Raw genomic sequence first — 71,265 nt, 5'->3', positions numbered from 1 at the left:
CAGATTTTTTGTTGACAAGTTTTTCCACTTGTTTTGCGTTAAATTTCATTTTATTACACGTTACACTTCTGATATGTCAGAATCACGTACTTGTGGTCACGTGACATGTCGAACTAACACCACTGGCCCTCTATTGTAAGGCCAAAGACAATACACAAGACATTATGGTGTCATAGCACTGCCATAGTTGTTATATTATATTATATATATATGTATATGTGTGTGTGTGTATATATATATATATAGAGAGAGAGAGAGAGAGAGAGAGCTTCATTGTAAATAGTAGGGGTGTAAACTTTCCACACAGTATGATTTGATATTTGACGATCCGACTGAATCTGGTACGAAACGATACGGTTTTGAATCCTTAAGGCCATGAGACGATATTCGACCATACCACTGAATCTGCCATGATGCGATACGATTTCGAATTCGGTTCACGGTTTACCGCAACGATTAAAATTTCTATAACCGATGAATCAGACGAGTCAAAACCGGTTCACTCAGACAGGTTTGTTTGGAAGAAATGAATCAGTACACGTTTTTCAATCTCTACTCCTTAGACTCCCGAGCTCAGGTATCACTGCTAATCCGGTCACCTCTCATCGTGGTTGCTCAGATAACACACACCCGAGTGTTAACTTTACGTAACGTCGCTTGTTTCTAAGCAGTGATTAGGTGTGTGCAATACAGCAACACAGTTCAACGTGAAGTCTGAGCTCCACTGAGATACGCCGGATTGCAGGCTGTGTAGTGTACAAACACGGGCTGTGGTGGCGTGACGTGTTAAATGCAATGTAACCACCCGGTCTGAGCAAATATACTATTTACCCGAGCAATAGTTTCCATGTACATGTTTTTCCTTATTATTATGAAAATGATCTGCATTGACAATGTTATTTTACTATAAATGGGGGGGGGGGGGGGGGGGGAGAGAGAGAGACGGGACACCAACACAAACAATTATTTGCATCCATGTTTACAGGAAATGAAGACTTTTATTACAATTTACAAACCGCTAATTGATTATCACAGAATCTAATATAAATTGATGGATTTAATAGATTTAAAACAAAAAAAACAAAAAAAACGTGTTGCTATTCAACAAAGGAAAAAAAAAAGACGTTAAGACGTTAACATTTATGAGTCTCCCCCACCATTCTGTGTAAACTCTAGAGACTCTCGTGTGAAAATCCCAGGCGTTTCTGAAATACTCAAACCACCCACCAACAACCTGGCTCCAGCAACCATGCCATAGTTCTAATGATTAACTGATATCACGTTTATTTTCCATACTCTGAAGCTCCTGATGCGTGGCCTGCATGATTTTATGGCCTGCACCGCTGCCATATGATTGGCTGATCGGATAATTGCACGAATAAGCAGGTGTATCGCTGTTCCTAATAAAGTGGCCGCAGAGCGTATACGGTATACGTACATGCATAGTATATTCGGTAGGAATACCAAAACTACTTTTAAAGAGGTACAGTAGTTGGTTTTGACAGATACAAGTGCAAACTCATCCAACATTTCTGCTTTTCTTGTCCATCCAGTTTCTTCAGAGCAGATCAGAAACCTGCACAAGAGATTTAAGAACCTGACCCACAACAGTGACACCTTAAGGTACCTCTCACCAAAAATAAATGATAAACTATTAAATATCTGATGTTGGTGTAAGATAGGTAAGGTCTAATCGTCAGGAAATACACGCCCGTGTCCCAGCATGTAAATGAAACCTCGTAGGAAAACATTAGAACGTATTCTTTCTCTTTCCCTGCGACATTCAGCTGTGACCTTCATCACATACCATCCTGTTTTTAAACAAGGCCTGCAAGTCACTAATCCTGGCCACAGGTCCTGCTGGAGGCTCAGAATGAATTCAGTCTGCCCAACGAAACTGTCCTGTTTTTCTGAATTTCAGCCGAGGTGACCTGGAGAAAATCGGCGATTTGACTTTCAACCCCATTAGAAGCCAAATCATTGATGCCTTCTTCGACAAAAGGTACCGTTGAGTGATTTTTTTCCTCGATTATATTTCAGTTATTCAACAATCCATTATTGAACACTCAGGCAAATCCAGCGTTTAGGGAACATAGGAAGTAGAGGACAGGTGCGCTGAAAGGTAGGAAGAAGGAAAGACGGGAAACCTTGGAAACGAGGACGCTAGGGACACTGGAAACCAAAGGACAGCTGGAGATTATGGACAGTGACGATTAAGAATAAGTAGGAAATAACATGGGATGAAGGAGACAAGGGAAACATGCAAAAGTTTAGGGACTAAGAAGAAGAAAGCTAGGGAGCCGAGTGAAACTAAGGAACACTTGCAGACTAGAACAGCGTATGCACATGGAACACTTGTCCGGTGGACAGGGAACAGCTGGAAACTAAAGACACTGTAAACTAGCGAAAACACTGAAAACGAGGGAACAGCTGGAAACTAGAGACACTGAAAACGAGGGAACAGCTGGAAACTAAAGACACTGAAAACGAAGGAACAGCTGGAAACTAAAGACACTGAAAACGAGGGAACAGCTGGAAACTAGAGACACTGAAAACGAGGGAACAGCTGGAAACTAGAGACACTGAAAACGAGGGAACAGCTGGAAACTAAAGACACTGAAAACGAGGGAACAGCTGGAAACTAGAGACACTGAAAACGAAGGAACAGCTGGAAACTACAGACACTGAAAAATAGGGAACAGCTGGAAACTAAAGACACTGTAAACTAGTGAACAGTTGGACGCTGAAAAATAGGGAACAGCTGGAAGCTTAAGACATTGAAAACGAGGGAACAGCTGGAAACTAAAGACACTGAAAACGAAGGAACAGCTGGAAACTAGAGACACTGAAAACGAGGGAACAGCTGGAAACTAAAGACACTGAAAGCGAGGGAACAGCTGGAAACTAAAGACACTGTAAACTAGTGAACAGTTGGACGCTGAAAAATAGGGAACAGCTGGAAGCTTAAGACATTGAAAACGAGGGAACAGCGGGAAACTAAAGACACTGAAAGCGAGGGAACAGCAGAAACGAGGGAACAGCTGGAAACTAAAGACACTGAAAATGAGGGAACAGCTGGAAACTAAAGACATTGAAAACGAGGGAACAGCTGGAAACTACAGACACTGACAACTAGCGAACAGCTGGAAACGAAACACTGAAAACAAGGGAACAACTGGAAACTAAAGATTGAAAACAAGGGAACATCTGGAAACGAAAGATGCTGAAACCTAGGGAACAGCTGGAAACGAGGGAACACTTGGGAATTAAGGACACTGAGAACTAGGGAACAGCTGGAAACTAGTTACACTAGTCTGGCTCATTTATCATTTATTCATTTATGGGATGTGTCAGATGCCCTTATCCAGAGCGACTTATATTTAATTTCATTCATACATCTGAGCAGTTCAGGGTTAAGGGCCTTGCTCAAGTTCTACCACTGCCCGTTCTCCTGCTTCTTTCAGCAGAAATGTTGCTGCTGTTTGACTAAAACTGACTCGAACCGTACCCAATTTTTTTCTAGAAGGTTCCACATAAAATGGATGATTTGGAATAAACTGCTTGGTGCGCACACACTTCTGAAATATCACTAGCAGTGCTAATGCTGTAAACTCACCTGCGTTTTGCTGATGCTGCTTCAGGAACTTCAGACAGGATGAGGTGGGCACTGTGGAGGAGATCAGCTTCGAGGAGTTCCTCACCGTCATGTCCCACTTCAGGCCACTGAACCAGGAGTTGACGCAGGAGGACAAAGATAAGATTAGAAAAGAGAAACTCCACTGTGAGCACACACACACACACACACACACACACACACACATTATCCAGCTTCATCGTCTGTAAATCCCTGATGATCCCTGGAGACTGAATATCATTATTTTTCCTCAGAGAAGCAGTTTCCAGGTTTAGGTTTAGGGATCGTGTAAAATTCGGAACGTAACTGAATTACCGCCTTCTCCTTCCCCTCCCTTCAGTCCTGTTCAACATGCACGACAAAGACAACGACGGCATCATCACTTTGGAGGAATACAGACAGGTAAGAAGGATTTGCTCCATTGTTTTCCATCAGAAATCTCCGAAGGTCCATTTACATAAAATCCCTCGCTTACAAAAGGTCCGGATAAACACCTAACGTCACCGAATGCAACGACACCGGCCTTGTAATGATTTCGAGGTAACACTTTTTGACGAGCTCTGCAGACTCGGAACAGATGAGACGCGACTGTTTTGAACGCGACGTGCGGGGAATGAACACACACGTCTCTATCCGGTCGTCTTTAAATCTTTTGTTTTCATTGTCAAGTTGTGTTTGTTTTTTTTTCCCTTTAAGCAAGGCATGATGATATTTTGCATAATAAAACTGAAAGATCTCTGAAAGTCAGTAAAATCTCTCCACTGTGAGCTTCAACCCTGTAGTCTCTGGTCTAATGAGCCGCCGTTGAGCTGAATCGTTTACATAAGTGCACGTGATCGGATAAACCGCCGCAGAGGATCCGACAGAGAAGCCGCCAGGTCGTTCTGATGAAATACTTTGTGTACGCATTTCGGTCATTTCTGCACCTCTGTGTTGATGTTCTGCAGCTGGTAGAAGAACTGCTGTCCAACTCTGCTATCGAAGGAGAAACATCCAAGTCCATCGCAGACGCTGCTATGCTCGAGGTCGCGAGCGTCACGATGGGTCAGATGGTACGGTGTCTATCTCGCTACACAATCGGGGGGGGGGGGGGGGGGGGGGATGGGGGAATGTCTGCTCTTTTATGTCGTTTAAACAGTTCATGCTGGGGACATGACCAAAGTAGTTCGTTCATTAACGATGTACTGTTAGGAGACGCAGTACAAGGAGGCAAGTTAGTTCCTGTTATCACTTACGTTACAGCGGCCATAAAGAAGGATTTTCTAGTTACTATTAACTACTACTAGAACCCAAAAAGGTCTTCTTTCACAAGTATAGGAACAGCTATTTATTGCCGGTAAAACCACTGACAGGTGACGTGAATAATATTGATTATCTGGTTACAGCGGGAGCTGTCGAGGGGGTAGGGGGCAGGGCGGGGGGGGGCTATATTTATTAGTCAGAAGTATGTAAACAGTCAGTTCTCGAAGTTGACGTGTCGGAAGCAGGACAAACGGGCAAGCGTGAGGATCTGAGTGACTTTAACAAGGGCCAGATTGTGACGGCTAGACGACTGGGTCTCCAAAATGGCAGGTCTTGTGGGGTGACCCCCCCCCCCACACACAGTGCAGTGGTTAGTACCTATTAAAAGCGGTCCATGGAAGGACAACCGGTGAACCAGCGACAAGGTCATGTGCGCCCGAGGTTCACTGGTTTTTAATATTATAGCTGATAACAGGAGATAACTTGGAGATAAAATGTAGCTAGAAATGGACAATAAGTACACATAATTCTTTGTTGTAGTTTTAAAAAAAAAAAAAAAATACAGACAATGTAATGTTTGCCAGATTGCTGTGGTGTAAAATGAATAAAACATTTCAGGACATGTTGTTAGTGGGAAATAATGAACCTCGTTGTGGAAACAGTAACACTGTAGCATGTTGAGCTGTAACAGCATGACCCCAAGTGTTTTACTGCTTGCTTAGAAACCACAGTTTGAGACATCAGTGGAAAACTCTCAGTAGCATTACAGATATCAGAATCATGACATAAATTAGCATCGTAGTGCCAAAGAGAACTTTTTTTCCCAAAGAGAACGCTTGGTTAGAATTTCACTCAAGTCTCCACCGATATCCGTGACCCATCTAGGCTCCAGATGAGGTGTATGAGGGAATCACGTTCGAGCATTTCCTTCAGGTTAGTGAAGAACTCTTTCCTCCTCGTGTGTTAAGTTTTTGTCGAGGTTTTTTATCCTTGTCGTATAACTGCGCATGTTCTCGTCATCCAGATTCTGAAAGGCGTGGAGATCGAGTCGAGGATGTACATCCGCTTTCTGTACGTGGACACGACGACGATGAGATGCGGAAAGTAGACCGTTCCCAGCTCTGTACTAGTTTGACCTTTCGACGACTTCTTAAAGCATCTCCAAACCTTCCAGTAGTGCTGCTGCGTGCGTGCGTGCGTGCGTGCGTGCGTGAGTGAGTGAGTGAGTGAGTGAGTGAGTGAGTGAGTGAGTGACACCTGAACGGGTTGAACAGCATGTGTGGCATTTCTGCGAGCGTATTTTTAAACTGACGTGCTGTATGTGTGGCATGCGTGTAGGTGTTGAGTGAAGGACTAGCGCTCGGCTGAAAGGGGAGATTGTTTTGGGATAATTTCTTAATCCCTTTGGCCTTATCTATTTTGGGTGCCTTTGAGTAGAGGTTAAATACTGCACCCACATAACGCTTATTAACCGTATTAGCAACACACTCACGCATATTCTGCACTTATACGGTATCATGGTCCAGTTTTAAGAGTCCACTACCACTGTCAAAACCTGTTCGGTGTTTAACGTTTGCATTTTTAATTTTTTTTTAATGTACAGTAGATCAAAACGACACGTAAGCCTGTCTCACTTAATATCTGTTCTATAGCTAAATATCCGAGTCGAACCACCATCTACCATCCTCGCGTGAAACCGTGACGTTCCTAAGGAAACGTTTCGCCTTTCGTCCAGCGCCCTCTTCAGACGTACGCACGTAATATCGGTTGACTTTGTACTTATAAATACGAACACAAAAATACACGTTCATGAGCACCGACGAAGACATTACCGACATTAGTATTTTTCCGCCAAGGCGTCGTTGGTAGTTCCAGCGTCGCAGCCTCGTGCTTCGAGCGTGATCCGTTCCTCTTAGCAAATCGTCTTCAATTCTTTAAGCGTACCACGTGAGGGTTCCTCCACCGGACTCGGACTATCAAAATGGCTCAGAGATGAACAGTGAGTGGCATTTCAGGAGATGCCAAGGCCTTCTCGAGTTATTTTGGCTGCACGTGGCGCCGGTACGGTTCTCAGAGAAGCAGCCCCACATCACGATGCTCCCTCCACCGTGCTTCACCGTATGTATAGCGTTCTTACGATCGTACGTCTTTCTCCAAGCATGACGAGCTGAATTATCGAGCTCTATTTTTGTTTCGGAAATAAATAAATAAATAAATAAAAAGACTCCTGATTTGTCTAAAGGCTCGTGTGCACATTTGTAGACGCACCCTCTCTGTGGTTCTTTCACAGCACGGGAGTTTTGCATGGGGTGTTTTGCAGTGCAGTTCATTGCTCTGTGTAACTGTCGCTCCTGCTGCGTATAGGTCGTCCTGCAGCTCTTTTCGAGCGACTGCCGGCTTCTCTCCTATCTTCCTCATCATTAGTCCGAGAGCGCATTTCTACGACTAAAAACCCAAAGAAATATTCCTTGCACTGACTTAGCAGGGAATAGTGGGAAGTGCCGTGTTGTTAAAGGAGAATAATCCAAATCCACGCCAAGGGGGTGTGACTTGGGCCGACGTGAAGCAGCCTGGTTTAAACTTGACGCGCGATTCGGCTCACGTGCGGAAGCAGAGGTATTCCGCACCCGCAAACGTCTGGCGAGTTTACGCACGGCGACGTTGAACACGCCGACTTTTTGCGATCGATGTCGCGATTGTCTTTACCTTCGAAACTATTTACAATCTACACAAGCTAGGCAAAACTGATCCTCCGGTAGGTTTGAAGGTGACACGAGAGGTTTTAGAAATCGTACGCTAAATGTCATCGGAAAAGCGGTCAGCGTTAGCGCCCGACAACAGTCTAGAATCGTATCCGCGTATCGATTCGAGAACGAGACACAGCGCTCAGTCGTTTAGCGGAGGAACACCGGCGGGATCATTCGTCCTAGAACTTTAAACTATGCTAGTGCAGGATAGGGAAAATATTCAATCAGGGGCGTGTCCGAACGTGACTCCCCGTGACTTCTCAAGAAGTATTAGCGCATATGTCTGTCTTTATTTTCAATATCGATTCGTAAAAGAAAAGAGCGAAAAGAGGAGATCTGGAGCGAGTTTCTCTCATGATCTCATTTGTAAATCAAGTAGTTTGGGAACCCCTGGTCTATGCTACGTCTCTGTAGCATTCTCCGTTTGAGTGTCGATTGATAATGTTTTCCCTGAGAACTTCAGGAAGCTCCTTCTCCTTCACCTTCACCATGATTGTTACCACCGGCAACGTCTTTTAAAACAACACCAGGTGCGATTTGCATTAGAACATTTTTCCCAGCGTTTCATTCTTTCAGTGATGATGCAAGGCCTACAAAGGTTTTTAACATAGTGTCCGAATACCTTTTCCCCATCAGTTCTGTTTTTGAAACATCTTACTGTTTTCATCATGCTTATGAATTTCTCTCTATATATATAAGTACAATGTCAAACGACATTATGAGTGTGAATCTCAAGTGGCTCTACGCACTGGAAGTAAATTAAATAACAAAAAAACCAAACAAAAAAAAGTGTCCGAATACTTATTTCCCCTCACTGTATACGGCTTAAGGAATATTTCATGTGACCTTTTCACGAACCTTTTCATAATACACCCGGTGGTGTGCTATTCTAGAAAGAAAATAAACAACCGCGTGACGTGGTGCCTCCCGACGCGAAACCGTTAGCCCCCCGAACTGTTTCCTTCCTTTCATACCTGTTGATTTCTGAGTTCTGAATTCTGATTGGTCAGCAGCTGTTGATTAATGTTAAATATTCCATTTTCTATCATCAGCAGCTCCAGTAATTCCTTCTTGCAAAAATCACACGCTTATATTAATAACGTTCCGTGATCGTCACGTCTACAGCTCCTATAACGTAAACGGGGAATCGTTTCCCGGACGTTCCACAACACTAAACCGGTTCAGATAGAAAAAAGCACGACGTGTTGTTCTTTAATGAATAAAACGACATAATCGTCGGCAGACCGCTGTCGTATAAAAGGGAGTAAAACACACCGGGACGCTGTTGTTGTTCGAGGAAAATCATCTCAAACGAACGTTGAGGTGGTTGCGGCAACGCCGCTTCATCTCACCGCCCTGTGGTCGATTATTTTCCTCGAACAGCACGCCCTCGAGTGGATTACTCCTTGTTAAAGCGGGAGGCATTTTTGATAAACTGGTTTTTCTTTCCTCCAGGTGTTCGGCTCACGGCTGAGTCTAAAGGCTGAATCGTAGCGTAAATCTTACATAATACAGTTCCACTTAGACAAAATAACTGTATATGAACATTACACGACATTACATAGCTTAACAATGTTCATCTGAAGCAAGAATATGTAATAAAGATGATGTTTTGGGTTTGTTTTTTTTAAAAAAAAATATATTTTACGAAAAAGATTTAGCCGGAAACAGACTTCCATTAGTGTTACTGTAAATATATTAACTTCACAGCTCCAGGGCAAGATGAAATAAACACGTGTTAGACACGATTTGGGATTTTCGCCGAGTCATCGCTGTAACTGTTCATCTGGACCTGATGTAAAAGTTCACCAACGTACACAATGCAGCGCCAGTGTTCCCAGTGTGTGGGACGAAGCCGAGCTGCTAAAATTCCTCTCTCTCTCTCTCTCTCTGAGAGAGTTAACGCCCATGTTAATGAGTCAGTGAGCAGAAAAAAAAGAAGAAGAAAAGGATCCGGGTGTTACAGTTTAGCACAATAGGCAGTCCTGTTCTCCGGCTACTGTTATCAGAATCGCTCATGCTTACACATCTACCATTAAATATAAATAAAGAGGGTTTGAGGGTAAATGTTTAATCCCAAATGAGATTTAAAAAAAAAAAAAAAGTGTTCTTTTTTTCTTTTTTTTAAATGAGACATTTTGATCATAGAGATTCAAGTGTTCTGCAATGTGACTGATATTGTTATTAAATAGATATTAAATTGAAAAAAAAAGATGTACATAAAGTTTTACATGTGAAATTGATGTTATCGCAGTAATCCTGTGGAAAAATAACGATTTAACACTGAAAGAACCGAAAGAAGTATGCCAAAATGTAATATGAACGGGGAAATCGACAGATCGTGGGAATTTTCGGTCTTTGATTTAAAGCTATAAACACAAAAAGACAAGAATACAGTTAAAAAGTCTATACAGGGTTTTTGGGTTTTTTTCCTCCCATAGTATAAAGTCAGATTTAGAATCTTCCAGTCTCTTATTGATCTTGCCCGGGCGCGTCGTGCGTCGTCAGAGACCTGATCTCCGAGGACCGGCGAGCACGTCGTAAGGCACGGCCAGGCCGATGTTGTAGTTGTAGCCGCTCGTCTCGGTGTAGTCGGACCTGCAGATGGGCGGCACGTGGTCCTGCGAGGAGAGATCCACGGAGAAATCGTAGTAGCAGATCACCCCCCGGTGTCTGCACAGAGAATCACAAGAGCACGAGCAGGGTTTCATGTGACACTGAGTCATATTACAGGGTTAAAGGATGTCTAAGTGATGAGGGGGAGGTTTTGGGTGGGGTGGGGTGGGGGATGAGGGGGAGGTTTTGGGATGGGGTGTGAGGGGTTTTGGGGTGGGGTGATGAGGGGGAGGTTTTGGGGTGGGGGGATGAGAGGTAAGTTTTGTGGTGGGGGGGATCAGGGGGAGGTTTTGGGGTGGGGGGATGAGGGGTAGGTTTTGTGGTGGGAGATGAGGGGGAGGTTTTAGGGTGGGGTGTGAGGGGTTTTGGGGTGGGGTGATGAGGGGGAGGTTTTGGGGTGGGGGGATGAGAGGTAAGTTTTGTGGTGGGGGGGATCAGGGGGAGGTTTTGGGGTGGGGGGATGAGGGATAGATTTTGTGGTGGGGGGATGAGGGGGAGGTTTTGGGGTGGGGGGATGAGGAGGAGGTTTTGGGGTGGGGGGATGAGGAGGAGGTTTTGGGGTGGGGGGATGAGGAGGAGGATTTAGGGTGGGGGGTGAAGTGAGGTTTTGGGGTGGGGGGATGAGGAGGAGGTTTTGTGGTGGGGGGATGAGGAGGAGGATTTAGGGTGGGGGGGTGAAGTGAGGTTTTGGGGCGGGGGGGTGAGGAGGAGGTTTTGGGGTGGGGGGATGAGGAGGAGGTTTTGTGGTGGGGGGATGAGGAAGAGGATTTAGGGTGGGGGGGGTGAAGGGAGGTTTTGGGGTGGGGGGATGAGGAGGAGGTTTTGGGATGGGGGGATGAGGAGGAGGTTTTGTGGTGGGGGAAAAGGGGGAGGTTTTGGGGCGGGGGGGTGAGGAGGAGGTTTTAGGGTGGGGGGAGATTTTTGGGTGTGGTAGGGGGTGGAGTTAAGGGGGATCCTCTGCTTGCTAGTGCTATTAATGACTTTAAGGTGGTGGAATGACGTCAAAAAGACAACACGTGATATTCCAGTTGACCAAAACAAGTGATAATGCCTAAGGACTGTCCGCGGTCTGAGACGTGTCCTGTAATATTCACAATACAAATTATTATGATTTGCTTGAGATAGACCTCAGTTAGCCTCGTAACTTTAAATAAATAAATAAAAATCTGTGCACCAAAGCAGTAACCCATGAGGAGAGTGTGTGCTGCTTATTGTTTGTTGTGTGTTATTGGAACTCTCGCTGTGTTACCTGCGGTGAGCAGTGAGGTCATCGTCAGTGATGCACGCTCCACGTGGGTTCTTTTCATCGGGGATGTTGGCCGTCACCAGGGTGCTGCTGTTAAACCGTATGTGACGGACCGGGTGCCTACGCGTGCGCACGCACACACACACACACACATTCAACACATTACAGTTCTGCTTACAGGCTTCTGATTAGTAAGTAAGTAACTAAGTAAATTTTATTTATATAGCACATTTAACACAGCGACTCTGAATAGTGCTGAACTGAGTAAGAAAAAGTCAAATAGAAAGCAGAATAAAACCAAATGAAGACAGACAATACACAACAGTGAAAATTAGATATTATACAAGCGATATTAAATTGGCTACTTGGAGTAAATCAAATTCTCCGTTTCTGTCACCTGTTGTGCATCTCCCAGAGTTTCGCCCCCATCCTCATTTCCCACACGCAGACCAATCCCTCGCCGCCGCCGCTCACGATCTTCCAGTCGTCCGCCCGCACCGCGGTCACGCCCATGTGATGGGCGTACAACGATACCACCGAGGAGCCGGAACGCAGGTCAAACACTCGCACCCTGAGCAAGAGGGGGGGAAAAAAAAAACGTGAACAAAACACAAAGACGGATGCGTCTCGATTACCGTGGAGACTTTCAATTAATTTCGAAAACAGTTCAGCAGGTCACCCCACTCTTCATTTCCAAACCTTCAAAGTGTCTTTGTGAAGATTGAATTATTGGCTGCCAGCCAAAGCAAACATAATAAGTGACCAAGAAAGAGGCACAAAGGATTTGGAAACCATCTGTGCCCACTGTTGCTTAATGGTACCGAAAGCAGCCAAGAGATAACCGCACGTGGAGACGCTCCTAATCACCGAAATCTAATTACGCTCAGACGAGTAAACGCTTCGTCCCCGTTTTACAGACGCCGAGCTTTTGATATACGTCGAAGTATGATCTCACGTAGAAGACATTGTGTGGACACGTCTTTGTGGAGTTTAATTGCATTGAGACGCTCTTCGTCTCGCTCTCGCGAGTGAGGGAAATACAGTTCCTGGCAGTTCCGAACTTTCATTAATCTCATGCTGGAACGCGAGATGATTTCAGTGAGCTGTCGAGGAACACGTTTCCTTCAATAAATCAGAAACATGGGTTTCCAACAGGTCCTGTGCCAGCGACTCTGGAGAGAAACGCCACAGATTTAAACACCGTGGACAGTTTGTTCCTGGTATTCACTCACATCATATTATACCGGTCCTGTGAAGAAAGCACAAAGCTTCAGCTATTTATCTTCTCTCTCTCTCTCTCTCTCTCTCTCTGCCTCAAAATTCAGAGTCATATTTTACTCATACGCATATTCAAATGTATATTTTATTAGTAATCGTTATTTATTTTGAATTTGTATTCATTTTCTCTATTTACTGCTTTTTTCCATGTGCTGGGGAGCAGCATTTAAATATAAGAAAGGTGCGAAATATAAATAAAGTGTATGATGATGATTAATAATAATAATAATAATAATAATAGTAATATTGTATCGCTTGGGAATGGCTTTGAGGCTTTGAGGGAACAAATATTGTCACTCTGAAGATTAACAGAAGTCAAACTGACAGAATTTCTGAATTTTTAAGTCACAAAAATATTCCTGACAATGGAGTTGGGCAGTTAGTATATTTTACAGAAATATTCCAGTGGAAATTGATCGTAACGTCAAAATATCACATTGTCATATCACCCGTCCCTAGTTCCAGCTCATTCTGTCTCTCTCTCTCTTTGTGTTTCTCTCTCTCTCTCTCTCTCGATCGAATTAATTGGTAAGAGGGTTGAATGCATGCATCAGGGCCTGGCCTTTGGCCACTCTAATGGCCACCCAGACCTCAATTTCCTCCTTTTCCGCTCTGGGGGTTTGGACGGAGACAGTCTATCTCTGGCACTCACACAGATCATTTTGTTGAGCTGCTCCATCACAGAGACAGACAAAAGGTAAGAGCCTCTTCCACTCTCTCTCTCTCTTCTTATTGCAGATGTGCGGATCGAGAGAGCGCTCTAAGGATGCGGCGATGATTAAAAGGGGCCACAGCTGGACCCCGCAACATGAGGCCCTCAACCCTTGGCTGTGTACTTAGCGCCAGAGTGAAAACGCAGCAGGAGTCGATCTACAAAGGCCCGCCAAGCTTTTCTTTACTTGCCAAATAGTGCTCCTGCTGTCCAGGCACGAGTGCGACTGAAAGCCTCTTTACTTGGCACAGCATCTCGTACTCTGAGAAACAGGTTCCAGATGTGTTTAGGGGCACGTTTTTTTGTTGCTGTGAAGAATTCACGACGGATACACTGTCTCTCTGCTCCAGAAGCAGTTCTTTGTCTACTTAATCAATCTCCTTGAGGTGATGAGACTCGGGATAATAACTCCATGCTTTTATCTGCAGAGTTTTCAGCCTCCTTAACGATAAGTGTCTGAGCCTTTCAAATCCTTTTTACACAGCGGTTTTCAAAAGGTTAGCAAAAAAAAAATAAAAAAAATTATAAATAGATAAATGGACAACGACAAGATGGAGGCTTGGGCTTCACGACGATACTGAGGGGGAGGAAAAATGACATATCACATATACACATAAAAAAAAAATACACATTAATATAGAATACCTGTTGTATTCATACAAGTAAAAGAAGTTTAAAAAAAATGATCATTAATAGTTTAATAATAATCAATTAATTGAATGAAAAGTTACGCAATAATAAACAATTTATATATGTTTGTCGCTAATTTCCATTATTAAATATTACGACTTTCAGAATTTTCCATGCTCAAATACTCATTGAATTTATTGAATTTTAATATATATATATATATATATATATATATATATATATAAAAAAGATTAGAAAATGAGCAGGTGGATTTTTTTTTCTAATAGCCTATACATTAATAAATTTCATTAAATATAGTTTTGCTCATTTTACGCATTTATTTCTGGAAAGACGCGAAATTATCTGGCAATATTTTATAACCTAGAAATATTTCTTTTTTAAGAAGCAGCAAAAATATAAAAACAACAAAATATCAATATGAGCAACAAAAATGCATTATGGGTAAATGAATGAAATCTATATAATTAATCTTTTTTTTTTTTAGCTTTCATAGTCTACGCAATGTTTTGTTTGTGGCAGTGTATCATTATTATTATTATTATTATTATTATTATTATTATTATTATTATACATTCAACTCATTACATTCAAAAGTAATTACATTCAAATTTGAATACTACTTTATTATTATTATTATTATTATTATTATTATTATTAACAATGATAATAATAATAATAATAATATAATAAATTAAACTTTTAGAAATTTAGAAACCCTGTTAGACATGGAAATGCTTTTGTGCTGTTGCCTGCTTTGGTAAGACTCCAGTGTTAGGAACACAAAAGAATCCATCCTGCCCTACCGGACTCGAGTTATGCTAATACGTGTACATATAATAGTCTTATCCATTACCGCCGATAAAAGACTTCACGGCAGCTCCGTATGTAAATGAGAACGCTGCTGCGAGGTTATTAATCCCAGCGTGTTGAGACACTTACAGTCACTTGAGGCTTTCACACTGCCAGAGAGATAACATAAGTGTGGGTGAGAAAGTGCACGAGAGATATTGTGTGTGTGTGTGTGTGTGTGTGTGTGTGCACACGCGCGCGCGCGCACACGTGACGTACCGCCTGTCTTTGTTGCCACACACCAGCAGATGCAGGGGGGCATCTCTCAGGCTGATGCAGGTGAAGTCTCCAGCCGAGTTCCCCAACACCAGCTCCGCTTGGCCGGTCTCCAGGCTGTACACCCGAACCTGCGGACAGAGGAAGACGCTGCACGGTGAGGACTGAGAGATAAGTGATGAAGAAAGACAAAAACAGATGAGAGAAAGGTGTGATCAGACAAAGAGTCTCTGACGACGGCAGCTTTCCAAGTCCGGCACCTGTTCGAGCTCCAGAGACCTCCGACGACCGACTGGTCCGTCTCAACACAGATCTCTGCCCTGTCGAGGGCTATACAACAAAATAAAAACTTTAGTTTTCCTTTATTTTTATTTTTACTTAAACGAACGCAGTCGAAAATAATTAACCGGCTCTCTTTTGAATCTTATCGGCTGAGATCTTTTTTTTATTTGCGTGGTTAAATACAAAATGATGGCACTATACGACAAGGCTCTTTTTTCAGTGTTCTACTGAACACGCAGCTCATCTTTGATGTGATCCTCGTGACGTTTATGTTATATATTATTTATATTACGTACAGAATTCCTTTAAAGAATGTAAAGAATCATTCCCTCACTTTCTCTTGACATTAATGAGAGTTTAATTATGCAGCTATTACAAATAAACTTCAAAAGAAAATTTTTTTAAACGCATAATTTGTCCCTAGGATCAGCTTTAAATCTGACAATTACAAAAACACTGACACTGGAGACTCCTTACAGGACAGTAATCACCAACAACATACCTGGAGCTCTCTACGCTCTCCCTAGCTCTCTAAAATTCATTTCCTGTCGCAATTCAACATTCCCAGTCCTAATCCTAATCCTAATCCGACACGGAGTAAATCGACCATATCTCTGTAAGCAGGGTTGGTGATTACGGCTTTAACTCGATTTAAAATGCTGCAGTCTACGCCTGAAGGGATTCAAATTATTAAGTACCACTGTTTTCCACTAAAATGTGTACAAGCAGTTATTATTGCTCCACACTCATTACTGTTGCCGCAGTGCGAACTGGCTTCGGGAACGAATCACCCGGAAACGACTTTCCAAAAAACGTTTTTGCCGCAAAAGAAATTGTTGGATAAAACAAATCTGATGCTGACAGCTGGATGAAAAAGAGCTCCAACTAGCTGGCAACATGGCTGCTCCACAATTGGCATATTGGTGGTTGCAGCTACCAGCAAAACACTGCAAAGGCGCAGGGAAAAAAAAAAAAAGGAAGGAGAACAGCCAAATTGGACATGAATAATTGAACCGACGAAAGATAAAGAAATCATACAAAAGCGAGGCAAGCGGAGAGAGAGCGGCATGATGTAAGGTTTGTGAAGGTGCCAGATGTTTAGTGGCACCAGGACGGGCCAGACACTCTTAATTGAGCGCTGCCCTCCAGCGAGCCAAAACCTCAGCAAGATGCGAAACATGACAAGAGAATGGGTTTGAGGAAAGGAAAAAATAAAAACAGACTCGGGGTTTCTTTGTTCTGCAGAAGAGAAGAGAAGAGAAGCGGGTCGTTTTCGCTAACACGGACAACGGCGTAAATAAACGTGCCCTCGATTGACGGAGACTCGACTGTTTCACTAAATAGACGCACATGAAGACTGTATTGTCATGCATATTATTTTTTACATTTACAATTATACCAAGAGGCACCGAGACATGCTGGAATTAATTCATGCTCAAGTGTTTAGAGATACTGCTTCAATGTGGATTAGGCTTGTGTGTCATGTGCCTTCTTGTTGATCCTAGATGGGAGACTCGAGTATTCCGTTGTAGCCGAGTATTAAATAGACAGAGAGACAATGCTGGTATTGTCATGCGTTAATTTTATTAAGATATACCAAAGAAAGGCTGCAATAAATTCATTTCCATGTGTTCAGAGAGACTGCTTCATTGTGGATTCGGTGAATGTTTTATACACTACGCCTCTTAAATGGATAACAAATGATTTGATTGTACTTATGCCTCCTTATTTAAAAAAAAATAATAATAATAATAATGAATGCAAGTCTAATAAGCTCCTCTATATCTCTCAATTTCAGCACCTAATGGTGCAATACGGTGCTGCGTTTTTTGCCAGACAGACTGTCTGCTAAATGTGAAAGTGGCGCCTCTGGGTATGCCAGCGTGAGCTGGGTGCGTGGAGTGTGTGTGTGTGTGTGTGTGTGTGTGTGTGGCTGGCTTCATGTGTAAGTGTTCCAGACACACAACATGGTTCACAGACACTCACACCCAGAACCTGCAGTCCAGTTGAAAAACAAATCTGATATCGCACCAGAAGAAAATAAATAAATAAATAAATAGATAAATAAGTCATTAACGTACTGTACAGTGAGATGCGAACCAGAGGTTAATAAAAAAAGTATCAAGGGCTATCAAATTAGCCGCTATTATAGCCATCCCGTGGACACGTAATTACGCATCATCCCGAGAGGGTGTGTTTTATAATAATAATAATAATAATAATAATGTTATTACTGCATCATGAACGCGAAGGCGTGCCAACATGACTAACAAGAAAATCCTTGCGTGCGGAGAGAAAAACAAAGAACAAAACGGAATAGTACTGACGAAAAAACAAACAAACAAAAAAACACCACCGAGCAACGGGAAGAACACGGCAAGGCAAATTTTCAAAAAGTGTGAGCACAGTCACATGTTCCTGGTTTTTACTGCCGTTTTTACTTTTTTTTTTAAACAAAAAAAAAAAAAAAAAAAAAGAGTAAACGTAATCACCACCAGAGGCAAATGTGTCCTTTCCCCTTCGGTGAATCGTGTTTTCTTCGCATTTCATAAATCATAAACGCTTCGATTACACCATGTTGGCACATTTGAAAATGTCGCCGTTATAAGTTTTACAGAATACCAACGTTAGGCTGCTTTCACACTAGTCAATGTTTTCCTCAACCGCTAACACGCTAACATGAAATCCTGTACCAGGAAGAAGAATTTCTCCGCGTTTAACCGGCCGAACCAACATGGAGTAGGCTTGTGACGTCGTGCTCAACGTGCCATCGTCCTATCGCGCCTTCTAACTACTGGAGATGGGATCACCCGTGGTTTTGAAGGCCAGACATGCGCAACATGTGTCATGTACATGTGACAACTTTAGCGCTAAAATGTTTTTTTAAATTGTTCGACGGTTGCAAGTCGGCTTTAGCTGCTAGGAATCTGTCGATATGAATGTCTCGGCAATTCCCCATACGACTGTCAAAAACTTAACATGGAGGACAAAGTGCCTGGAAGAATATTAGGAATAAAACACTTCAGGATGTGTTGTTGTAGAAAGTAATTAACTTCAGGGAGGAAAAAGCAACCCCCCGCTTTGTATCAAGCCCATCACACCACCCCATCTTTATCCTTATTTTCCTATAACAGTACATCCTGTCATTTTATTTATTACTCAGTACGTTATTTAAACAGTATTTGATTAATGAACCAATCTGACCAAGTACTTTACCTGTACTTTATTGTGCATTTTCGATCGTTGGCCATTATTACTTCTAAATACCACGCTAACATCTGAGTACCGGTTTCGTTATCAAGGCATACTTTTTTACCATTGTGACAACACTAAAGCAAAGACGCTTTGGGAAGTGTGAATTTTTTCACCAACAACGGAGTGAACTCTGGACGCCTCCTTCCTTTCATTAACAAGTTTTAATGAGTCGTATGCCTGCTCGTTAAGGAACACAGAAACACCTCGGATTTGCCAGTGTGTGTGCTGGCAACTCTAACTTCCCCTCGCGCGGTATGAAAACCCCGTCAACACGTGACGGCGATGGCAGACATGACAATGACATGCAGGCAGAAAAGGTGCTGATCATGAATTGGCCAAATGGAGGGATGTCAAGGATCAGGAACAGAAACAAGTCTAACGATGTCTGATGGTAACTTAAACGTGTTGTAGCGTCAGTGAGCTGTGAACTTTCGCTGCATGAAAGTATTCGTTTTAATAGTTTGTAATCTAGACTCTGAACAGTTTTATTCCAGAAGCTCCAAAAGATTACTTCCTAAACCTCCCGTTCTTCCTTTTGAGGGAGACATATAGTCATGTCCTTGTTTTTTTTTTTTTTTTACCAAAACAACATTGGAGGAATTCTCACGTACCGCAAGTCGTTCGCACTGGTCCTTGGTACAGAGCTAAGATTTCTGCTAAATTAACAAAGTCAGTAGATGTGCTGAAAGCTGTGTAGGATAAAAAGCCCGTCAACATCACATATGACTGATAGACTCTGGATGAAACGTTGTGTTCAGTTTTTAAACTTCAATTTTAAACGTCTATTGCCAGGCCAGAAGGGACCTTACAGGGATTTGATCCAGATAGGAATGTAAAGATGATGCAGTCCTGTCAATCTTTCCATGGACTATTGCTGTTTAAAGGGGAATCCATTAATTAACAGAAGGGTCTTCAATTTTATATGCGAAGGACCAGGGTGGCTACAGGTTTTTATTTCAGCCAAACAGGGCCCGCAGCTGATTCTATGTGTTTAGTCAGGTGAGCTTGAAATTCAATTGTCTATTAGTCATGGCTTCTCTTTTCTGAATGAAAACTCGCAGCCACACCAGCCCTTAAGAGTAGATAAGATCAAAGACCACTGGGCGAGGCCATGGACCAGGTGATCAGGCAGGGAATTGGCCAGGCGATCAACCAGGCAAAGGTCCAGGTGTTGGGTCAATGAATAGGCCAGGTGTTGGGCCAGGGGACCAGCCAGGAAACAGGCCAGGTGAAAGGCCAAGCAGAAGAGCCAGATGAAGGTGCCTGGTGATTTGCCAGGGAATGGGCTAGACCATGGCCCAGGAAAAGGGCCAGGTCACCAATCATGGAATATGGTTCCAGGTGATGGGGCCAGACATGGGGGCCAAGCAATGTGTCAAGCAACTGGCCAAGCAAAGGACCAGGGCAGGATTTCCCAATTCCAGCCCCAGAGGGCTGTAGTCCACAACAGTCTGGTGATCTCCCTACAACAGGACATTTGATTTAACTCAACAGTTAATGAGCAGGCTTAGTAGATGTGGTCCAGCAGAGAACTCACTGGCAAGACCCAGAAAGTTAAAGGCAGGCAAATACAAAGCCTCCTGTAAGTACCTGGATGGAGACTTAGTCTGTCTGGTTCGGCTCTGTACTCTAGCACATAAAAGCGGATCTTTGAGGTCTATGGTGTCCCCATTTCCAGAGACCCCAGGTAGACAAATTAAACTACTAGTGTAGCCTTGCGATATCAGTAAGGAGCCCAATGTTAAGTTAATCGGAAGTACCAGATGTCTACAAGATCATCGACTTGTGCATGTGTTAGAAGCAAGGACGACTCTGGAAGAGGTATACAGCAGTTAATTACTATAGGAGCCTGAATTTCATTGAAAATATACCAAACCTGTAATGCACCCATTGTCAGTTGCTAGTTTCAGTAGCTTCAAGTTTTTCATCTTTGCAGCTCAGTGGGGTTCAGGCAGGGTGATGGAGTTCACTCAAAAGTGATCTATTTTTTGGCTCTGAGAAACTTGTTGTTTTGAGCACTGTGTGCAATTTCTACAGTGTGAAGTGCTGCCCGCTGTATTTTAAGGGGTTCAGACAGAACTCTCAACCGGTTGTTAAATGATTTTGTTCACTTCAGAGTTTATCCTGCACTGAAGTCACATCAATAACAAAGATTACTCAATTTCACCCCTCCTAACCGGCAGGAGTCGGGAGAATCACCTAGATAGTTTTATGTGCATGTGCATATGTATGCCAAGAGCTTCAACAAAGTCACAAAAGGTGCTATATGACAGTATTTGTCTATACCTTTCTTTTTATTGTCTCGCACACCTACCAGCCCTTGTGTACACCATCCATCCATCCATCCATTTTCCATACCGCATATGCTACACACAGGGTCACGGGAGAGCCTGAAGCCGATCCCAGAGAACTCGGGGCACAAGGCAGGGGACACCCTGGATGGGGTGCCAACCCATCGCAGGGCACACACATTCACACACTACAGACAATTTGGAAATGCCAATCAACCTACAATGCATGTCTTTGGACCGGGGGAGGAAACCGGAGTACCCGAGGAAACCCCCGAAGCACGGGGAGAACAGGTGGTTCCCCTTCTCTTGCTGACTACCTGAATGACAGGCCCAGGTTAGTATGGTTGAATGGTATTTTGACCAAGTTACACCTTTGGTTTAATCAAACATCTAATGTAGTTCTAGTTCACAATCTACAGCATTAAAAATAATAATAAGATAATTTTTCACAAATTGAAGTAAAAAAAGCAATTTTGAAAAAATTAATTTTATATATATATATATATATATATATATATATATATATATATATATATATATATATATATATATATACACATATATACACACACACACACACACACACACACACAGCCCTAAATATACTAGAATTGAATTCCAGCAATCCTTCACAGAAAACAACCTAGGTAAAGACCACGCTAAAAATTATTCATCGTTCTGCTTCTCTGAGCAAAAAGCTGTTAGAGGGTGACATATTCCTCCCCTGACATCATTTAACTGGAACAGGGTTTTGAGAAATTGTTCTGTCACTCAAAGATTCGGTGTTTGCTTCTCCGTGGTTTTGAAGCCTGGCTCGCTAATGAGAGTGTTTAAATGGTGGTGATGTCAGCGGGGAAGCAGAGCCAAGCTATTGTCTAAGACAGAGGGACACCATCTGCACACATCCATCATGCACTCATCTAATTACTATCAACAGTCACCCTGCTTTACACGTTACTCCATCTACCATTCGTTCCTCTGAGAGCTGGTCCTGAGCTCAGGTGAGGATCTCTTAAGACCGAACAGGTTTTTTTTTTTTAAAACAGCTTTCTTGGTGAAGTCTCTAGCGACATAAATAGTTTATGTTAAAAGCTATACACATTGGGCCAAAGTATTGTTAAGGGTTTTTTTTTCTTTTCACATTGCTTAAACTCTAATAAGTCCCCCGGGGTTTTCTGGTAATGTAACATATCAGTCTCTAACGTGTCTCAGTTATAGACTAGACAAATAAAGCTTTGTCTCTCAGTACTGTCAAGACTAAAAACAAACAGAAGTCTCACAGGTGAAACTTTGGGACCCAGGGTTTGTACTAATTAGGAAAGTGGTCCTAAAGGAGAGGATCTATTTCTGAAAGGACCCCCAAATGTACCACACCTGTTCATAACACGTGTGCTCTGGGAGCGCATATACACACATCGTATCAAGAAATGTCATGTAACAAAGGTTAATTACCAAAATGCATAGCACAAAGATTATTACAAGGCCATAAATAGAGGGATAACTGTAATAATAATAATAATAATACAAATTAGGTCAAACAAGCTGTGACAGTATTTCTTTTGCTTGAATTTCTTTCCTTTTATGCTTTGACGGCATGTTAAATTGCTGAATTGTTGAAATTGGAATGTTGTCTTGACCGTCATGTTGCTTAGCAACAAAAGTACACGCTGCTTTCGAGTGAAGCCCGTAACTTGCAATTTCTGATCTACGACTGGGAGAAAAAAAAACAACAAAAGGAAAGCCCCTTCAATTCAGAATATCTACTCGGAAAGTCAGGAAGGTCTCCTTAACCCCAGGTTCAGCAAATGACGCAACATGGCCGCTCAGGTCTGTGACTTTTCAATGTAACTCTCTGAGTAAATCATCCATAAGCATTACACATACAAGTCTCATAGGAGTATACGTTTGCCCGCTGACCTTGTTCCCGCCATCGTTCATGCCCCAGCCGCAGCTCTTCACCCCCACGGCAGCTCGGCATGCGCTCACATCCAGGCAGGTAACGGGCTGGCCGTATACGGAGTGAAGCACTCTGGCTCCTTCCTCCTCCTCCTCATGGTCTTCCTCTCTCTCATTTGGACCCAGCAGATACACACTCTCGCCAGCCCAGGCTGAAACCAGTGGACTCTCCCGCTTTCCTGGGACCACCAACACCCCTTCCACCTAAACATCCAGATAAATAAACATTTTCGTGACCTTTGGATACCCTAGAAGCTCTTCCAGTGGTAACAGGAAATAACCTGTTTTCTGCAGACATTCTACAACATTAAATGCAACTACAAACGGATAAAATGCACAATGGGTCATTGTTTATTTATTTATTTGGAAAATGGCTGTCGTAAAGGAGGAATAAAACACAGAACGTGGTGTCAGACACCTGATTTGGATTGGTTTCGTTCTACATATTCACTTACAGGTTTAGCCAACTGGGTGAGACACACGGTCCTCCAGTAGCCCCGAGCGTCCGGAGTGTCCACTCGCACCTCCGAGCCAGCCGCAGAGGCCACGACCGGAGCATCGGCGCTCAGATCGAGGGCACACACCTGCTGCAGGTGCTCATAGTGATGGATGGGCTCTACGCCAGATTCAGTGCTCCAAACATCCACGCATCCTAAGCATTCAGACGTATTTTAGACAGGCACGGTCATGATAAACAAAATGGACTGGCTAAACAAAAACTCTCGACCCTCTCACCGTTCTCATACGCAGCGCAGGCCACAGCATCGGTGACTCGTACCAGACTAACGTGTGGCGGTGGTGTCTCGTCTCTGATGCTGTGAGCAGGCTGCAGATTCGAAGCACCCGAGTCCCAGTGAAGCGTGTCCCACAGTCGTACGTCACCGGACGTATACCTGGGGAAATGCCTAATATTAGAACCGCCGAGTACCGCCAGCACAACACATATGAACAGATAAACGTACTCAAACACGGAATAGAAGTTTTTTGCTTTCGTGAAGGAGCGAGGAAGCTCACGTGACAAAAAAAAGCCCACATTCATTAACAAGCGCGTTGCGATGCACCTACGGCATCTTTGGTAACTGCCTGGTTGGTGGTTTAACTGGTGTTTCGACTTAGCGCACATTTTCAATCAGCATAAACAAATGAATTCATTTATCGCCGCTAGCCTGTTCTAAGATGAGTCAGGACACCGTTGGGTTTCTTTGTGTAGAGTATCATGGCTCTGTGTTTACGTGCTGGTGAGCAAGGCGATAGGAAAGGGGAGGGGGAGGGGTGTGAGCCCCCTGCTGGGCAAACCATTCACACCTCACCACATCGGGACAGAGATAAACCGGACAGCGCGACTGAAGGGTTTTTTGATAGTACAACACCGTATACAACTGCCACAATAAAAATGAATAACATTTTTATACCTGGTAGGCTAGGTAAAGAAAAAAAGAAATGCTTATGAAAAAGTAAAAATTCTTAAAACGCTGATTGTCTACTTTCATACGAGTCATTAACCGCTACTGTGGTGCATGACATCACAAATAACTATAAATAAAATGCTCAACACGGGCACGCCCAAAACAGGCAGAAATACCATGTTTTGGAATTAGGCTATTAGATTAGGCTACTTTTTATATATTTATTTATTTATTTCGTAAATGGTAAACGGCGCACTTACATAGCGCTTTTATCCAAAGCGCTTTACACTGGTTCTCATTCACCCATTCACACACACACACACTCACACACCAATGGTAGCAGAGCTGCCATGCAAGGTAAAGTAACTTGCCATTGGGAGCAACTCGGGGTTCAGTGTCTTGCCCAAGGACACTTCGGCATGTTGAGTCATGTGGGCCGGGAATCGAACCGCCAACCCTACGATTAGTGGAGAACCCGCTCTACCACCTGAACCACAGCCACCCCATTATTATTATTTTTGTGTTAGCCGTCACCCATAAAGAGAACGCTTAGGAAGCCATTTTTCTCCCAAATGTGTGGATCATAGTGACATGATAATGTCACGTAAATTAATCACATATACATTACAGCACAGTGAAATTCTTTTCTTCACATATCCCAGGATGTCAGAGCGCAGGGTCGGCCATGATACAGCGCCCCCTGGAGCAGAGAGGATTAAGGGCCTTGCTTAAGGGCACAACAGGGGCAGCTTGGAAGTGCTGGGGCTTGAACCCCCAGCACTTCCGATCAGTAACCCAGAGCCTTAACCACCAGAGCCTTAACCACCAAGCCACCACTGCCTACCTTATTTATTTTGGAAATAAACAAAGTCCAGTCATTATAAAATATCATGGGCGGGTCCAAACACAAGTAATAACCGACTGGTAGGGATTAAAAACCAATCAAGTCACGTGTCTAATTCAGACCAACTGGAGTGATGTGAATGACTTCATAAAGATCATAAAGAATGTCCCATGATTCTTAACACTTAATACTGTTTGTCGTTCCTCTTCTAATTTATAATCACACTATCCAGTGTCACCTGAAAGAGTTCCCTTTTGAGTCCAGGTTTCTTCCTAACGTCGTCTCACGTGTCATAAATAAACGTTATGTGTGTGTGTGTGTGTGTGTGTGTGTGTGTGTGTGTGTGTGAACAGACACTCACCCAGCAATGACCAGTCTATCACAGGAACTGACATCACACAACACTTTTCCTAGTTCATACTGCAGATGGCTGACTGACCCGACTCGGTTCTGTAGGACGGAGAAAAGAACGAGGATGAAAGCTGTACACGTTTAAGTCTCAATTTTAATTATGGCAAGAGAAGGAAAAATGCTTATCATCTTGACGTCTCGTATTTCAGTTCTTATTCTGAGGGACTGCTCCAGCTACTCACCTTCCAGTTGTACTTGACAGTTTTCTCAGTGTTAAAGCAGTCTCGCAGTGTGCTTTTCCAGCAGGGGGAGTCGGAGACACTCGCCCCTCGGTGATACCCCTCCTCGAGGAACAACCTGTACCACAGGACCTCGTCCTCCGCTAACACTCTCCACGACTTACTCACCTGATGCACAGGACAGGAAATATCAGACTATATCAGGCGTATTCGACTCTCTGATTCTATATGAATCTGATTCATCAGAAGGTGTTGATTCGTTTTCTAAGAACTGCAGCTCGGACACTAGTTCGGGTCATAATTCGAATGATCGCTTTATATTAATGCGCGTGTTCCATGTCAGCCTGCATCACACCATGCCGTGGTGAATTACAGCGCCCTCCACTAGTATTGGCACCCTAGGTAAATATGAGCAAAGAAGGCTGTGAAAAATTGTCTTTATTGTTTAATCTTTTGATCGTTTGTTCAAAAAAATTCACAAAAATACTAGGAACAGGAAATTGTTCAACCATGACTTCCTGTTTCACAGGGGTAAAAATATGAGGTAACACATAGGCCAAATTCCTCCAACACACTGTGAAGAGGACGGTTCGAGGTGCCAAAAAATCTCCACGGATCAGAGCTGGAGAATTGCAGAAGTTAGTCCTGTCTTGAGGCAGAAAGTCTCCAAAACTACAATCCGAAGTCACCTCCATCACCACAAGTTGTTTGGAAGGGTAAAAAAAAAACAAAAAACACAATAAAACACAACTGATTACCTGAGCGCATCGTCCCAGATCAGCTTTGTTCAAGAACTGGAAAATCTTCAGCGCCAGTTCATACGGCAGCTCAACGTCAAAGAAAGGGATCTCATTCACCTCGTTCTAAACAGGTCAGAAGAAGGGAGAGAGCAGGATTAGCAGTGCGGTGTCTAATCAATACTAACCAACAGCATCATCATTCACTGAGCAGATATTCCATTTCCTTTTGGACCAGTTGTAGATCCTCTGTGAAGTTCGCTGCCTAATTTTCCCTCGTTTTGATACCTGGGCTTAACAGTCAATAATAACGCTGTCATTTCAAACAGATATGTAGTGATTTATATCCTTTATTTCACCACAGACAGAGCTTTGTGCCTAGATTTAAGTGTTTCAGGTGATTGTATAAAACGCTAAGCCTATAAAAATGACAAAAAGAAAAGAAATCCTGCTATTTATATTATCTATGAATAGTACAGATAGTATAGTATGTATTTAGTATAGTACTAACTTCCATTTTTTTAAACCAAACGGCAAATAAATAAAAATACACAAATCCCTTGTTTATAATAATTCAGACAAAAAAAAGCCCACATCCCGACACAATACATAGGATGTTTCGTCTCAGCTGTGACATTGCAGACTATATATACCCTGTAGATAGATATATATATATATATAAATCTAGCTCCAAGTGGATTACTTGTAGCACACAACATATATATTTGTCAATGTCTAATATCATCTGTAAGACAAACCTGGCCTCAAGGTATGTTAAATATTGAATGTGGCACTGCAAGCACTTTAACAAGCCGATACAGTGTGAGACATATTTTGGGCTTTATAGAATTCTTTAAGAATCAGGAATTTATTTTCCCCCTAAACTAATATTTAGCATTTTGTGTTGACGCCTCGGTCGCGTCTTCACAATCTTCACGTGTCTCATCTGCTCTTGTTCCCTTCCTCTCAGTTCAGCACCACACAAGACTTCAGTGCAGCTCCTTCAAATCTCCCTCCCTAAAAAAACAGCTAAAACCAATCATTTCCACTCACCTAATTATGCCATCAATCTCATTGTGGCCTTTACATTTTAGTTTGCTATCTCAAATATATAAACAAGCCATTTTCTTTTTTATTCTTCTTACTTTTACTGTTATTTTTTTTTTTAATTATTGTTTCTTCCCGTTTATTTACATCGTCATTACTATTTTGATTACAGAGGGGCACTGCGGTTTTTGATTGCCCCGCACCACCATGGTTGGGGGTTCGAATCCCACCTCCACCCTGTCTGTGTGTGTGTGTGTGTGTGTGTGTGTATAGTTTGCATGTTCTCCCCGTACTTCGGGGGTTTCCTCCGGGTACTCCGGTTTCCTCCCCCAGCCCAAAGACAGGACTGGAACTCCAGGACAACAGCTTTTCTTTTTTTAATGTCCTGAACCTACCAAATCGTGAATAAACTGGTCGATGAGTGTAAGTTGAGTTCTCCTCTGAGTGCGTGGTGGAGCTAAGAGGAGCTGCTGCTGCTGTTGTTGTTGTTGTTGTTGTTCTCCCCGCTCACAACGCCGCTTCCTCCGCAATCTCTCCTCCTCCATCCTGGCCAGCAGGGGGCTGCTCCTTCCATCCAACAGACCCTCTGCGATGGATACGTACTGTGGCTGATCTTTACAGCCCTCCTCAAGACGTTTCGAGCCTTCAACATCTCTGGGTTTCTTCCCAGATTCACCAGCATGGCCGCTTCTCTGCTCATTAATCCCATCCGCTTTACTGTAGTGTCCAAAATATCCGACATCACTGTCATCTTTTAACCGAGTCTTTTTCTCCAGTTCGTGTTTCCACCGCTTTCGAAAATCCGAAAGCTCGTCTTCGTCCTCCATCTCATATCTAACCGCTACCCGCTATATTAATCTAATGAGCTTTTCCTTGTTTAAATGACTCCTTTACTGCAGAACCGGAGCAAAACAAACTTCGCGGTCCGACCACGAAATCGTCTCGGCTGGATTACACGTCGTTACTGTAAATGGTTCCGGGTGGTGTGCGATATTAAAAGCAAGTGCAAAAACTGCATCTGAAACCACGAGATATTTTTCCACACTATTTTGTAGCTAAGTCCAAAAGCATAATGGAGAATATTGAACGTGCTCATTGGTGGTGAAGCTAGGCCTTCCTTGTACACCATGGTGGCCAGGTTAGAAACAATGACATAATTGGGATATGAGTCTAAAATACTAATACACATCCAGTGACAATATGGCTCCCCCTATCTCTGTGTAGCCCGAATAGAAGCCCCATTAGACATAAACTATCCCATATTGGTTGCGAATGATATAAAACACACGCAAAAAAAGGAGGACAAATGTTTATTTATAAAATTGCACAAGCAACACGTAAATATGTTTGGCATAATTCTAGAAAAAGTGCACCTATTATGGCTTTTCAGATATTACTTTTCATGTAGTGTGTTATAGAGCTGTTTGTGAATGTAAAACGTCTGCAAAGTTTCAAAAATCGGAGTTACTGTCTCCCGAAAGAAGGAACGGATTCTAAACAGCTGAAAGGAGTCGTTAGTGATTCCTGACGTACTTCCTGTACTGACCTAGGTAGGTTTGTAACAAACAAAAAAAAACCCGCCTCTGGTCGTCATTGGCTGCTCGCTGACAGCGGTATACCAAATACAACAGACTGGGACATCGGACCAATCAGAGCAGAGTATGCTCTCTGAAAGGAGGAGTTTAGAATGAATCCTTTAGAACGGATCATTTAACGAGTCGTTTGTGACACTGGGGGGAAAAGTGTAATGCTGCAGTTTAAATCATGAGAACATTAAAGTGTTTTTCAACCTTAGATGCATGTAAATCTATCGTATGAGAGCTTTCAAACAAAATTAGGCACGTTTCAAAACCAGAATAGGTGTGCTAATAAATATAAAAAATGTATTAAAATAAACAGTAAAACAACGATCAACTGAACCATTTTTTAAATTGCTTTTGCCCTTTGTTTCCTTCCTCCATCCCTGTCAGGAACAAGTTGTAGGCATCTTGTTATATATTTTTCCACCTCTATAAACACACACACACACACACACAAAATTAAACATAAATATGGCCACATTAACACGGTAGCTTAGTGGATAGCACGTTTGCCTCACACCTCCAGGGTTGGGGGTTCGATTCCTGCCACTTCCCTGTGTTTGCGGGGTTTGCATGTTCTCCCCGTGCTGCGGGGGAAGTTACTCCGGTTTCCTCCCCCAGTCCAAAGACATGCATGGTAGGCTGATTGGCATGTCCAAAGTGTCCGTAGTGTCGGAGTGAATGTGTGTGTGATTGTGCATTGCGATGGATTGGCACCGTCTAGTGTGTACCCCGCCTTGTACACCATGCTCCCTGGGATAGGCTCCCGGCTCCCCGTGACCCTGAAGGATAAGCGAAATAGAAGAAGGATGGAATAATAACTGCATTACATTAAAAGAAAAAGGGTGGTGCACAGGGTATCTGAATACTGCATTTAACTTACCAACTTTTTCATTTGTTCTGACTGCTCCTTCAGTTGGCTTTCAAGCCTTTCCGGATCAGACAAAGGAAGATCAAATGGTAGGTCACCATCATTTTAAGACTGAACAGTGCCCTGCTTTTGCTGATTTTTTAGACTCATGACCAGCTGTTGCTTCATGACCTCTTGTGCTCTTAAAACTGCTGTAAAATACAGACATGTATGGTGGTGGTGGTGATGGTATTTGTGGTGCAGCTACAACTGATCAGTTTTGCGTCATATAACACTGTGGACAGTGCCGACAATATTAATACTACTATTACTAATACTACTACTACTAAAAATAATAATAATAATGTCTTACTGAGGTGGCTCCACTGGGTGGAGCGAAGGGGTGGCCAGTACCACCTTAGCATGAATTATGGCCACCCCTTTGTTCCACCCATGAAATCCTCCAATGAAACATCATGCATTAATTTCACAGACTGTAATTCCATACAGATACATCAGTGTACTGGCCAAGTGGTGGATTTTTAGCCTATACAGAATACCCATAATGCACTTTTGGATGTTGGTAGGAATAGTGAGTCAGACCCCCATTTCTGACGCGAAGTATTTAAGGAAATGCAAGTTGAATCTCAGCGAGCAAGAAGACTTCAAACAACCTGAAAAGGGAGTTTATAAGACACACTGATTTTGGCCAAAGGGAAACGTTTATAACAAGTCTTTCCAAGGTTACTACTGTGGTCATATACGAGATGTTGAACTCACTTTGGGTAACAAAGGGACTTGTTTATGGGCTAAATAAAGATGGAATGAAAGTGCCATAAGGTGCACCAATAACCATGTCTTTTTATGGGAAAACTGTGGCACAATACTGGAAGTCCATGGATGCCTCAGCTCAGTTGCTCACTTGGAGCCTATGGATTTTCCAACTATCAAGCATGCAAGAATTGTATCCGGGAATTTTTTGGCACAGGCTCATTTGTATTTTCATACTTCAGATTTGATACAATGTTAGGTTTGGTTGTTAGTAAGTTGTGCTATAAAAGTAGCGTATGTAGTGTAATTACACTTACCATTGAGCTGAAAAGAGCATGGGCATAGCATTGTTTTGAAAAATACCGGGGGTCATGAATGATGCCGGATCAGAAAGAAAGAAACAAAAATAGTTTGAACTATGAAGCATGCACAATAACTACTCACTAGTGTGATCAATTACAAACCAGGGGTGCGTTTTTCAGATAACGATAAAGCTTAGCGAATAACAAACAACTTAACGAAGAACGTATGTTACATACTGGCCTGTTACGTGAATGTTTCCCAAATCAGATATTTAACGAAAACGACCTCTAAGTACTTCTTTATAAACGCCGCCCAGAGTCGGTAGTCAAACAATCGATTCACAGGCTGTGGATCAGGTGGTAGAGCGGGTTGTCCACTAATCGTAGGGTTGGCGGTTCGATTCCCGGCCCACGTGACTCCACATACCGAAGTGTCCTTGGGCAAGACACTGAACCCCAAATTGCTCCCGATGGCAAGTTAACTCCTTGCATGGCAGCTCTGCTACCATTAGTGTGTGTGTGTGAATGGGTGAATGAGACACAGCGTAAAGCGCTTTGGATAAAAGTGCTATATAAGTGCGCTTTTACCATTTACCATTTTAGATGAATCAGTGATTTACATAAATCATAAATACTGCATAAAGAGACGCTGATAGACAGTATTTATAAATAGTGCACGACGGGTCAACAGTTTACGACAGGAAACAGTTTACGTTTGTTTGGAAGAGTTAGAATAAGTTACAGTTATTTTCTAAATGGCAGGGCATGCACAGGAGAAAAGAAACAGTATAGCGTAAATTCACTAACACTGACTCAGTAGTCAAGCACTGCAGTTCATCCAAAATAAAAAGGAATACTTCCCAGCAACTTGCTCAAAATATCTCTAGAAAGGTTACACCTGCTCCCTTGTTGCTGGGAATTCATATTTCAGCTGGAGATGGGATTTTACAGGTGTATATGGGGACGAGGTATATGCCTGTACAGTTCATTTAGACTTAATGAATCTTAACTCAATTCATTTACATCACCATTGTGCTGTTGTAGGTATTATAAACAATACATACATTACATTGTACTTGGAATTTTAGAGAAGCTGTGAAGGTATTATAAATATTGTTGTCTGCCTGTTTATTGTGCACCAAAGAGTGGATCAAATAATCTAAGACTAAGAGTTTATATACCATGTTAGTTACAAAAGGTTTCATGGAAACACTCATTAAATAAAGATCATTTGCTCTAATGGTAAAACAACCCTTTTATATATCATGAGGCGCTATTCTTTTTGTCTTAAGATAAGGTACGTTAAGATCTTAAACTTTATTGACTCCAGAGTTAATTCTTGTGCCAGCTTGCTCAAGACAAAACAATGTGATGGAAAACATTCATAACGTCACTGACACTCCTGTACATACCAGCTGTTATAAACCTTAAAATTTTTTTTTTTTTTTGAAATATGAATAGTCACCATCTTTAAAAGCATTTTAAAAACAACCTTTTTACTTAACATGTAAAGTCTAATATGAATCATTGAGTTGACAAAGTAATCAGTCAAAGATCATGATTTCCTGTTTTACAGATCCTTGATGTAAATGTACAGTACTTTACTGTAAATGTTTTATTGAGTTATTTGCTGTAAATGTACTGCACTTGACTGTAAATGTTTGTTATTAACTATAAATGTACAGTACTTTACTGTAAATGTTTGTTATTAACTATAAATGTACAGTACTTTACTGTAAATGTTTGTTATTAACTATAAATGTACAGTACTTTACTGTAAATGTTTTATTGAGTTATTTGCTGTAAATGTACTGCACTTGACTGTAAATATTATTTACACTAAAGTACTGTACATTTACAGTTAATATTTTAAGTTATAAACTGTGAATGTACAGTACTTTAGTGTAAATATATTTTGTTAAGTTGACTGTAAATGTACAGTACTTAACTGTAAAAATGTTTTCAGTTAACTGTAATTGTGCAGTTCTTTACTATAAATATGTTTTGTTAAGTTATTAACTGTAAATGTGCAGTTCTTTACTATAAATATGTTTTGTTAAGTTATTAACTGTAATTGTACAGTTCTTTAATGTAAATATATTTTATTAATTGTAAATGTACAGTACTTTACTATAAGTGTATGTTGTTAAGTTATTAACAGTAAATGTATAGTACTTAACTGTAAATATGTTTTGTTATGTTATTAACTGTAAATGTACAGTACTTTAATGTAAATATATTATGTTATTAACTGTAAATGTACAGTACTTTAATGTAAATATATTGTTATTAACTGTAAATGTACAGTACTTTAATGTAAATATATTGTTATTAACTGTAAATGTACAGTACTTTAATGTAAATATATTATGTTATTAACTGTAAATGTCCAGTACTTTACTATAAATATGTTTTGTTAAGTTAACTGTAATTGTACATTACTTTAATGTAAATATATTGTTATGTTATTAACTGTAAATGTACAGTACTTAACTGTAAAAATGTTTTGTTCAGTTAACTGTAAATGTGCAGTTCTTTACTATAAATGTTTTGTTAAGTTATTAACTGTAATTGTACAGTTCTTTAATGTAAATATATTTTATTAATTGTAAATGTACAGTACTTTACTATAAGTGTATGTTGTTAAGTTATTAACAGTAAATGTATAGTACTTAACTGTAAATGTTTTGTTAGGTTATTAACTGTAAATGTACAGTACTTTAGTGTAAAATATTTTGTTAACTGTAAATGTACAGTACTTTAGTGTAAAATATTTTAAGTTAACTGTAAATGTACAGTACTTTAATGTAAATATATTGTTATTAACTGTAAATGTACAGTACTTTAATGTAAATATATTATGTTATTAACTGTAAATGTACAGTACTTTACAATAAATATGTTTTGTTAACTGTAATTGTACAGTACTTTAATGTAAATATATTGTTATTAACTGTAATTGTACAGTACTTTAATGTAAACATATTGTTATTAACTGTAAATGTACAGTACTTTACTATAAATATATTATGTTATTAACTGTAAATGTACAGTACTTTACTATAAATATATTATGTTATTAACTGTAATTGTACAGTACTTTAATGTAAACATATTGTTGTTATTAACTGTAAATGTACAGTACTTTACTATAAATATATTATGTTATTAACTGTAAATGTACAGTACTTTACTATAAATATATTATGTTAACTGTAATTGTACAGTACTTTAATGTAAATATATTATGTTATTAACTGTAAATGTACAGTACTTTAATGTAAATATATTATGTTATTAACTGTAAATGTACAGTACTTTACTATAAATATATTATGTTATTAACTGTAATTGTACAGTACTTTAATGTAAATATATTGTTATTAACTGTAAATGTACAGTACTTTAATGTAAATATATTATGTTATTAACTGTAATTGTACAGTACTTTAATGTAAATATATTATGTTATTAACTGTAATTGTACAGTACTTTAATGTAAATATATTATGTTATTAACTGTAATTGTACAGTACTTTAATGTAAACATATTGTTATGTTATTAACTGTAAATGTACAGTACTTTACTATAAATATATTATGTTATTAACTGTAAATGTACAGTACTTTAATGTAAATATATTATGTTATTAACTGTAATTGTACAGTACTTTAATGTAAATATATTATGTTAACTGTAATTGTACAGTACTTTAATGTAAACATATTGTTATGTTATTAACTGTAAATGTACAGTACTTAACTATAAATATGTTTTGTTAAGTTATTAACTATAAATGTACAGTACTTTAATGTAAACATGTTATGTTATTAACTGTAAATGTACAGTACTTTACTATAAATATGTTTTGTTAAGTTATTAACTATAAATGTACAGTTCTTTAATGTAAATATATTTTGTTGTTAATTGTAAATGTACAGTACTTTATTGTAAATATGTTTTGTTTTGCAGCTCCGTCAGTGATGATGACTGAAACACAGGCGTATGAGTGAGGGCACTTGAAGAGTTAACTATTACCGCTCTCTTTTGGGAGTAGATGATGTAAACCCTAAACCATGTGACACTTTTAATAAATAATACCGCACATGCGAAACAAACACACAGACACATAAACACACACACAGAGAGAGAGAGAGAGAGAGAGAGAGAGAGAGAGAGCACATCACGGACAGTTGCAGATCCACAAACACAGCGCGTGAGTGTTAAGTAAGTAAGCGTGCTTACCGGGAGGATGTGCCGTCTGATATGGGTGGAGATGACTTCTACCGCGCGCTTGTCCGGACTCACTCTGTGCGCGCGGGCATGTTCTACACGGTGTCTCGCGCTCCGCCTGCGCAGAATCGGAGACGAGCTGGAGACAGTGTGGGCTGCGAATAACAACAAAAGAGCCGAGAGGAGCGGCGACGTCTGGTTCTGTGGCGTGCACATGATCTGCGCGGCGATCCATGTGACGGGGCTCGTGCTGCTGCTCATGGGAAAGCGACATCTGTAGGCGACCGAGCGACCCGGGCTGCAACAGGTGAGCGCGCGACACAGGTGAGCCTTCAGCACGAGGGCGAACGGGCGTGATGTGGGGGGAGTGAGGGGGGGGTGTATTATCATGCACTCCATTATTAAGCCAAATGTTAGTTTTTATCTTTTTATTTATACCGGCGGGGGGGGGGGGGGATTGTCACATTAATTTCACGTGACTACATGTGGACATAAACATAAACACACATACATAAACATAACCTCGTGAAAGCGCATTTCACACGTGACATCACGTGAGGAACGTGTAAAAGTTGGACGTGAGAATGACTTAATCATGTGTAAAAAGAAAGAAAGAAGGTATGAATCACGTGAAAAGAAATGAATCGTGGGGTTGGTTTAATGACGTGGGAGAAAAAAAAAACATACGCCCGTAATGCATGTGAACATGTGTGAAATAAACACGTGAAGTGTCTAAAAACCACGTGAAAAATTTCGCACGTGAGTTTGAGCGACTTTTCTGTAAGGGTGTAAATAATGTGTAAATAAATGTTTAAAAAAAGTTCTCAAATATTAAAAAAAAAAAAAACTGTACATGTGGGGGGGGGGGGGCAAAAACTTGAGAGCGTAAAGTGTCAATAAAATAAAATCGAGATGTAGGTGTAGAAATATGTGTAAATGAAATGTTCGAAAAGATCTTGATTTACACTGTTCGGCTGTTTTTCTTGCACAGGTAAAGTTTTAAAGTGTAAATAAATGAAATAGAGATGTGTGTTCATACATTTTAAAAAGTTCTAAAATACATATATATTTTTTAAACTGTACATGTGCAAAAAAAAACTTAAAAGTATAAGTAAAGTGTAAATACAATAAGACAGAGATAAATTAAAGTAAATAAAAATAGAAAAAGATCTAAAATATCCTTTAAAAATAACTGTACACATGCGGAAACAAACCCAACTTATAAATAAAGCGTAAATGAAATAAAAGAGATGTAGGCCAAGTGTAGAAACAGAAGTGCAAAAAATGTTGTTTTTTTAATCTTTAAAACTGTACATGTGCCAAAAAAAAAAAAAAAAAAAAAAACCAACAGCGTAAATAATGAGTGTAGAAATATAAATGTAAATAAAAATAGTAAAGTTGTAAAATATCCTAAAAACTGTACACATCAAAAAAAACACCCAAAAAAACAGCTTAACAGTGTAAATAAAGTGTAAATAAAATAAAATAGAGATGCAAGTGTGTAAATAAAAATAGATGCAAGTGTAGAAGTATATGTGTCAAATAAAAATAAATATCCTAAACACTGTATGTGTGCAAAAGAAAACAACTTAATAGTGTAAATAAAGTGTCGATAAAATCAAATCAAATAAAACAGGGATGTAAGTGTAGAAGTGTAAATAAAAACTTTCAAAATCCCCAAAACTGTACACATGCACAAAAAAAAAACACAACAACAACAAAAAAAAAACCCTGAACAGGGTAAACTGTGTAAATAAAATAAAATAGAGATTTTAAAATAAAAAATATCCTAAAAACTGTACACGTATTAAAAAAAAAAGAAAAGAAAAAAATGGAATAGTGTAAATGAGGTGTAAGTACACTTAGATCTCTATTTTTATGTTAAAGTGTAAATGAAAATGTTTTAAAATACTCTAAAAAAAATAAAATAAATAAATGAGCAATTTCTTTTATTTAACTTTTTAATTATTATTAATCCATTATTTGTCTCTTTATTGTTTATTCTTTATTGTTCTGTTTAATACAAAAAACCTATGCGTGTGTGTGTATATATATATATATATATATATATATATATAAATAATGTGTAAAATAGCAGATTTGGGTGTCAGGTGTAAGTTAATCTCAGCTTCCTGTCTGAGAAATGAGAAGAAGTGTAAGAAGGAAAAACGTTCTCGGTGGTAATTCAAGCGTTCGAATGGAAGTGACGCGAGGTTATTGAAATAAAAGTATTTGCGATTCGAACAGGTGAGTGGAATATAACATGGTTCCCTGTGCTGCAGGTGGGATTCAGACGTGAGGAGAGTGACGTGGAGGTGAAGATGCAGGCAGTCCTCGTCCCTGGATATGGTTCTTTCTGTCCTCATGTGTACTTACTGGTGTTTGGTGAAGTGTTTTTTGGTCATACCATCACATCCACATGTTCCACATGTTCCACATCTCATCCCACTCTCCCCCTCTCGGACGAGCGCTGCTCCGGTGCGTCACGTGACCCGTGAACCCTCTGGCTTGCACCAGCTGTGAAGTGATGTCATTCGGTGCCTGATTGTTTTGGTACGAGGCGTTCAGGTCAGACGTAGTCAAACCGACCGCGGTGTCTCCGGGGACGCCGGGAATACTGCGATGAGGTCACTGTCCCCTGACGCTGGAGGGGAAAATTTTTTTACCGTCGTCGCACTAGGAGTGTGAAACTCGGTGACTGCGAAACCGATTTCTATTTATTATTAAAAAATGAAAAAATGAAAAAAAAAAATTCTAAAGTATAAAAATTCTAAAATGTATATGTGATGAGTCTTCAGAGGAAGAGCTCTTTACCAAAACATCCTCTGCATATTGCACTGTAACCTCTCTAATAAGCTACGAACAAGTCAGGACTTTCTTTCTTTCCTTCTTTCTTTCATTTAACTAGTTTCTTTCTATCGATCTATCTATCTATCGATCTTCAATTTAGGTCATTTCTTTCTTTATTATCTTATTGTCTTCTTTTTTTCTGTTTTCTCCCTCATGTTGTTTCTTCTCTTTCTTTCTTGTTCCTTTTCATCCTTTCTTCTCATCGTTTCTTTCAATACTCTATCTACCTTTTACAGTTTAGGCAATTTCTTTATTTATTCTCTTTTTCTTTCTCCTTTTGTTTTCTCCTTCATCTTGTTTCTTCTTTCTTTCTTTACGAGTTCATTCTTTCTTGTTCCTTTTCTGTTTGTTTCCCCCCCCCCTCATTCATATTTTTTCCTCTTCTTTCATTCATACTTTCTTCTTATTGTTTCTTTCTTTCCTCTATCTATCTTTTTCAGCATAGGCCATTTCTTTATTTATTCTCTTTTTTTTTTCTTTATTCTCCTTTCTTTTTTTTTTTTTGTTTTCTCATCTTTCTTTCTTGTTCCTTTCCTATTTTTTCCTCGTTCATATTTTTTTTCCTCTTCTTTCGTTCATCCTTTCTTCCTACCTTTACTCGATCTACCTTTTTCAGTTCAGGCAATTTATTTATTTATTCTCTTTTCTTCTTTCTTTCTCCTTTTTTTATTTTTTTGTTCTCTCTTCCGTATTTTCTTTATTTACACCAATTTCTTTCTTTCTTCTCTTTGTTTCTTTCTGTCTATCTATCTTTCTTTAAATTTAGGCAATTTCCTTTCTTTACTCTATTTTCTCTTTTTCTGTTCTCTCGCTTATTTCTCACCCCCTCTCACTTTCTGCCTTATCCTGATCAGGGTCACAATGATCATTGCTTTCTTTCTTTTTCCATTTTAGACATTCCTTCTTCCTTTCTTCTCTTTCAGTTTAAGCAGTTTCTTTCTTTCCTCTCTTTCAGTCATTCTCTTTGAACGAGCTTCTTTCTTCCTTCAGTCATGAATTCGTATATTGATTTCTTTGACGTATTTATTCCTGTGTTTATATAAGTATATACATATTTGTGTGTTTATTTATTTCAATTTAGGCAATGTCTTTCGTTTCTTTCCGTCTTTCTTTCGATTCAGGAGTTTCTTCCCTTTCGCGTTAGTTTCCTGGTTTTTATTTCCTCCTGATCCGAGGCTCTTTATGACGACGTAGATGTGTACGCTAGAACTGTCGGAGCTGTATTTTGACCTACAGTAGGTATTTCTCTATCAACACAAATCTCTTCTAGGGCTTTTTATATAAAGGGCTTTGACTCGATGGTCGCTCGAAGTGTTAACGTAGAAAAACGTCCCTACAAACTCAAACACGGCATAATGTGAATCCGATGTTTACATACGCTACGATCTTTTCTACACACTGGATTATGAACATAGCTCGCGTTACTGTGTGTTTTTATTCCACGTGATTTACCTCTGCTATTTTGATATTGTGATTTTCTGTGATTTCTGACAATAAAAGGCTTTTGAATTGAGCAAATGAGAAGAATTTGACTGATTTTCTGGGGGTGGGGGGGTTGTTACTGAAAGAGGCTTTTAATCGAGTAAGTAAAAATGAAAGTACAGTCATAGATCATCATGCATTAGAATATTTTTGAACACGATTTAGCATTTTCGAAGGCTATGAGATAAACGACGCTGCTGTGGAGAAACAGTAGAGGGCAACACTGCATAACTGGCAAGCCTTTTCCTTTCTGCAAGATGTTGTTTTTATATCAGAGGTACGCTTAATTAGTGCTGATGCGGCGGGACAGAGCAACGGCGCTACCGATGGATTTAAAAGGAGATAAAGTCCGTGCTACGAGTCGGGACGGGACTCTCTGGGAATCGAGATGCGATTAAAAATTCTGTATGCGGCTCGACGCATCTTTTCACCGTTTCTACACCCGACCGTGTGATTTTCTCCGGCGTGAACACAAATCTTATTTCTAGACGCTTCGACGGGAGTTTCACGTCGCATCCGATCAGTAGATCTGAAAGTGCGCGGACGTGGTGCCGTCCTTCCAGCTGCGAGGCGTTTCCACGACGACCGCACGGCACAGCGGACACGTCCGTTCCCGGTCGAACCACAGACACAGACAGTCTTCGCAGAACACATGCTGGAGGACAAGGCATTAGAGTCACAATATTTCCCAAGACTTGCTTACATTGGTTAAACATTTTGTAAACGTTCTCAAATAAACCTTACATTTCCAAAAATATACATCTATTTAATCACGTACATACTGTGCAGGTAAGAAAAAGGCAAAAAAAATTGTTTAAATGAAAATAAAAGAAACTGTGTAGTGTTTATACTAATGTGTCAACCTGGCATATTTTTCCCCAGCATGCTTTGCAGGGCTCTTACCTGACAGAGCAGAGCGAGTGGCTCTCTGAATTCAGCCTGGCAGATTGCACACACATCTCCTGCCTCACTGCACTGCTGCGTGCTGGCCCTCATACCGTAACTCTGTGTTACACACACACACACACACACACACACACACACACACACACACACACGCGCGCGCGCAAGCCCATACATGCGTTAAAGCCATAATAATTATGGAAATTCAAATTTTAAAAAAAGTGTCATACATTGTGAAGCTGAGTCAAATTTACGGTCATTTAAGCAATATCGCACGAGCAAGAGTTCAGTTATACTGAATATCGGCCCGGCTAACGCTCGGTATAACCGCACTCTTATACCGGATATCGGCCCGGCTAACGCTCGGTATAACCGCACTCTTATACCGGATATCGGCCCGGCTAACGCCCGGTATAACCGCACTCATATACCGGATATCGGCCCGGCTAACGCTCGGTATAACCGCACTCTTATACCGGATATCGGCACGGCTAACGCTCGGTATAACCGCACTCTTATACCGGATATCGGCCCGGCTAACGCTCGGTATAACCGCACTCATATACCGGATATCGGCCCGGCTAACGCTCGGTATAACCGCACTCATATACCGGATATCGGCACGGCTAACGCTCGGTATAACCGCACTCTTATACCGGATATCGGCCCGGCTAACGCCCGGTATAACCGCACTCTTATACCGGATATCGGCCCGGCTAACGCCCGGTATAACCGCACTCTTATACCGGATATCGGCCCGGCTAACGCTCGGTATAACCGCACTCTTATACCGGATATCGGCCCGGCTAACGCCCGGTATAACCGCACTCTTATACCGGATATCGGCCCGGCTAACGCCCGGTATAACCGCACTCTTATACCGGATATCGGCCCGGCTAACGCCCGGTATAACCGCACTCTTATACCGGATATCGGCACGGCTAACGCCCGGTATAACCGCACTCTTATACCGGATATCGACCCGGCTAACGCTCGGTATAACCGCACTCTTATACCGGATATCGGCCCGGCTAACGCTCGGTATAACCGCACTCTTATACCGGATATCGGCCCGGCTAACGCCCGGTATAACCGCACTCTTATACCGGATATCGGCCCGGCTAACGCCCGGTATAACCGCACTCATATACCGGATATCGGCCCGGCTAACGCCCGGTATAACCGCACTCTTATACCGGATATCGGCCCGGCTAACGCCCGGTATAACCGCACTCATATACCGGATATCGGCCCGGCTAACGCCCGGTATAACCGCACTCTTATACCGGATATCGGCACGGCTAACGCTCGGTATAACCGCACTCTTATACCAGATATCGGCCCGGCTAACGCTCGGTATAACCGCACTCTTATACCGGATATCGGCCCGGCTAACGCTCGATATAACCGCACTCATATACCGGATATCGGCCCGGCTAACGCTCGGTATAACCGCACTCTTATACCGGATATCGGCCCGGCTAACGCTCGGTATAACCGCACTCATATACCGGATATCGGCCCGGCTAACGCTCGGTATAACCGCACTCTTATACCGGATATCGGCCCGGCTAACGCTCGGTATAACCGCACTCTTATACCGGATATCGGCCCGGCTAACGCTCGGTATAACCGCACTCTTATACCGGATATCGGCCCGGCTAACGCTCGGTATAACCGCACTCTTATACCGGATATCGGCCCGGCTAACGCTCGGTATAACCGCATTCATATACCGGATATCGGCACGGCTAACGCTCGGTATAACCGCACTCTTATACCGGATATCGGCCCGGCTAACGCTCGGTATAACCGCACTCTTATACCGGATATCGGCCCGGCTAACGCTCGGTATAACCGCATTCATATACCGGATATCGGCCCGGCTAACGCTCGGTATAATCGCAATCATATACCGGATATCGGCCCGGCTAACGCTCGGTATAACCGCACTATAAATCGCAAAATCCTGGAGCAACTGCTTTATACAACAGGGCTATAAACAAGAAATGAATATCGAGTAAGTGCCATTTCGGACACAATATGGACAAACCTTCGGTTTATTTTTGCTCGGCTAGTTTAAATAAATCCCGAAGAAGCCACACCTCACGTTATAGCCCGTCGGCTAGCTGGCTCGCGCTTTATTCCTCTCACACCACAGCAAATTGCCAACGAATGCAATTCGACAATTGTTTTATTTATTAAAAGAACGACATCTCATCCATTTCCCCCCCCCAATTTATAGCATAATGGAGCCACTATATTTTAATACTGTAGGTTAAGGCAAGCATTGTAACATATACCTTACTGGAAAAAATAACGTCCAGGAAATACAGTAAATACATGGAGTGTATGGAATTCCTAAGACGCTTGCTATTACTATAATACGAAAGCCTTGTAATAACTATCAAAAAGAAGATGAAGAAAGGACTGACCTGCGAGCTACAGAGCACGGCGAAGGCTTTCCGAATACCTGATAGTCTTCCACAGAGGTCAAATGACTGGAACAGAAAGAAAACAGAAGAAATGATGACGGTAAACGTACAGCTGATAGCTAGACATTTTTGGATTTGCTCAACTGACTTCTATATAAGCCTCATAAGCCTCAAAAGCCTTAAAAGCTTGAGCCTGGATAAACCTATTCAGTGCATCACAGAAGTGTCATTTTCAGGTTAGGGGGTGCTGCAGGGGCGTGCAACGTCCCGTGAAATGTCTAGTCTTTTCGGAAAAAATCTCATCATGTGTGAAATACGAAATCGACAATCATTTAAGGAATGGAATGGCAACATCAGGAGACTCCTTACCTTGCACAGGCTGTATATGATAATCAACGCTGCACCCAGGAAGTAGCTGCTGGATGGATCCTCGCCAATGATGTACTTGTACCACATCTGGATGGGCACCAGAGCACGAAAGAGCTGACTGAACTCTTCGATAAGCAGATAAAGCTTTCCCTGTCAGCACACACGCACACACACACAGGCAGATTACAGCTCTACATATCATGTGTTATAATCCAGATAATATGGTATGCTTTTATTGCCATTGTTGGCCAGAGGCTTCAAATGTTTCACATATGTTGGAGCAAAAAAACAAAAAAGTCATGTTCTACACCCTAACACAGCTCAATGATGGCCTGTATGTAATCTGTGTGAAGCCAATAAAGCATTAAAACACCTCGAGTGCATCCTCGAGCGTACAGTAAAAACTGGTGGAGAACTCGACACCAGTGGCATCGATGGGGATGCCTCCACAACCAACAAGTCTAGTCCTTCTTGTTATTCGATTGTATGCCAGAAATACCTTTAAAAAATACTCAAAACCGGAAGGAAGCTATTAAAGAAAAACTATTTCGGACATTTGACCTTGCTGTGACCTTGACTCTGTTTGGATCAGTCATTCTCAGTGATCCTACAAACATTCAACCTCACGTTCTTGAGATATTGCGCTAAAGACGATCCCGAATCCTGGGGAAAAAAAAAAAATCGATGCCAACAATCATAGCTAGCCAAAAAATAATGTGCCTCAAGTTCCTGAACCTGAACATGTACGCAACATCTCTATGACGAACAGGAAGGAAACTATTACAGAAAAAAACTCTTTCAGACATTTGACCTTGTTGTGACCTTGATCCTGATTGGCTCAACTGAAAAAGCCAATCAATTTCCAATCTACTGCTTACTATAACAATTCCCAGAAATCCCACAATCGTTTAACCACTCGTTCTTGAGATATCACGCTAACAGGAATCCCAGACGAACACACAGATGACCTGAAAACATAATGCCTCTTCGTGCCACTTCGTTGCTGAGGCATTAAGAAGAAAGGGAAAAAAATAAAATCACACACAGACTCAGGAGGACACTCTCAGTTCGGTACTGCCTCGCTCGTTCTAGCTTTCTAGCAACTCACTGCAAGACACGCGACGTAAAAAAAGTTGATCAGTCACAGGTGTAGCCTTTCATTCATTACCCAGTCATTCTCTGCTACTCCTACCACTCACAGCCGGCACTGATCCACGCCCTTACTGAAACAGATATAATGTCGAATTTCCACTGTTGCATTTTAAATCGGATTTATCTTCTTCCATGAATAATCCCAGCCAATAATCCCAAAGCGGTTGATTTAGGACAGAGATCACTGTTGAGTTAGTCTACTTTTAATGCCAGCTTGTTTCTTTTTCTTGGAAAGCTGCACTGCTCGTGCGGCGGTCCAGCGGGATCCGCCGGTAGTGTCCGAGGGTAGTGTTCCGAGCCGTTCCAGACATGATAATATGTGCAGAACCTGTCTCCAAATTGGTTTAGCTGTGCCCATGGATGTCCAGAAGTGTTTGCACCCTTTGATCAAAGGTATCCAAGCTAGCTTCAGTACGACCAATTAAGACGGTTGCCATTATAAGGGTTATTTGTTATGTCTAGTCTCTGAATGTCGTTTGTGGTACGTCCTGGCTGAGATTTTTGCCTACCTAAACACGTGACGACCCTGGTTAAACCAAAACAGATTCAAAATACAGCGAAAACATAACACGGTTTGGTAGACCTGGCCTTTATGCGCATTCGTGCTGCCATGTTTGTTTGTGGTTTTTTTTGTTGCTTTTTTTGGGGGGGTTGATTGTGTGTGTGTTTGTTTTTATTTTTAACTCAAGGACCCTTACTGAACAAACCGATTCATCTAAAGCTCAGGAATGAATGACCAGAAGAGATTCAAGTCCTAACGAGTCCAAAATCACTGCGAGGAAGCACAATGCCGTATCCCAAATTCCATTTTCACAGCTAATTCTATCCAAAGCTGGAGAAGATTACCATCCACTGACTGTTTCTAAAAATAAATAATAATAATAAAAATTTTTTAAAAAACAACAAAAAAAAAACAGATGTTTCGAGCATGTTTCCAAAGACACAGCTTTCAAAGTCTTCCAATGGTGAGCCAAAAAAAGAGAAAAGAACGAGAAAAGAAAAGCACGGCTTGATTCCAGCGAAGCCGCAACGACACATCCAAGGTTTTCTTTTTTTCTGCAGTGAAAAGCAATAACAGTACAGTCGTTAGTGTGAAACTGCCATCTTGATATTCTCTCCTCTTTGTAAACATTATCATAAGCAGGAATAACTGCAGGCACCTGTGCCCAAACGCAGTAGGAAGTGCCAGCACTGTCAGACTGCAAGCTGTCCCTGTCCAAAAACCACAGAGAGCGACAGAGAGAGAGAAACAGTTCCATTGAATTGTATTCGCCCATCCGTTTCCTCCAGGCAGCCCCGACTCCCGAGTGCTTTAAAAGAGCCTGAGGGTGGAAAAAAAGCTTAACCTAAGCCTAAAATCTGGCAAGACACCAGCGCTCGGCGGTCTTCTGGCATGATGGGTAATTTAGCCACACTGCAAAGAAAACTGGCAGGAACACACTACAGCTGCTACCCAATTAAGAGTAAGGGTAGTAGATTAACCCTTTGGCCAATTTAGGACCAATTTACTCTCAAAGCCTGAAACTTTTAAAGTATGAGAGATTCATTTTGATAAGAGGAAAACCTCTACTGATACATAACGAATAAATATCCACATCAGAACTCCATTAGATTTTGGACTCATTTGGTTTCACATGCCTTACATTCTAGCCTGAAGGTGTTAATACATCTAAGCTATATATTTATATATATATATATTTTTAAAACAAAATATACCAACCATTTTTATCATGTTTGAACACTTTGCATGAAATCTTGTGAAATCAGACTAAGTCCAGTCAAGTCGATTCAAAATGAAACTGGTAGTAGCTTTGGGAAATTTTTGTTGCTTAATCTGTGTGTTTATTAAATTACAATACTTCGTCTAGTTTACATCAACAACAAAATCACCTGCTTCAACTTTACAAAACTGTTGACGCGTGACCCGGTGTAGAACGTGTGGAAGCTTTAGAGGGATTAGTTATTAGTTACGGACACTTATGGAACGGAACGCAGCCGTAAACAACCGCAGCTCTCTCTAGTCGCTCCGCCCCTTCAGCTAGTACGTCGGTACCTTAAATACATCAAAATGTTAATAAAATACACTACATATTTGTAGTACACTTCAAAATAATCCATTTGAGACGTGATTATAGCTTTTTTTTTTTTCTTTTTTTTTACACCAACTGCTGCTAGTCTTTGACAGTTAGCGCTAACTTTCTTTGTTCGAACAGTTTTGAATTTCAAAACTTTTATGTAGATTAGTCTGAAGATCATCTGAGCCAAATTCGGTGAAGATTAAATGAAAATTGTGGGCTGTGAAAAAAAAAAAATATACAGTTGTTGGATGATGATAATAATCTAAAACGTTTCCAATCAAGTTCTACTTCGCTGTATGTTAGCACAAAGCAACACAGTGTACCTTCCCATGACCTTCTTGTACTGTAACTACTGGCAATAATGTCTACCGTAAAAATACTAATAAACGAGCACCAAAAAAACCCCCAACAAAACAAAACAGAAAAACAGTTAAGTGCTTATAATGAGTTATAACCACAGCTAGGGCTGGGCAACAATAAACACCGTGATAAATTATGTCACGCTACATATCTCTGACTAGTACTATTATAACACGTAGTTGATTGGACGTTTAAGTTAAGATGTTTATACACTATACGGTTCTGAAATGTTCCTTTGTTTACCGTATAGCTTTTTGCAGTAAGATTTGAGGAAAAACCCATAAATGGTTAAATTAATCATAGTTTTGGGTGCTCGGACGCTAGTTAAAAACTTTGCTGAGACGGATGGAAGGGAATCTGTTCTGAACACAGATCCCTACTGAGAACCTAAAAAAATAAAAAATAATAATCATTCGGCCACCGAACAAGCGGCTCCGGCACCAGCTCCAGCTCCATATGCATAATGACTGCTCGGATTTTCTCTGACAGCAATTAATCACCCTCGTTGGACGCGTGCTAGACGCCCGCCGGGGTCCTGCGACCTGCCCACGCAGGCAATTTATCTTAGCCAGAGTTTCATGCAAACTGTTTCCTCTCGGCTCAGACGAATTGAAACTGGATTTCCGCCAGGGGAGGGAGGAAAAGAGGAAAATTAATAAATAAATAAATAAATAAATAAATAAGCAGCGGCAGTGATGCATTTCGGCTCACTTCTGACAATGCCGGCTACGCTTCTGTACTAATAATAACAACCAATAAAGGAAAACTTTATTAAAGAAGGACGGTAGGGCAAGCTAGGTTGAATCCCAAGAGCAGGAAAGCCTGGGGCTCCATTAATCTTAATCCATGAGGGGCAGAACTTAATTTAAAAACGCTGATTAATCTTTTTTTTCTCATCAATTAACAAATTGTGGCTATGACGTGCAGCCTGGGAAAAAAAATATATAAACCACCCTCTATTAGGGATGATTAGATGCATCACTAACTTTTGCACAAGCTTGGGTTGAAAAAGAAAAACTGACAAGAATTGACTAGGGCTGTGAAATGAATGAGTCATTTTTTTAAACCGTGACACTTTCTCGAGCAAAGAAAACTGCAGTTATTGTAAACGATGTCAAGTTTGACATTTCCTAGGCGATCCATGCAAAAGGACACCCTTTTCAACTCTTCTACAAGCATTTGTTTGTGTTTTAGCCAATCCCAAAATGGCTTCCTGTACACTCTATATGCTCAGTGAGTAGAATATAAAGTTATACCATTGTAGAGCCCGCTACACGCCTGATAGAAAGCAAACTGAAAGACATTCTGAAGAAATTCTGACTGTCCAGATGGAAATACAGTCAAGTGCAAATGTTTGCGTTCTTATTTTACAAAAAAAAAATACAATCTGCGTGTATCCCATAACAACACAACAATTCAAAATACCGGGCAACTTCAGCACCGACGGTGTCTCAGTCTGTCTCCAGAACTAATTTGAGCAATGTATGTTCGATAAACACTAAATAATAAATTCACCACTTTGTGTCCTAAGGGGATGCAAACTTTTGCACCCTAGTGTTTGTCAAAAAGTAGTAGTATGCGTTAAAAGCAGCTTGTAGCACTGCGTTGTCGAATTCTCGATTCGGATTGGTCAAAACGGGTCGATTCGTTTTCTGATTATTAACAGCGGCTCTGACTGTACGCTATCGTTGAATACGCTATCGTTTCTATAGTAACGGCTCACTCACGGGGACTTGTATCACAGACGCTCTACATAGGCGAAGTGTAATAATAAACTAATGTTTAAAACGTTATTTAAAGTCCCCATGACGTGTTAACGTAATTTCTACTGAAACAGGAAGTCAGGGCGGGACATATCGGGTTGCTCCTCCCCCTTTTGAAATAGCCAATAGCGTTTAGCTTGCCTCACAGCCCGGGCTAAGCCGTACTTGACAGTTAGTAACATGGTTTTTTAATAATGTTGGGGGCGGGACACAGCAGATTCTAGAGAGCATTTGATTGGACAGAAAATCCGACGAACGGCGTCGTCAAAGATCGTTGATCCGTATCAGTGGTTTCGAACGCGCGCATCTTCTGAACGCGAATTTTGTCATTGTTTTGCCGCACGCTAGCTTATAGATAACCTTAAGGCGAACATATTCATACTAAGAGCCACAAAACTTCAACACACACACATACACACACACACCACTGTTTATTTTGCTATAACGGCATGTGCACAAGTGTTTTATTCCATACCTAGTGGTCATAATAGAAAATCACGTAGCGTATCATTTTCTTTTTAAAATGAAACGAACCGATCACATCAAGGTGCGCTGAATTAAATCATGAGGTGCCGAGAGATTCCCGCCTCGACGCTCCATTCACAAAGATCAGGATACACGGGATCACGCTCACCGCGTGAGAAAGGTAAAACCCTGACATGTACGGGCTTGTGTGTGTGTGTGTGTTGGTGTGTATTTATAGCCATGTTAACGATGATCACGGCCCAGTAATGAGGAAGAAAGGCTGACAGTGTGACCATGACCTCATTGCCTGACAGAGGGCCACCTGGGCACGGCACCGGAGCTGGAAAGTGTGTGTATGTCTGTGAACGTGTGTGTGATTGGAGAGGGAGATTGGAGTGTGATGGTTACGAGGGGGGAAAATTCATTCAGGCTTCAAAACAGCAAGCAAATGCTGCAATCACGACTGAGCTCCAGTGCGTGTGTATTGTGTGCTGTGTGTTTGTGTGTGTGTGTGTGTGTGTGTGTGTGTTCCAAGGAGAGGTGATCTCACTCCTGTCCCTGAGGACCATGAGCTCAGTTACTGTGTGCCAAGAAGCCAGAAACACACACAAGCAAGCCTTGACTGGCTTGTTTATCAGCCCAGACGTGGGCATTTACACCGAGGCCGGATAAAAAGACAGGTACATTATAAGAAAAAGCACGCAGGGCAGAAGTAAAGTTACTCTTACTCTGGATTTGAAAGCCAGGAGGATTTTGGGTAGGAAGAGAACGAGGCACTTGACAGCCATGGTGAAGTACTTGAGCACAAAGTCGGTGATTCCGACCACCCAGATCAGGTCGAAGAAATCATAACTGTTAATGTTCGGCTTGGCGAATATCAGACTGCGAGAGAGAAAGACACGAAAATACGTTAATCGACGCAGTCCGGGTTGCCAAATCCAGTGGTATAAGATCAGTGAATCGGTTTATCTGAGAACGAAATCAATATTTTATCCAGAAAGTACACAGTGTGCAGGAAAAGCAGACTGAAATGCTGGTGCAGGTGTAGCATAGATATAACGAATAGTGATATAAAGGATGAAATAAGCTGTAGACAATTTTAAAAAATTTTTAGTACAAGTAAAGCAATAATTATATACAAATTTTACATAAATCATTCTAATAAATGTCAAATATGAACATATATTTCTATATAAAATATATTTCATATCTGCATAAATATATGTATTATATTCATTATTCAATTAGATTTCTTTCTTACAAAGAGTATAGATTTTTTAATTATTTAAAAATTATTCAAATGTAAATATTATAGTACAAACTATGTATAAAGCTGGAGGCCAAAAATAAAGAAGTAGTACGCTCTCTTATTTACAGTTGTATGTAAAAGTTTTGGCACCCCTGCCCAAAGAACATGCTGTATTTTGTTGAGGTTGGTGTGTTGTGTTTAGGTTTTTGGTTTTTTTTGTTTTTTGGTCTGTTTTGTTTTGTTTTTTAAACACAACCTGTACATCGAACTACATGTAGTAATGCAGTTACTTTATAGTATATGCCACACAGACGGACCAGTATTATCTGGGAGTTTTCCTGGGCTTCCAGACCCTGCCCCGACTTCCACGTTTTCATACTGATATTTCTCACAGAGGAAAGCCAGCTAGAAGATCTTTTTATAGCCTTTCCCTGCTTTGTAGGCATCAGTTACAATCGCTTCATATTCAGATCCTTAGTCAGCTGCGTAGAGGAGCCCATGATTGTTGAGGGTCAGCACAAAGTTTGAGGAGTCAGATTAAGTTCTGAGACTTAACAACTGGAAGGGTGTCTAAACTTTTGCACATGCTACAATTACTATTTTATTCATTCATCATTTTAATTTCATCAAATATAACATAACTGTGCATTAACATTTGCAAAAAAAAAACACCTTTTTTTTAGAATTTGGTGCAAAGTTTGTGTTTAATTAAAAAAAATAATAATAATAAAAAATTTAACAGTCATTTGGCCATGGGTGCCCAAACTTCTGCACACAACTGAATTTAAAGGGTAAATCAGGTAAATATATAGATTTTTTTTAAAATACAGGTAGCATTAACAGCTGGTATTATCCGTAATATATTGTTTTTCAAGGTTTTTTTTTTTTACCCAATTCGAGTTAAAATATTTCCAATAAAAGATCACATTTGTCTACTGATTCTATTCTCTGGCATTTAAACAAGAAGGAGACAAAGAAAAAGTGTGAGAAAGGAGGGTGAAAAATGTGATGGATGGGGGAAAAAAAGTACTCACTAGATCTGTAGACATAAATGATCCTAAAAAAAAGGAAATGCAAGTAGAACATAATATTCATAAATAAATAAATAAACAAACAAACAAATAAATCAAAACAAAACAAAAAAAAAGTCAGGCAAGTTGGCGGATGCATGTGTGCGCGCACGTGTGTGTGTGTGTGTGTGTGTGTGTGTGTAAACGGCGTCAGAGGGAGGTCTCAAGAGACGCCTGATCACACCGACCTGTTGTGCAGCTCCTCAGCACTGAACGTGTAATACACATACACAATGTTGCCTGCTAGAAACACCAGAATCCAAACAGCAACAAAGCTGGACCTCTCCTCCTGCGAAACCAACAACAAGTTGAGTTGATTTAGCTACGATTTTTAATAAAAGTACGTTTAAATACAGTCTAGGTCAACGATAAGGATACGGTATGTTCCGAGGGTGCACACTTACCCGTAGCGACACCTGGTGCTTTAGAGTTGAATTAGCGAAGGCGAACGTGCTGGCCATGCCAATGCACACGGCAATACCTGATGAACACATAACGATAACCTGAGTCACATGACCACACATTACGTAATCTTACCTAGGCCAGGCTACGCATTTGCTGTAGGTTTTATCCATTTTTAGTTACATTTCGTAGCCTGGAACATCCGCAAAACAAAACAAAACAACAAAAAAAGTAGCGCTTGCATTATAGCAGCTATAAAGTACTTCGCGTCACCGTTTTCCCTCGCTTAAAGTTAACGAGACAATAAAACTAACAAAATGTCCAAGTCCGAGTCCAAGCGAACGAGCGGTTACTACAGAAACGAGAACATATTAGAATGAGTGCGTTGATATAAATCGTGCAGCCGGAACATTACAGTCAGAGCGGCTGTTATAGAAAATGAATCAAGACCTTCTGACCAATCAGAGTGAAGAATGAAACAGGGCTGAGGTGTATGGGATGTTTTTTTGACTAAATCTTTCCCATGATGAATTCCAATATTGTGGAATAATTGTGAATCGATCGACTCTACTGACTATTGCTCGGTCAGCTCAGGTTCTCACCGAGTTTGTGCTGGAAACAGACTTTAATGAGGAGGATGAGGATGAAGGGGAATCCTCTCTGCAGCCACGTGACCACAGCTTTCAGTTCGGACAGAGCAGGAGCCGGAGCAGACGCGTCGTCTCCTAGAAAAAAAAAATTCAAAATCAGCATGAATCAAGTGCATCATCTGGGAAGCAAATCCAAAGTCTTATAAACTGCCATCACCCTTCTCACCTCCATCATCCCTGCTGCTCCGTCTCTCAGCCGAGGACGCTGAATGAAGCAGGGCGGAGCGGTGCTGCCCCGACTGGTGGAAATGATGATGGTGGTGATGATGATGGTGCTGGGCAGGGCGAGGAAGAAACGCTGCATTCTCTGCCCGGTGAGAGCCGTCCTCCCGCGACAAAGTAGTCATCTGGATGAAGACCTCGGGAGGAGACCCGAGGACGAGTCCAGCAGCCTGGAACGGGGCCGAGGTCACGGAACTGGCAGACACGCCCACCAGGCCTGAGAAGAGCTGCTGGGGCGAGGTGGAAGACTCGGGCTTTAAACAATCAAACACACCTCCTTCATCCAGACTGCTCTCGGACCCGAGCGTTTGACTCCTGTTCCTAGGTTTATAAAACAGCAGACAGCCTTGTCAAGATGAGGATGTGATAAAGCCTGAGTGAAATCAGACTGTGTGTCATGTGGAATAAGCAAATCAGCTCGCAGGTGAAATCTGACCATGTTCCTAATTTTTTTTTAAATCATAAAATGTTTTTAAATGGCTTTCCGCTCATCCTTTTGGTTGATTAAATTGTTCATCGTTCTCAGACATAAGAAAAATAAAGAAATATCGATTTTTAAATCTTAAAGTTTAAATGTAAAACTTTTTACTAACTGCTTGTTAGTTTCTGAATATGAACACCTTGTATTGTCACGGTACAAGTAAACATTCCCCGTCAAGCTATGTTACATATATACAATAATAAAGAAAAAAAAAATCGACTTATTATATATATATTTTTTTAAAAACAGAAGGAATACAATACAATGTCAATAATATATATTGTGCAAATATACAAGGTCATTTTCCGCAAAAAAGTGTCCTTGACTGTTAAGAAGAAAAAATATATATATATTATTATTAGTAGTAGTAGTAGTACTATAGTAGTAGTGTAGTAGTACAGGTATAGTAGTAGTACAAGTATAGTAGTATAGTAGTAGTGGTAGTATTGGTAGTATATGAGTATAGTAGAAGTAGTAGTATATTAGTATAGTAGTAGTACAGTAGTAGTAGTATATTAGTACAGTGGTAGTACAGTAGTAGTAGTATATTAGTGTAGTAGTGGTATAGTAGTAGTAGTATATTAGTATAGTAGTAGTAGTATATTAGTGTAGTAGTAGTATAGTAGTAGTGGTATAGTAGTAATGGTATAGTAGTAGTAGTAGTATATTAGTATAGTAGTGGTGTAGTAGTACTAGTAGTATATTAGTGTAGTAGTAGTATATTAGTATAGTAGTGGTGTAGTAGTAGTAGTAGTATATTAGTATAGTAGTGGTGTAGTAGTAGTATATTAGTGTAGTAGTAGTAGTAGTAGTACATTAATGTAGTAGTGGTATAGTAGTAGTAGTAGTGGTATAATCGTATAGTAGTGGTAGTGGTATAGTTGTAGTAGATATAGTAGTAGTAGTAGTATATTAGTATAGTAGTAATAGTAGTAGTGGTATAGTAGTAGTAGTAGTAGTAGTATAGTGGTAGTAGTAGTGGTATAATCGTATAGTAGTAGTAGTGGTATAGTTGTAGTAGATATAGTAGTAGTAGTAATATATTAGTATAGTAGTAGTAGTATATTAGTAGTACTTGTACAGTAGTATAGTATACCTATCGAAGACCTTAATGTGTGTTAAAGTCAACGTCGACTCGGTGTTCAGTATTTTTATACTGAAACATTACAGTCTGTAGAGTACTTTGTGGTGGTTTATGTCAGTTACAGTGTAAATCAGAGACAAGTCGAACCTTTCAGTTGGCATGCCATCTGTATTACTACTGTGGCGTCTCTGCATGGCGCCCACCGAGTCACCAGAAGCTCAGGAGCTGGAGAAGAACAAACATTTTAGTAAGTGATAACACAATGAGACACTGATTATGTTTCTAAGTGCTTGGGTAACTCACAGATCCTCTAGTTTGGTGTCACTGACTTCTAATAATTGACCTTTTCTTGTTCTGCACTTTTTTTTTTTGGTGGATTTAGATCTCTAACATAATAAATCTCGACGCATTAGATCATTTAAAAGCTTTTAAAATGAATGTGTTAGACCAGGACATCTTACACCAGTCCAGCATTACCTCCCAGTCAAGCCCCTGTCATTCAAACCCGGGTTAGCATGTAGCAACTATAGCTAATAAAGTAAATACAAGGCGATTCCACGTCTCCCACCTTACATTCTTGGTCTTTATAACCACATAGACTATAAGATAAGATAACACACAGACACACTTATCTTACCGTTATCATGCTGCTTATGACAGATGAACCTGTACGACTATTGTTATTGCATATAAACGGAGCTGGGAATCGATTCCAATGAGAGTCGACTCTCCGATTCCAGGCATTGGGAGTAGGGAGCCGCTTCCGAAGCTTGAATGTCGGTTCTTTACTGAGTTTAGGCTGAAGGTCAAGTACAAAAGCAGCAAACATGTATTTGACCGGTTAATCGATATTACACAGGATATTCTGCCTGTTTAGCGTTTTAATTGTGCTTCCGTGAAGTAAATAAACCATTGTAAGTTTTCGAATCGATTCCTAAAAGCTATGGAAACAGAATCAGAATCGGAGTCGACTCCAAAATTTCTAGGTCTCGAACAGCCCTAGCTACGAAAGAGCTATGGATGACGTTTTCTAATCCTTCTTATATAAGGTTTTGTGTGTAAAATGGCGTAATATTCTGTGACTTATATCGTGTGTTATAGGCCAAACAGAAAGACATCCGGGAATCGGTTAGCAATGACCTAAATGCTGCATAATAAACAAGGCGGGGCTTAAATACTTCCTGTTTCCGGAAGTACGAGCCGCGAGTTTTCATGTTTTGGAAGGCAGGTTGACAACACTGGACTGTGATTGGTGTATCGATGGAAGGAAGTGACGTAGTGCCGGAAGTGATCCGGATATGGGTGAAGAAGATATCAGCGGCAATAGTGGAGTGGGTATTACGGAGCCCCTCAAGTAACCTCTGCAATAAATAAATAAATAAATAAACAAAAAATTACACAGACTTTTGCATGTGCGCGAGAAACTTTTCACGAGAGCACCGGAAATTTTTCGTGTGCGCACGCGTTACAGTTTCCGGTGTGTGTATAGCTGGTCTTGTTGCTGCAGTCTGTCGGGGAAAACAACGACAGTGCAAAATTTCACATTAACCGCAATGAATTAATTAATCAAAATCCCATATTCATTGTTTTTAGAAGAGAGGTCCAACAGGACAGGAAATACCAAAAGAGTGCTGGGAGTGTGGGAATAATAATATAAGAAGTTTTGGTTGGACAGCAAATAAAGTGGTTATGAATTTGGGAATGACTGAAATTTCAGTTAGTCCAACAATTGTAGTACCAGATATCCCTCCCTGGTTGTTCCCCATGGCTCAAGTCGATTCCCATCTACAATATAAAGTTAAGAATGAAACATATACACCTAAGGAGGTTATTGTACAGCAGTAATACTCTTCAGTGCTCCACATATTCTCAGAGGATCCTACATCAGGAAAACCAGCTGCAGCAGAATATATTAAGAGGTTCAAAGTCAGCATTCAGAAAAGGACAACTAATTATGTATCAGTTTTTACAACAGAATTAATAACGGTTTTATTAGCTATGCGATGCCAACGACGGCTGTTATTTGTTCAGACTCTCAATCAGCTTTAAATAGCTTATTAAATGGGCAGTCTGAATCAAGACAAGATTTAGTATATGAGATACTTACACATCTGCTTAGAATTCACTGAGAACTGGGGATGGTCCTGAGATTTCTTTGGGTACCAGCACATGTGGGAGTACAGGGAAATGAAAGAGTGGACAAACTGGCTAAACAGGCAATGGATCATATGGATGTTGAAGTTCATATACCACTCAGTAAAGAAGAGGTAAAAGGAAGAATTAGAGAACTTGTGAATATAAAAAGTGGCAAGAAATGTGGGATGTGGAAGAAAAAAAAAAGGGAAGACACCTATACAATATCTAAAAACAAGTTGGAAAAGGGAGAATAGGTCTCAATAATTGGAGAGAAGATACAACCATCGCTCGGCTCCGAATAGGACATTCTGGCTTAAATCGTTCATTGTTCAAAAATAGGGAAACATCACATTTACATTTACATTACATTTAGCAGACACTTTTATCCAAAGCAACTTACAAGTGAGAAAAATACAAGCAAAGCGATATATCAAGCAGAGAACAATACAAGTAGTGCTACCATACAAGATCCATTAATCGAGTTCCAGAAGAAGCAAAGTGCGCAGAGTCGAGGTGTAAGTGCCAGAGTAATTAAAAAAAAATATATATATATATATATATATATATAAATGGGTTGGTTAGGTGTTCACGGAAGAGGTGGGTCTTTAGCTGTTTTTTGTAGATGGTGAGAGATTTTGCGGTCCGGATTGAGGTTGGAAGGTCATTCCACCACTGAGGAACAGTTAGTTTGAATGTTCTTGAAAGGGACCTTGAGCCACGCCGAGTAGGTACTACTAAGCGTCGGTCATTATTCGATCGCAGATTGTGTGAGGGAACGTAAGCCTTCAGGAGAGAGTTGAGGTAGGAGGGTGCTGTTCCAGACAAGGTCTTGTAGGTGAGCACCAAGGCCTTGAATTTGATACGGGCGGCTAAAGGAAGCCAGTGGAGGGAGATGAAGAGGGGTGTGACATGGGTTCTCTTGGGCTGGTTGAAGAGGAGGCGTGCTGCTGCATTCCGAATCATTTGAAGGGGTTTGATGGAGATGGCTGGGAGGCTCGAGAGTAGTGAGTTGCAGTAGTCCAGTTTTGAGATAACAAGAGCCTGGACAAGTATCTGTGTAGCCTGTTCGGTGAGGTAGGGTCTGATTTTTTTTAATGTTGTACAGGATGAACCTACAGGACCATGCAGTTGTTGAGATGTGGTCTGTAAAGGTCAAGCTGTCATCGAGAATCACCCCAAGGTTCCTGGCCATCCTGGTTGGCTTTAGTGTGGTTGAGCCGAGCTGTACAGTGAGGTTGTGGTTGATTGAGGGACAGGCTGGGATGACGAGAAGCTCAGATTTTGCCAGGTTGAGCTTAAGATGGTGTTCCGTCATCCAGACTAAGATGTCCGACAGGCAAGCAGAGATACGTGCAGGGACGGATGGATCGTCAGGCTGGATGGACAAATAGAGCTGGGTGTCATCATCTTAACAATGATATGAGAAGCCATGAGACTCAATCACCTGCCCTAGAGATGTAGTGTAGATAGAAAAGAGCAGTGGACCCAGAACTGACCCCTGTGGAACACCAGGTGTGAGTTGCTGAGTTTCAGAAATACCTCCCCTCCATGATACCTTGAAGGATCTGTCTGAGAGATAGGACTCCACCAAGCGCAGAACCGTTCCAGTGATGCCCAGGCTGGAGAGTGTTGACAGGAGGATCCGATGGTTCACAGTGTCAAAAGCAGCAGAAAGGTCGAGTAGGATGAGGACAGAAGATCTAGAGGTTGCTCTTGCTAGTCGTAAGGCTTCAGTGACGGAAAGCAGATTTAATTAATTTCACCTTACCAAACCTATTGAATTGTGCCTCGGGACAGTTAAAAATATAAAGAGAAATACTTAATTATCTCAGGAAAACATGACTGGAAAATGGAATTTAATAAACATATAAAAAGTTTTCCCGTTCTTCTTATTAACGCTGCACACTCCAGTCCAGTTGGTGGCGGTAATACACCATAAGTTGGCTTGTCAATCGCCATTAAACAACACAAGAAGAAGAAGGGATTTGCCGCGGCTGACCAATCAGGATACGTTCTGATCCAACACTTCCGCATTCTGGATAAATAAATAATTAAATAAATATATTTTTTGATGATGGCTGTCAGTTTCAATGCCGACTAGATTTACATTTCCAGTTCAAATACCGGAAGCCACATCACGACGCTTTCTTTATTATTCCTAAATTGTACTTTAATAGTATTAGATTGTTCTAACGGATTGCTTATTATTAGCGGATTAGCAGCCGCCTGATTTAACCCGACTTGTTTTGAGGTTTTTTTTTTCTTTTAAATTTTATTTTGTCACTGTAGTATTAAAAACAAGCTCGAATTCGGTTGTCATCTTGGAATTGCTTAGTAGATGTTTAAAAAAATGCAGTATAAGTACCTAAACTCGTGATCTAAAATGGGTTGATAACTGCGCATGCGCAGTGCATGGTTGCATGGCCTGTCACGTTGTTTTTTTCTTCTTCTTCTTTGTCTTTTTTCATCCAAAGTGTCTCTTAAAACACGATTTCGGCCAGGAACGTGTTCATGTAGCTGAGGAGCAATCTGATTTAGCTACATTACACAGGCTTTCTTAGTCGTGTCTGATCTGGTCTGATCTGATCTGGTGCACATCCAGACCCAGCCGGCTCCATGGTGCTGCGCAGACTGCTGCGGAGGCGCTGGGTTCTGGGGGTCGTGTTCGGCTTCTCCCTCATTTACTTCCTCACCAGCACACTCAAACAGGTGAGCCATCACACTCATGTATGAAGGTCATAGTTATAATGAACTAAGAACACGCCCATAAGGTGTTATAATACATTTATAACCCATGCATGTGTGTAGAATTAAGATGCAATGTCTATTATGCATGTATTGTTACTAGAATGCATTGTAAATAGTGTATGACACATACATGACAGAGACATGACAAAGAAAATCAGCATGCATACTGTATTATGTTTAATCACAGGCTCTGAGGAAGGTTTAATGCATAACATTCATTTCAAATGGAAACATAAATATGTCTTTTTAAAATCTGTACACTTCCCGAACTCATCAGAAATACAGCTTTTTAAAAAATTTATATAATATTAATATATCATTTATAATAATAATAATAATGTGTATTTATAAGGTGTAAGTAAGATGTTTTTAAAACAATTGTTAAACCTACAGTATTTACGCTATTATTTTTCACACATAGTCTGAAAATGACACTATAGTTTAGAGATATTTATGCTGGGGGAAAAATTTAGCAGGGTAGAGCGAGCGATCAGAAGAGAGACTCTATCAGAAGTGCCGTGCTTTGCACGTTTTGCGCAAGGACTCTGAAATTTAACATTGGATTACGCAGGAATGTAGAACAGCAGATCAGACAATCAGCATTTGAGCAGGTGAACTCTCAGAGAATAACGTGCACTCTCTGGAAGCCCCGCCCCCTTTCCCCCACGTTTCACATTGGTAATTATTTGCCCCATGCTCGCAGACTTTGAAAGATATAATTACCCGTCGCTGCAGAAAAAAAAACAAAAAAACGTCTGTTGGGAGGAGTCGGACCTCCTCCTACGTAGGTGAAGTCCAGGGGGTGGAGTCAACTCCGTGTGTTTCACGCTGGATGAGTGTGTAGTGTGAGTTAGGGATTAGAGATATAGGCGGAGTTGGATCAGATCCAGCTCCACCCCTTTTCGACAGGACTTGCGGTGCCTTCATTTTCTGTCAGAATAAATGGAGAATGTTTTCTTGACAATCTGTACGATTCAATCCAAATCCGGATCTGGTGGGTCAGATGTGGAACTGAATTCCACAGGAAGATCGGGATCAGGATCACGATGATCCCCATGGCTCCAGTGCACTTCCGTTGGTTCTCTGTGATTCTGAAACTGATCATAGTTCGATGCGTACAGGAGGAGCGAAGCACGCGGGATCGGACTCTGCTGGAGGCCAGGGAATCCGATCACCCCATTGCGTGGAAAGTCAAGTTCAACCTGGGCAACAGCAGCAGGCAGATCACACAGTGCAGGAACTCCATCCAGGGGAAGAGCCTCCTCACTGACGAACTTGGTAAATGATGTAAATGTCAGGTTTACTCTCCGATTAAAAGGGAAAACTCCACCCTGATCCACTTGCGTATTAATCTGTCTTGATTAATGTCTAAGATTAATATTAACGTCCGACTTTATTAACGGTTTCCTGCGTTACCCGCAATAGCGTTCGACTATCTGCTAATAGTGGTGCATTGGGATTTAGCCCTTACTTCATCTCTACCTAAAGACAACAGTGCGGCGGAGCTCTAGTCCTTCAGTCTGTTCCAGATCTCTCACCTCCTGAACTGTACCCTCAGCTCAAACAACTCCTCTTCCAAAGCTTCAACTTCGCTAATATCGCCATCGTCGACGGCATCACGCTAGTCGTCACGTAGATCGCCAAACAACCAGCCGAGCCGAGTCCAACGCCCGCTCCATATTGACTGTCTTTCAGGGTGGAGTTTCCCTTTCATTTGACTTCAGGTCAAGTTGACGTGGCTTTTATTTATTTATTTATTTCTATGGATGAGTCTTTTGTCGTTACTTTAGCGTCCACAGGTGTTTTTTTTTTTTTGCTGTTTAAGTTCAGCAAATCAGCTCTAAAATGACATTCGAAGTCTCATTTAAGTCTGTGTACTTGTCTAAGCATATGGTGTTGTATTGATGATCATCACTCAGGTTACGTGTGTGAGAGGAAGGACCTGCTGGTGAACGGATGCTGTAACGTGAACGCGCCGCGCTCCGGGCAGTACATGTGTAAGAGCTGTCTGCCCAACGGCTGCTGCAGCGTCTACGAGTACTGCGTGTCCTGCTGCCTCCAGCCCGACAAGGTGCCGTTCCTTCTCTCTCTGGATTAAAACAGCGAAAAGTGCTTTATCCGTGAGGTGTGTAGAGAGTAGTGACAGGCAGAACGCGGCAGAAGTACAGGACCCTGCGTCCACCGCTAACGTGAGATAGTTAGCTAGAGAACGTATTTCCAAACCACTCGTTTAACCATGAACGAAATGTCTTCTCATTACCGAGGACCGTTTCCATAATTCTCAACTCCCACTTCCCATTAGTGGAAAAATAAGGAGAAAAAGTTCTAGTCTTATCTTTTCCTGAGTTTTATTACGATATAAACACACATCGAAACGAACAGTAACGGTGATCACGTCTTTATAAGCGATGCAGCCAAATCTAAACAGATACGAAAAGGTGATGCCTCATTTTTGCCAGAAAGGTTCACAGGGCAGCTGGTTGAGCCTAGACGTACGCATCGGGATTGGGATCCTATGGGACGCAGCTTGAATGTGCTTTCTTTGATAAGTCACAAGTCTGCAATCTCTAGTTGAGAGCAAGTACGGGCTGGAGCGATGTAGCTGAGGTTGAGGAACTGTCAGAGTCAGAGTAAGAATTGGCACACCGTGCCGACACTGCTGACATTTCTACCATCCATCCATCCACTCATCCATTTTCTGTCCCGCTTATCCTTCACAGGGTCACGGGGAGCCTGGAGCCTATCCCAGGGAACTCTGGGTACAAGGCGGGGTACACCCTGGACGGAGTACCAACCCGTCACAGGACACAATCACACGCGTTTACACACTACAAACAATTTGGAAATGCCAATCAACCAAGAAAGAAAAAGAAAAGAAAGAGAAAAAACCCACTAAATTTAGGCCACGCCTACTCCAGGTTTAAATCCGAATACGGATACGGATACGAATGTTAGGAGCACTAAACAGATACAGATTCATTGTGCCACACCTCTAATGTTTTAATGATAGAGGAGACTATATTACCCGTAAATATTGACCCCCCCCCAACTCTTTTGTGTGTGTTTTTTCCCTCAGCAACCTCTACTGGAGCACTTTTTGAACCGAGCCGCTGAAGGATTTCGGAATCTCTTCACCGCCGTAGAGGATCACTTTGAGCTGTGTTTGGCGAAATGCCGCACCTCCTCACAGGTAACCGTCGCTCAGTATTCTCCTATTACACCGAGGCTGCGTTTACACTGCCCAACCAATCTGGATTGATTTTTCACCGATTTCAGACACCGATCCGATTTTTTCCACGTCCGATTCATGCCACGTTCAAATGAGGTTCTAAATCTGAAACATATCGGATATTCGGTCAATTCACACGACACACGCGCACCCAAAAATGGAGGGTCTGTTTAAAATCAATGGCTGTAATTCCTAAACAGTTCATGCGATATTTTTGTTAAAGCCCTTGAATTAAACCTGAAAGTCTACGCTTCAATCACGTTTTGATTGCGTCATTTCAAATCCGTCCTTTGTGGAAAATTGTGCCGCTGTCCAAATACTTATGGACCGGACCTTACTGTATGTACATGCATTTTGGGTTCTACACTACGCTTTCAGACATGACCATAAAAAGACAAGCGCCCTAGCTAGTGCACGATGTAGTGAATCGTGTGTAGCCACACTGAAATAATGAGATTTACTTCTTAATATGAAATTGTATGTATGTGTGTGTGTGTGTGTGTGTGTGTTGAACGTTATACTTGACGTATTTTCATATCCGTGACCAGTTACGTCTCATCATATGCATTACGTGTATGATCTTTCTCCAGAGCGTCCAGCACGAGAACACGTACAGAAACCCCCAGGCGAAGTACTGCTACGGTGAAAGCCCCCCTGAGCTCCTGCCCATCTGACAGAGAAGAATATTTCTACGCAAAATATACTACCTCTCACCTCCTCCGCTCGAGTGTATTTAACGGTCTTGAACTGGCCGCGTCAGCATGAAGACGTACAACAAAGCTGCACCGGAAATAAACGACGGACGGAACCTAGTCGTGTCTTTAGGAGCTGCGTAAAACCTCATCTGCAACCGTCATCTACATGAAATTTCGGGTTCGTGCCACAGAAATAGGATGTCCTATGTTTGCCAGTCTCCTAGATGTACAATACTTTAACTGGAAATGCATCACTGGTCTGATGTCAGAGGTTGCGGTCAGCCACAGATGTGTGCAATATGTCTGGAATAGCACGTGGCTGCAATAACTATTGCCTCAGTGGTGGACAGTAAAAGGTGGAACGACTTTACAGAAGTCAGAGACTATCAACCAGATCAACTTGTAAGCAATTCTGACCCAGTGGTCACTTGTTAAAGTCTTGCATGTGAAGTGCTATGTATTAAAGCTATATGTTAATTTAATAAATGCCATTTTTACCGACTCGCCTCGCCTCGCCTCATCTGTGGTAAAGGCTAAGCGTGTAAGGCTAGAAACAATATATTCTTGACGGAATACACTTGAACCGAACCCAAATAGCGCAGCGATCTACACAGCAATTTATTTACTGGTTAAAGGACGTCACAGATCTGTTTATAGTAATGCTAATAAATTTCGGCGAAAACAAGTTTCTACAGACAAACCAAGCAGAACGCTGTCTGAACTTCCTTCCAGTCTTCCTTCCTTCCTTCTTTCAGTCATTCATTCATTCATTCATCTCAAACACTGACCGTCTCTCTCTCTCTCTCTCTCTCTCTCTCTCTCTCTATAAAACACACAGGGTGTAAATTCGGTTTCCATTTAACGATCTCGGTCGTATCACTTATTCCTTTCATCCCACAGCAATTTGCAGAGTTAAACGAATGGACTCCTTTATTAAGGAATATTAAAGCACATACTTGTTAATCAGTTTATGGTTCAATTTACTGTTGTGTAACGTCTGTGAAAAAGCTAGTTCCTGTTATCATTCACGTTATACAGCAGCATGTGACGGCCCTGGTGGATGAAACAGGATCGAGGACGTTGTAGGCAGGCATTAGATTGCGGTGCTGTTTGTATTCGATGGATTATTTCCTATGTCTTCTAGTATGTTCTGTATTATCAAGCGAAAGAAAACACATTGAATTTAACTGACGCACATACATCACACAGAGATAGAGATAGGCAGAGCACCGTACTGTACTGTACGAACGTCCTTCCTTCAGGACTCGCTGTAAGACACACAGGGTGTAAAGTTAGATTGTAATCGATTGCAAGTCAGTCCTTGCGGGATTTGGCGATCAGAGAAACGGAAGCAAAATCAAGCAAACGGTGCAATATTCGGAGGAGCGTGCAATTTTTTAAAAATGACTGCAGATTTGGGCCAAGGTGTACCATGTGACGTCGTCACGACAAGCGTTCAGCCAACGCCGTCTTCGATTCACGTACGTCGAACACGGGTACAGCTAAAAGGGCTCGTTTACCAACAAACATCCCTGCGAAAAACCGCGCAGGACAATTTCGTGCGATCGCGATTTCGCCGATTCGAGCGGTTTTCCGCTGAAAAAGAGCACAAAAAACTCAGCGTCAAAAAATTTGCATGGCGAGTTTCGAGAAAAAAAAGTCGCAGCAAAATCGAGCGTTCTCGCCTGTGACAGTCCATACAGGATTTCACAGATTTCCTTTGTGATTGACAAGTGTAGACACTCACTCATTACTGGCTCGTTCTCTGTGATTCCCTTGTGATTCCCTTTTGATTCCCTGACTGCTTCCCTGTGATTCCTTTATGATTCCCTTGTGATTCCCTGACTGCTTCCCTGTGATTCCCTTATGATTCCCTTGTGATTCCCTGACTGCTTCACTGTGATTCCTTTGTGATTCCCTTGTGATTCCCTGACTGATTCCCTTGTGATTCCCTGACTGCTTCACTGTGATTCCTTTGTGATTCCCTTGTGATTCCCTGACTGATTCCCTTTTGATTCCCTGACTGCTTCACTGTGATTCCTTTGTGATTCCATTGTGATTCCCTGACTGATTCCCTGACTGATTCCCTTGTGATTCCCTTGTGATTCCCTGACTGCTTCACTGTGATTCCTTTGTGATTCCCTTGTGATTCCCTGACTGATTCCCTTGTGATTCCCTGACTGCTTCACTGTGATTCCTTTGTGATTCCCTTGTGATTCCCTGACTGATTCCCTGACTGATTCCCTTGTGATTCCCTTGTGATTCCCTGACTGCTTCACTGTGATTCCTTTGTGATTCCCTTGTGATTCCCTGACTGATTCCCTTGTGATTCCCTGACTGACAGGGCATTTTTCTTTCCCTTTCCCCCTTTTCCTAGGCTTTCCTTAATAACTTTCCTAAGTTACTAAGACTCAAAAAAACAACGCAGTTTGTCGTGTTACAGAGAAACCAGAAAGTTCAAAGTCTTCCATCTTGAAGACTCTCTCGTGGTGTTAAACGCGTCAGATATCATCATGTCAACACTGTAAAAAAAAAAAAAAAAAAAAAAAAAGAAGAAAAGTTGACTTAAGTTAAAATTTCAAGGCAACTTGCTGCACAGGTTTTTTTTTTTTTTTAGTTAACTCAAGGTTAAAAATTGAATAAAGTGAACTACTTTGGTTAAAAGTTAAAGTAAATAAAAATTAAAAAAAAAAAAAAAAAGCTGTGCAGCAAGTTGCCTTGAAATTTTAACTTAAGTCAACTTTTCTTTTTTCTTTTTTTTTTACAGTGAACAAGTATACTTTTTGTTGTTGTTGTTGTTGTTGTTGTCAAATAAGAACACTTACAGCTGGAACGACTCAGAGTTGTAGTTCCAGTCAGAGTTGCTGTTATACAAAATGAATCAAGAAACTCTGACCAATCAGATTCTAATCTAACCTAACATTGCATCAGACCAGAACCTTTAGTTAGAAGTTTCTGGTGAGACGTTCATCTCATGAAGTTTTCTCGCCAACCTGATACATGATCCTGATATTTCAAACGAGTCTATTCTCATTGGCTGTCCGCGCTCCCTCTCGACATAAGAACAATTAATCATCATGATTATCTGTACTACAAATCCTGCAACCAATTTAGTAAATTAACAAGAGCCAAGTCATTTCATTTCCTCATATGACACGTTGATTAATTACCGGCGTCTCACGGGATTCCCAAACCGTTTGAAGCCCAAACTGTGCACCTGCTTCTCTAATGACTGCTGCTTATAGTTGAACCCAAATTTACTCATAATCGTTCATAGAATTGAATTATAAAATATATATTTATCTATACAGTGACCCGTGTGGCTAAATGTGAATAAATGCAAATTGAATAGATATTTTTTTTTAAATATCAAATTTTAATAATAAAAACAAATCTATTTACACACAAATAGGGGATTGACTAGGTTTTGAATCTGGGCTAGAAGGTCAATTTTAGGAAGTATGTTGTGCCCAGCAGTTGACATTTTCAAAAGAAAAGAGAAAAGAAAGCATCAAAAATTTACAAATCATTACTGAGAATTCATTTGAATTAAACGACACGCAAGCGCATGGAATTTTAATACTGCAAAATTCACAAATTTCTTCAGTCTGAATAATGAAAATGTCTATTTTACTGACTAGCGTGCTTTTTAACTACTGCAGGAAACTTTTAGGATGTTTGTTTCTTAATTATTTAAATTGTACCGCGTGTACATGCCTACTAAAACAGTTATCTTTAAATAGTGATACAAAAATAGAATAGAAAGAATGGTTAAATAATTTCGTTAAATAAATACTAAAAACAAATAAATAGTATTTCCATATAAATACACTTTTAGAAATAGTACGAATATTAAATAACAAAATATAAATAAAAACATCCTGGTCACGGATTTTCTTCACGACATTCCAGCAAGTGGATTAGATGTCGCAGGAATTTCTCTGATGAGTCCAGGAAATTCCAGGTCCACTGCTTGGCTTTGAAGATACTTTCAGGCCAGCTGAGCTGTGGAGGATTGTCACATTTACCCAAGGTGTGACGTGCATAAACCGGGAGGTGCGTTTTCAATCTGTTAATAACGTCTTCAAATAACTTTTGGATTTGTTCACTATTATTCAGTTTCTGGTGCTTTTGAATCTCTTCCAAGGCTTTTTCCATGTAGCTGAGGCCACATGCAGCTGACTTGTACTGCTGGGGGATTGGCAGGGACTTGTTGATCATGAGGTGACGGATGATCTCACCGTTGTGGTTAACATGAATATTTAAGCCTGACTGTGGAGACAGAAACACAGCGGGTGAACAAACAACCAAGAGAGTATAATTCAGTTAGAATATAAACAAATTTCTCCCTAATTTAATCTTGGCTGATTCCCAAGAATCTCAGAGGAAAGCGCTGTCCGCCCTCTTCCACATCCACATGCATGAGCTCACAGACGCCCACGACCGGCTAGCGTCGTCGTGATTGACATGGACAGAGTTATCTCATCCCTTCCACCCTGAGAACATGGCTTATTTTGCGCTCTTGAACTCCTTGCACCAATAAGCCACATTTCTTCCATTACAAAGATAAAGCAGAAAAAACGCTGACGCTTCAATATATTTGGGTCAGATACAAGACCACAGTGCTGATTCATTTCTATTACACTAGCTCTGACAGTGATAGTATTTCCGATTTCCGGCTGCGAGATTTATATCAATGCGCTCATTACAGCTTGCATAAAAAATGTGTATTTACTAAAAATTTTAATAAAAAAAAAAGTGTAATCATTGATACGGTGAAGCTTTCTGTATGTTTACGAACCAATTGCGGAAGGAGTCTCCAGTTACAGTCAGGTGCAAAGCTGTAACTTAAAGTTTTCCTCTAGTTTTTAGAACTTTGAGGTGATGATGAGGACGCATAGCAACACCCGTTATCGATTATTTCCGTCCAACCGCACGCCTTGTCATGTTTTATTAATTGCATGTTATGAAGAAGAATTCAGAGAGGATCTGTGGTGTAATTAATGTAGATATAGTAAAAAATAATAATAATAATTGTTGCATAGTGCACAAAGTTTCAAAGTATACACCTGCAATGAAGGTTTCTTATAGGTGTTTGTTTTTTTTCCTCACATTTACAGTTGGTTACAAACAATTGCAGGATATAGGAATATGGAAACACTGTACGATATATATATATATATATCGATATATATATATCATATATATATTGAATATTAATATGCATATATATACATACATATATATATCATATATATATATTGTATATTAATATGCATATATATATATACACACATATACATACATACATACATATATATATATATATATATATATATATATATATATATATATATATATGTATGTATGTATTTCATTTCCTAGAATTGGATTCCTGTAAAATTGTCATTTCAAATAATCAATAATGTATCAATAATTGTTCTAAAAAATTTGCAAAATAATTATCGCAGCATATCGGAAGGATTGTTCACTAGCTGTTTCATAGACGCATACAAACACATACACCAGCTATATAGCTAGAGCAATATAAATACTTTGCTTTTCAGTACTCACTTGTAATTTCTGGATCTCATGTTTCACACGTTTTAGTATCGCCTCCATTCTGCACAAATCAGCTGGAAAAGCCGTGAGCGTACATAGGTTTACACTCAAGACGAAACATAACGTCAGAATGCCTAAACGAGACAGAAGCGCCATGAGAGAAATGCAACTTACAAATAGGACAACAGTCAAACTCGGAAGCAATAATTATTAATTGATAATAATAATAATAATAATAATAATAATGATGATGATGATGATGATGATGATGATGATGATTGATGTTATGATTCATATCAGTTCAAATATCAAAAAAAAAAAAAAAGTCCAAAAGTTCTGTTACCTGCTGTTGATTTCATGAGGATTATATTTTCAGCCAAAGTCTGATTAGATTATGATTAGACCCAGCTCCTTCAGGGTGTAATGTGTGTATGATGCAGGACAGGATGCAGAAGAGCTTTATAAAGCCGTGGGGCTTAGTCACTCAAGGAAAAGTGATGTGGTTATCTCACAGCATCTACACCAAAAATCAAGTGCTCTGTTTGAGAGTTTGTCAGCAAACTTGAATTTTCACACTCTGATGCTTAATTAATTATTATTATTTTTGTTTGTTTACTTTTGATAATCCTTAGACTAAAGCTGCGTCACGTTTAAGGCGAATATTTGGAAAGAAGGAACTGGTTCGTTAAAAAAGATCCGTTTGCGACACACAGCTTCCTGATACAGTGGTAGTATTTTCCATTATCTAGTTAGACAAGTGACACTAGATCCGGTGGATTTGTTCAAATTAGTCACTCTGTTTTCATCTTCAGCTCATACACTTGTATGACGTTGCTATGATTTAGTTCCTCATTTGAGTGATTTTAAACGCTTTGGTACTTTATAGAGCAAAATGAAAGGGTGCTTTAGCACATTGTACTCTTAATAACTTAATGTGTTAATGTATTTCACACAAGATTTCATTTTCACAAGGTTAATTAACATCCGGGCGCATGGTGGCTTAGTGGTTAGCATGTTCGTCTCACACCTCCAGGGTTGGGGGTTAGATTCCCACCGTGGCCCTGTGTGTGCGGAGTTTGCATGTTCTCCCCGTGCTGCGGGGGTTTCCTTCGAGTACTCTGGTTTCCTCCCCCAGTCCAAAGACATGCATGGTAGGCTGATCGGCATGTCTAAAGTGTCCGTAGTGTATGAACGGGTGTGTGAATGTATATGTGATTGTGTGCCCTGTGATGGATTGGCACCCTGTCCAGGGTGTACCCCACCTTGTGCGGTTCTGGATTCTGGTTCAATATATAACGTGTGGAATACTCAGAATATTTTGTAGCTGCGATTGCATGCGACTTTTCAAGAAACGGACCGAAAAAACAGGATAAGAAAGAAGAAAAACACTGAGACTGAAAACAAAAGCAAAAATTGAACCTGCTCTTCAAATAAACCGCGTTCTTCGTTAACACTTTTCTAAGCTCTCTTTTCGCTAATCGTGGTTTATGAATGCGCTGCCCAGAGTTGTCGTTTATGCTTCCAAAAAGTTTTTGTTTACGCTCACCATTCTGGCACAAATCTCTCATGTGGGCGGGGCTTAACAGCGATTTACTCTCATTAGCTCGTGACATTTAGATCGACAGCTCGAGTGTCCTGCCGAGGAAGAAGATGATGATGACGACGCTCTGCGCCGCTCCTGAGAGCTCATCTTGAAAAAAAATAGCTGTACGAGACTACCCAAACCTCAAATATTAATTACCAACTAACATACAAAGTAAATAAGTAAGTAAGTAAGTAAGTTATTTCCATTACAAAAGTACAAACGCTAGAACTATGCAGAGAACCGCATCCAGAACACTCTCCAAAATTCACGCCACTGAAGTCTCTACATCCAAGTCAAGGAGCTGTCGATCCAAATATCGCTAGCCAATGAGAATAAATTGCTGTTAAGCCCCGCCCACACGAGAGATTCGTGCCGGAATGGCGAACGTAAACAAAAACTATTTGAATTTGTTTATTTGAAGACCAGGTTACCTTTTTTTTTTACCACTGAGCCTGGGACAGACAAAAATGCTGTAGGTTTTTATTAACGATTTTATTAAGTTATGTATCTGAAATATGCATGAAATAAGTGTTATGTTTGTTGTTGTTGTTATATGTAATATGAATAGGACACAAACAGTACCCTGAACATGGCATCTCCCAGAACATATACCTCATTAAGCTGATGTTTATATCCAAAGTGTATTAAAATTGTGACAGGAAACATAACTGAGCAGTTAAGGGCTAAGAACCTTGTTCAACAGCCCCAGCAGCGGCAACCTGCTGGAGCTGGGATTTGAACTCACAACCTTCTGTTCAGTAGCCCAGGTGCCTAATGCGACATACGTGACGAATACTCATCTTTCACTCACTGTCACTGCAGAAGTTGAAGAAGTCATGCCCTGCTTGGCCTTGGGACTTTCCAACTTTACCCAAAGGGAGAAGTTTTGAAGTGCTCTTGAACACAGTTTTGTTTTGTTTTCGTATCACGGATTTCCAAAACCAGGAACAAGGTCAAGC

At 40.9% G+C, this 71,265-nt stretch overlaps 5 protein-coding genes across 6 annotated transcripts in view; 2 read left to right on the top strand and 3 right to left on the bottom strand.

The window, feature by feature from the left end:
* The window catches only part of tesca (tescalcin a), a 9,599-nt gene extending 622 nt beyond the window's left edge, over positions 1-8,977 (top strand). Inside the window, exons 2-8 of the mRNA XM_053654285.1 lie at positions 1,554-1,623; positions 1,922-2,002; positions 3,642-3,781; positions 3,975-4,036; positions 4,582-4,686; positions 5,762-5,809; positions 5,901-8,977. Of these exons, the coding sequence (XP_053510260.1) occupies positions 1,554-1,623; positions 1,922-2,002; positions 3,642-3,781; positions 3,975-4,036; positions 4,582-4,686; positions 5,762-5,809; positions 5,901-5,984 (590 nt within the window). The 3' untranslated portion in view covers positions 5,985-8,977. The remainder of the gene's footprint in view (positions 1-1,553; positions 1,624-1,921; positions 2,003-3,641; positions 3,782-3,974; positions 4,037-4,581; positions 4,687-5,761; positions 5,810-5,900) is intronic.
* A 1,012-nt stretch (positions 8,978-9,989) lies between these two features.
* Positions 9,990-28,868, bottom strand: fbxw8 (F-box and WD repeat domain containing 8). Its single transcript, XM_053654284.1, has 11 exons — positions 27,995-28,868; positions 26,574-26,678; positions 25,819-25,983; positions 25,587-25,675; positions 23,711-23,868; positions 23,431-23,627; positions 22,937-23,179; positions 15,195-15,322; positions 11,883-12,056; positions 11,489-11,605; positions 9,990-10,296 (listed from the first exon to the last, which is right to left on the bottom strand). Exons 1-11 carry the CDS (start codon positions 28,424-28,426, stop codon positions 10,128-10,130), a joined length of 1,977 nt encoding a protein of 658 aa, XP_053510259.1. The 5' UTR covers positions 28,427-28,868; the 3' UTR covers positions 9,990-10,127.
* A 9,674-nt stretch (positions 28,869-38,542) lies between these two features.
* rnft2 (ring finger protein, transmembrane 2) lies at positions 38,543-55,684 on the bottom strand. Its single transcript, XM_053654288.1, has 11 exons — positions 54,989-55,684; positions 54,499-54,576; positions 52,731-53,107; positions 52,517-52,639; positions 51,917-51,993; positions 51,701-51,801; positions 49,922-50,075; positions 43,376-43,525; positions 43,007-43,072; positions 40,572-40,673; positions 38,543-40,323 (listed from the first exon to the last, which is right to left on the bottom strand). The coding sequence occupies exons 2-11, from the start codon at positions 54,543-54,545 to the stop codon at positions 40,189-40,191; spliced, it is 1,332 nt and encodes a 443-aa protein (XP_053510263.1). The 5' UTR covers positions 54,546-54,576; positions 54,989-55,684; the 3' UTR covers positions 38,543-40,188.
* A 1,457-nt stretch (positions 55,685-57,141) lies between these two features.
* Positions 57,142-64,039, top strand: spring1 (SREBF pathway regulator in golgi 1). The gene is made up of 5 exons (XM_053654289.1): positions 57,142-59,196; positions 60,357-60,513; positions 61,155-61,306; positions 62,312-62,425; positions 63,055-64,039. Exons 1-5 carry the CDS (start codon positions 59,104-59,106, stop codon positions 63,136-63,138), a joined length of 600 nt encoding a protein of 199 aa, XP_053510264.1. The 5' UTR covers positions 57,142-59,103; the 3' UTR covers positions 63,139-64,039.
* Positions 64,040-66,370: 2,331 nt separating this feature from the next.
* Positions 66,371-69,191, bottom strand: osm (oncostatin M). Of its 2 annotated transcripts, XM_053610557.1 has the most exons (3): positions 69,065-69,191; positions 68,734-68,855; positions 66,371-67,431 (listed from the first exon to the last, which is right to left on the bottom strand). In XM_053610557.1, the coding sequence occupies exons 1-3, from the start codon at positions 69,078-69,080 to the stop codon at positions 67,045-67,047; spliced, it is 525 nt and encodes a 174-aa protein (XP_053466532.1). In that variant the 5' UTR covers positions 69,081-69,191; the 3' UTR covers positions 66,371-67,044. The 2 variants fall into 2 exon arrangements, with proteins under 2 accessions (XP_053466532.1, XP_053466531.1); XM_053610556.1 differs by lacking the exon at positions 69,065-69,191 and having other exon boundaries at positions 68,734-69,022.
* Between the last annotated feature and the right edge of the window lie 2,074 nt (positions 69,192-71,265).

This window comes from Ictalurus furcatus, chromosome 22 (assembly GCF_023375685.1).
Source record: "Ictalurus furcatus strain D&B chromosome 22, Billie_1.0, whole genome shotgun sequence".
Taxonomy (NCBI): domain Eukaryota; kingdom Metazoa; phylum Chordata; class Actinopteri; order Siluriformes; family Ictaluridae; genus Ictalurus; species Ictalurus furcatus.
This window is presented reverse-complemented; position numbering and strand designations above follow the sequence as displayed.

Excerpts from the sequence above, each read along its gene's own strand:
- fbxw8 (XM_053654284.1), bottom strand. The coding sequence starts at position 28,426 with ATGGAGGACGAAGACGAGCTTTCGGATTTTCGAAAGCGGTGGAAACAC. Across the intron at positions 26,679-27,994 it reads ACCAGTTTATTCACGATTTG|AACGAGGTGAATGAGATCCC; the intron begins GTAGGTTCAGGA and ends TGACCTGTTTAG. Across the intron at positions 15,323-22,936 it reads TGAACGATGGCGGGAACAAG|GTTCGGGTGTACAGCCTGGA; the intron begins GTCAGCGGGCAA and ends CTCTGTCCGCAG.
- rnft2 (XM_053654288.1), bottom strand. The coding sequence starts at position 54,545 with ATGCAGAGACGCCACAGTAGTAATACAGATGGCATGCCAACTGAAAG. Across the intron at positions 52,640-52,730 it reads GAGCAGCAGGGATGATGGAG|GAGACGACGCGTCTGCTCCG; the intron begins GTGAGAAGGGTG and ends TTTTTTTTCTAG. Across the intron at positions 43,526-49,921 it reads TCCTGGCTTTCAAATCCAGA|GGAAAGCTTTATCTGCTTAT; the intron begins GTAAGAGTAACT and ends GTGTGCTGACAG.
- spring1 (XM_053654289.1), top strand. The coding sequence starts at position 59,104 with ATGGTGCTGCGCAGACTGCTGCGGAGGCGCTGGGTTCTGGGGGTCGTG. Across the intron at positions 59,197-60,356 it reads TCACCAGCACACTCAAACAG|GAGGAGCGAAGCACGCGGGA; the intron begins GTGAGCCATCAC and ends CGATGCGTACAG. Across the intron at positions 62,426-63,054 it reads AATGCCGCACCTCCTCACAG|AGCGTCCAGCACGAGAACAC; the intron begins GTAACCGTCGCT and ends ATCTTTCTCCAG.
- osm (XM_053610556.1), bottom strand. The coding sequence starts at position 68,877 with ATGGCGCTTCTGTCTCGTTTAGGCATTCTGACGTTATGTTTCGTCTTG. Across the intron at positions 67,432-68,733 it reads ATGAGATCCAGAAATTACAA|TCAGGCTTAAATATTCATGT; the intron begins GTGAGTACTGAA and ends CTGTCTCCACAG.